We start from the raw sequence: 72,089 nt of genomic DNA on the forward strand, positions 1-72,089 counted from the left end.
AGAGTGTTGTTGACATTTCTTCCATTGAATTCATATTGTTGTTATCTCAAATCAAATGATCAGAGCCAACATTTTTTTTTATTTTAATCGGCTTTCACAAAAATTAATCCTATTATCTTTATTTTCTATAGCATAGAAACAAATTTAAAATGAGTCTCATTTGACGATATACATTTTTCAAAGACGAATCAAAGGCGTGAGCGTGCTATTTTAATCATATGAAGATATATTCAAATATTTTAAGTAAGAAGTAACTTACCAATTGTATTTTTCGTGCTTTATCCCGAAAAATAATTATAGCTTCTTATTTTTCATATATAAATATAATTTTTGCATCGGTTCCACGTGTCTGGATGTATTTCACCAATTTTCAATAAAGCACAAAAGATGTAAAAGTTACGATTTATTTTTGTTTTTCATCCATCATTTTATTTTCTCTTATCTTTTTTGAGAAAACAAACATCATCATTAATCTTCAATTAAAATATATATAATGACATTTTTATTTCAATATCATCCATTTTTTACTCGATCTCCATATTATATTTTAATTATTTTAATTAATTTGTGTTTTATATTTTAAAATTTAATTAGATATCGATATCCTAAAGATCTAAGTCATTTAAAATTTAAATTTAATTTAAAATAAATTTAATAGAAAATGACCCGACATTAAATAATTAAATGATAAATACAAAATAAACTAAACACTACAAAATAATAATGATAGTGTTCATCATTGTTTAATTTTTTTTACCTATTCACAAAAAGACACCATCTTTTTTATCATAAAAATAATAATTTTTTCTTAAAATCATTGATTTTCAAATTTTTATTCCCCCTAAAAGTTTATACTTTAAAACAATTTAAAAAAAAAATTAAAGGATTATAAAATGAAAAACTACTTTCTTTCCTTTTATTTTATAATAATGCTAATTTTTTCCTTAAAGAGTATATACCTTAATATTTTTGAGATTGATTCATATTATCTCTAAAATAAAATATTGAAAGCAAGAAGTATGAATCACATATTTCATTCTAACCACAATTTTCTCTCTCCGACTGATAAGAAACCAACGAGACCAAACCCATGTGGTTTCTTAGGATCCACTCGCTTAACTCTTGTCTTGCCTTTTCCACTTCACCAAAACTTGTGACCCATTTAAGTTTAACCCAAAAAGACCCCTTTTTTTCTGTGTATTCTTCTCTTTTTCTTGTTTTCTTCCATTTTCCCAACCCCAACTTCACACTTCTTCCTCCAATGCTTGTAACTTGTTCTTGGCTCTCTATTTAAAGGCTTAACTTCATTTTCCATCTGGGTTTTCTGAGTTGTGATTGACTACAATTTTATAGACTGAATGATGTCTGTTACTAGCAAAAGTGTTGATTTTGTTGGGAAAAACTTGGTTTCTTGTGGCTGTTCTTCCAATGCTTCGTTTCATAGGTATAATAAGGTGAGGAATTTTCATGCAAAGGTGAATTCTAAAGGGTGTGGAAATGGAGCTCGTAAATTGGTTTGTTCTAAGAAGAAGAACACTCCTCAATATCGTGTTTCTTCTATGGATACTGCAGAGTCTACTTTGAATGGTATAACATGTTTTTTGTTATATAAATACAATTGTTTTGTTGATTTGCTTCATGTTTCTAGTTTGAATGAATTATTTCATATAACATTGACACTTCTGATTGAAACCGAAGTCTGTGTCCGTGTCACGTACTGAATGAATTAATATGTGTTGGTGTTGATTTTAGCAGTGGAAGTTTGGAATTATGAGTTGTTTTTTTTTGCATAGGTGGAACTCAAGCAATTAAAGACCTTGCTAAAGGATTGAATTTGAAGACTTATTCTGAAACTCCTATTTCACCTAGTAGGTTGTTTGAAGTAGTTTCTGATGATCTTCAAACACTCAATAAAAATCTGTTGTCTGTAAGTAGTTCGGGGAGCCTTTTTAGCTTATTGTTGCTGTTAACTGTTTTTGAATTTCTTGTTTCAATTCTGTTTGATAACATATTGATTCTTGAGTCTCATGATACAGGCTTTGAAAGTACAATGCTTTAGGATTAAATATGATTATGCTTTTGTTGCTTATTTATACCTTCCATTTCTTGTTGTCAATTGCATATCGCGAGAAATAACGGTTTGTTCAATTTTTGCTACACTAATAACAACTATTTGACAGCACTTCGTACTAAATAGTGTATCGCAAGAAAACGTGATTTCTTCCGATTCTGCTATACTATGGCACTATAGTTGCTATTTGACAACACTGGTCATTCTTATTGCATGCTGAACATACTTTCCTTTTAGCTTCTTGTACATTGCAAACACGAACGATCAAATGTATGTTGCCTAGATGTTAGTGTATCTGATGACGATGCTCTTGATAGATTGTAGGCGCAGAAAATCCAGTTTTGGTATCTGCAGCTGAGCAGATCTTTAGTGCTGGTGGGAAGAGGATGAGACCAGCTCTCGTGTTCTTGGTGTCAAGGGCGACAGCAGAGCTACTTAACTTGGAGTAAGTAAAAAATTCTCTCGTTCACGCACGCACACTTACACTAAAGTTATTTGCTTGTCCTGAAAGCTTCATGTTAAAATGAATGATTCCAGGGATCTTACTATAAAGCATCGACGTTTAGCCGAGATAATTGAAATGATTCATACCGCAAGTTTGATACATGATGATGTGTTAGATGAGAGTGACCTAAGAAGAGGTACGCTCGTAATCCTTATTTAGAAATAACTGTTTAGTATTCTTGATGTTACTTTATTTTTCTGCTTATGATCTTGTTTGGCAATGTGTATTCCCTGAAGAAACTTTCTCATACCGTATGATTGTTTCGATTTTAATCTCAGACAACCGGGTTATAATCTATTTGATCAAGTATTTCCTTTAAGCATCTATGCTTCGTTCTTGCATCATGTAGCTACTGATTTCCTAGTTTCTTTCTTTTCAAACTACTCTGCTGGTGTCCGTTTCCATCTATTCGAAATCGATGCGGTTCCTAACTTGCTATGAATTAAATAGGGAAGGACACTGTACATCAAATGTTTGGAACAAGAGTGGCAGTGCTGGCCGGTGACTTCATGTTTGCACAGGCGTCGTGGTATCTCGCCAACCTTGAAAACATTGAAGTCATTAAACTTATCAGTCAGGTGAGTTCCATCATTCTATCCTTTAAAATTGAGTAAATCGTCATTTTGGTTCTTAAACGTGTGAGGCGATGTCACTTTGCATTGCTTTTGGTGCTGTGGCAGGTTATTAAAGACTTTGCTAGTGGAGAAATAAAACAGGCTTCTAGCTTGTTTGATTGCGACGTTCAACTTGACGAGTATCTAACCAAGAGTTTTTTAAAGACAGCCTCGTTGATTGCTGCTAGTACAAAAGGAGCTGCAGTTTTCAGTGGTTCAGACACCAGCATCACTGAGAAAATGTATGAATACGGAAAGAATCTCGGTCTGTCATTCCAAGTTGTCGATGACATATTGGATTTCACGCAATCGGCGGAGCAGCTTGGAAAGCCTGCCGGCAGTGACCTTGCCAAAGGTAACCTGACCGCTCCCGTAATTTTTGCAATGGAGAAAGAACCGAAGTTAAGGGATATCATCGAGTCTGAATTTAGCGAGATCGGTTCACTTGATGAGGCGATTGAGTTGGTGAAGAGTTGCGGCGGAATCGAAAGAGCACAAGAGTTGGCGAAAGAGAAAGCGGATCTTGCTATTCAAAGTCTTCAATGTCTACCTCAAAGTGTGTATCGGTTAGCTCTCGAGGATATGGTAACATATAATCTTCAAAGGATTGCATAAGCATATGGGAGAGAACCTTGAGTTTGAAGTTATGTGATTCCAAGAATTTTTCCAGAAAATGAAGCAAACAAGTTCCCCTTGTGCTACTTTTGGGGTGGTAATATAGACATTGAAGGATCAAGTTGATCCAACATAATATATTTCTTGTATTTATGATTTTATACATGTATCAGTATATTCTTTCCCCCATTTTTATTTTCTTGGAACTGGTTGTAAGGGAATAAAATATGAAAAATAAAAATATTAATACTAATATTAATTTTCTTGTTTTATTTTGTTCTGTTTCTTTAGGTACTAACTTTGACTACCATACAATATTATACAACTATGGAAACTGACTCTTAGTGGGTAAATTAAAACTTGTAGCTATTGACCAAATTATCATAGATTGTATTGATGTGTTTTCTTTGAGACCAGACACTAGAGTAGTCTTTATTAATAAATGATTATATTTTGCTCCTCATGAGTTAAAAAATGATTGAAATTAGTTAACTCATTTGAATCATGCCACTTATCCTGCCCCCCAGAGGCCCAGACCCAATTATCAATCTAAGACCATTTCACTATAGAGAAATGTATAGCCAACCAGGCTGCAAGACCTACAGCTGGTCCAAACCATGGACCACCATGGACCCCCTAACCACAGTCGGATATTATTCAACGGTCTTCAACATTTCAACTCTCGTATTACTTCTTATTCTCTCTGACTTAAGTGTTACTAAGTATTAGAGTGTTAATTCTATGGATCGGTCCCCTCTCAAATCCACCACAGAAAGCATTACTTCGATCTAAATTTTCCCTTAGTTTTGGTTCTAACAAACATATTGCATTTAAAAAAAAATAATCAAGTATTTTAATTTAATTTCCAAAATAACCACTATTTTAAATTACTTATTGATATAATCATATTTCATGCGCACCTCTAAAGTATGCGTCAGTCCACATGTTGCTATTGAACATATGCGTCAATATTATTGACGCATGCATGCCGTAAAGTCAATGCAATTGGCGCATGCTTACTATATATCAAGCGTATGTTTCATTGCATGTGACGCATGATATATATATATATATATATATATATATATATATATATATATATATATATATATATATATATATATATATATATATATATATATATATATATATATATATATAATACATAACAATTGACAACAAAATTAATGACCCGTCCGATTGAAACGCTCATCTGTTCCACATCCTGGTGCGTTAGCCTGCCTTAGAGGTCTCCCACGATTTTCCTGAGGTGTTTAGGATCTTTGAGTGCTGACATGATGCAATGGCGCTGCCGTAATTTAGTTCGATGCTCATGTTGCCGTAGTTGGGTCGTTGTGGTTGGGTTGTTTGTGGACGGTTTGGTTGTCCGAATTGGGACATTGGATTGTTTTGGAAACGAATCAATGATCATGTGATACAAGCGACCTATTTTAAGTTAAGGGCATTATTTGAGATCAGACGTTCCAAATGGAATTAGTGTTACAATCTGGGCAATTGTTCAGTGACGCTTCAATGAAATTCATTAAAGAGAAAACTGTCAAAGCTAACACATATGTGGTCACAGTGTTTGACCGTACTAAAGGTTGGTACAGTGTTGCTGAGTCAATGGATCATAATGAAGGCATGTCGAAGAGACACTATCGAGTGGAACTAGATAGAGGTTGATGCGACTGCGGAAAGTTCAAAGTCTTTCGTATGTCCTGCCTCCATGTCATAGCGGCATCATTAAAGGTTCGACAAGATTCTTCCAACTTACTATCCGACGTTTACAAAGTCATAAACATTTGCAATGTTTATAAAATTAGATTTTCAATGGTAGTACAAGAGCATTATTGGTCTGCATATCAAGGGGACATTCTCTGGCAGTGGCGGAACTGAGGGGGACGTGGGAAGGCCACGGCCACCCCTCAACTTTTTTTTTTAATTCATATATATTAAATTACTAAAACATCCTTATTTTACATTAAAATTAATTTTTCTTTTTTCTTTTTCATTCAAAGTTAGGTTAAAATACAAATAAGGTAAAAAGCTTCTACCTTTCCTTTCTTTCTCATATGGGTTTGCTACCGTCACCGGAATCGGAACAGATTAAAGTGATCGGCATCTAACAGGTAAAAAACTTTATTCATTCTTCTTTTATAAAAAGTAACAAATTAAAGTGATTGCTTGATTTGTGTTTTTGAGATTTTTAGGGTTCTTTTTTCTTAATGTGTTAAAATAGTCTATATGAGGTTTATTAAGCCAATTCATAACACTGTAATTTACAAATATAGTTATACATTGTAATAAGGTTTATTTAATCATTGTTGCTGCTAATTTCTAATAGTGAAGTTACCGGTATTTGAAAACGGATTAAAGTTGATTAATTAAGTTTATTAATTTTTTTCTCTTTTAATTTTTATGTTCTCTAAATTGATTTTTGGATTTGATATGATATTATAGGAAGAGTAAAAATGAATAATAGGAAAATTGTTTCTTTTTTCAAAAGGAAAGCATGTGAAATTGGAAGAGAAGAGAGAGATGAAGAAATTATAATCCCGACATCCGAATCTGAAACAGTTCTTGAGAATCCAACAATTGAAGAGCATCATGGTTTTGAAAATTCTTTGGAACGCGATCCTGGAAAGCGTCCTCCAATTTGGCAATATCCACCAAATCAAGTGGATACAATACGAAGAGCTTATCTAAAATGGGGTCCATATCAAATTCATTTAGAAAACTATCCTTTGTCCGGTAACGAGGATCATCCGAGAAGGTTTCAACATACTTGGTTTAGCATATTTCCATCATGGTTAGAATATTCACCATCTGAAGATGCCTCATATTGCTTACCATGTTACCTTTTTAGCAAAAAACTAAGTGGACGTCCCAAATCACTTGTCTTTATTTCTATGGGTTTTAGAAATTGGAAGAAAGTTAGGAATGGAAAATATTGTTCCTTTCTTAAACACATAGGGAAGGATCCTTGCTCACCACACAACAATGCAATGTAAGCTTGTCAAGACTTGTTGAATCAAGATGGTCATATTAGAAATGTTATTCAAGTGCAAAGTTCAAGTCAAAGAATGAATAATCGGTTACGACTCAAGACTTCAATTGACATTGTTCGTTGGTTAACACTACAAGCTTGTGCTTTTAGGGGTCACGACGAAAGTAGCAAATCAAGAAATCAAGGTTGTGTTGGAACTTTTAGCATCTTACAATGATGAAGTTGCAAAAGTTGTGTTGGAAAGTGCTCAACAAAATTGCAAGTATACTTCACATCAAATTCAAAAAGAGCTCTTGCAAATTCTTTCTAGTAGGGTGAAAAAGAGTCTTCGTGAGGAAATTGGTGATTCCAAATTTTGTATCGTTGTTGATGAAGCTCGTGATGAGTCAAAAAAGGAACAAATGGCTCTTGTATTAATATTTGTTGATAAAGTTGGTTTAATACAAGAGAGATTTTTTGATGTGGCACATGTTAAAGACACCACATCTTTAACTCTTAAGGAAGCAATATGTGATATACTTTCTCGACATAACCTTGATGTTTCTAACATTCGTGGCCAAGGGTATGATGGTGCTAGCAATATGAGAGGAGAATGGAATGGTTTACAAGCCCTCTTTATGAAGGATTGTCCTTATGCATATTATATTCATTGTTTTGCTCATCGATTGCAACTTGCATTAGTTATATCATCAAGAGAAGTCAAACCTGTTCATAAATTTTTTGAGAAGCTAATCTTTGTTGTGAATGTTGTTTGTTCTTCTACAAAGCGTCATGATGAGTTACAAGCTGCCCAATTAGAAGAAATTGCTTATTTGTTAGAGATTGATGAGATTGTAACTGATAAAGGTGCAAATCAAGTTGGTACATTGAAACGAGCTGGAGATACTCGTTGGGGATCACATTATGATTCAATTTCTAGCTTGATAAACATGTATGAAGCAACTTGTTTAGTTTTTAAAAAAATTGCAAAAGATAGAGGGAGTTATGCTACACGTGGGGATGCAGATAGTTGTTACAATTACTTGAAGGCATTTGATTTTATATTTATTTTGCACTTGATGAAAGAAATCATGGGAATAACAGATATGTTTTGTCAAGCCTTACAAAAAAAATCAAGATGTAGTTAATGCTATGAACTTGGTTCGTTCAACAAAACATCTTATTCAAGGTTTGAGAGAAAATGGTTGGGATATATTGTTTACTAAAGTGGTATCTTTTTGTGAAAAGCATGGTATTGAGATTCCTGATCTTAATGATGTTCATTCAACAACAAGATTTGGACGCTCCCGTCTTGAAGAGAATCAAGTCACAATTCAACATTACTTTAAAGTTGAAATCTTTTTCACTACCATTGACAAACAGTTACAAGAGTTGAATAGCAGATTCAGTGAGCAGGCAATGGATTTGTTAACTCTTTCTTGTTCTTTATCTCCTATATACAACAATGGTTGTTTAAAGTAACTGTTATGATAGGTTGAGACATACAACATCGACTATTTAAAGTAATCGTTGGGGTAGGTAGAGCGCTACTTGACTTATAATCACGGTCGCACGACCGTGGTGGAAAATATCATACATACAATCACACCTTACCTCACAACGGTTGGTCCAACATGGTGGTATCCCTTTTCCAACTGTTATGATAGGTATTTCCCGAAGTAATGCCTACTTTAAGTGCTCAAGAGGAGTGAGACAAGGAGACCCTTCGTCTCATCTCATATTCTGTTTAGATGAAGAGTTACTTAGTAGAAACATCTATAAGCTAGTCCTAGAGGGAAAGATCAAGCTGACCAAATAATTAAAGAATTCCATGATCCATTTGCATGTGCCACTTCCTGATGATATATTTATTTTATATACAGGCTCCATCAACAACATATATTCTCTCACTTACCTCTTCACTTCTTATTCCCTTTGCTCAGGTCTGATTTTTAGTAGAGCCAAGTCAATTATCTACTCTAGCTTTATTTCCTCAACTAGACTGGATCACCTTGCTCTACTCACAAGCTTTTCTAAAGGTTTCCCCCTTGTACATATCCAGGTGTTCCTTTGTTAAAAGGTAGGCCAAAAGTAATCCATATGAACTCAATTGCAGACTAAATCATATATAAACTCTCAGATTGGAAGGGAACTCTTCTCTCATTGGCAGGTGGTGTCTTGTTGGCTAAAACTATTATACAAAGTATGATTACTCATTCTATTACAATATACTCATGGCTTATTTCTCTCCTAAATAAAAATTAAAAAGTAATGAGGAACTTCATATGGACTGGAAATGTGAATGAGAGGAAGATTTTCATGGTTGCTTACAAAAAAGTTTGCTATCCCATCACAAGTGGATGTCTAGGGCTTATGTCCCTTAAAAATCAAAATCAGGCAACTAATTTGAAATTGGATTGGGAAATGCTTACCTACAAGGAACCTTGGACCATCATTTTAAGAGCTAAAACCTTGAGAGTCCTTTGGTATGATTAAGCATCATATATTCTCATTGATTTGGCATGGTATCAAATATGAAATTTCTCTTATCATCTCCCAAGCTTCACGACTATTGGGCAATGGTAATGACATCAAATTTTGGATGAATTCTTGGTGTGGTCAACCACTCCACCTTGAGAGTACTTTAGATTTTATGGCAGCGTGAGGTATCAGTACAACGTCAAAAGTTTATGACTTCCATTCTAATGGCCAGTGGTCTTTTCCTGAGAATTGGAACACTATTTTCCCTTTTCTTTAGTCTAGAATATCTACTTATATGTTGGCTAATAGGGAAATTGAGGATCAAAGAATATAACCTCACTCTTCTTCTCGCATGATAAGTCTAAAGGAAGCCTACTTACATAAGTTTAAACCTCCAACTGCAATTCCTCAGACAAGAAGCATGTGGAGTAAGGACATCCCTCCATCAAAGTCAATATTGGGTAGGAGATCAATGCACCAACAAATTCTCACTGAGGAGGCACTAATGTTAAGACAATATTGCATTGTCTCTTGTTGCTCATTATGCAAAAACAAGTATGAAACTCTCCAGCATTTGTTCTTCTCCTGTCAGTATGCTAAAGTCTCGTGGAGTTGGTTCTTTAGCTTCAGTGGTACCCAATCCACACCCTAAAATTTTGATGATCTATGGAACATTTGATCTTCAAAATTTGACCAAACCTCCCTTGTTCTCAGGTAAACTATTATAAGCTTGCTGCATGACATTTTGTTCACAAGAAACAAACCTCGCCGCACATCTACCTTCATCTCCACCAACATAAAGATTGCAAACATCAAGGCTCAGTTATTCATTCATGGTAATATAACTAGTGTTACAACTTACTATTCCTTAACGTGTTTCACTTTGCTTAAAAGGTTTAACATCAACATTAACTACTCTAGAGCCCACACCATCAAGGAAGTGATTTGGAAAGCGACTCTTACGGGTTGGCATAAGTGTAACTGCGATGAAGCTTATGATCACGATTTTCACAAATTCGATTGTGGTGGAATTTTTAGAAATAACAATATCAATTTCGTCCTTGCATTCTCATAGAACCTTCACTTTCATTCCTCTATTCATACTGAATTTGTTGGAAATTCACTAAAACCATGGAGAACTCCACTGCAATCTTGATGAACAAGATTAAACACACCGATCAAATTCCTCTTGTTCTTCACTATTCACTTGAGTGAATCAACCAAGCTTGGTTATAAGATTATTTTCAATGCACAATTGTTAATGGAAGAAGAAAGGAAAGATGAAATTGGAGAAGAAGAAAATTAGGGTTTAGGCAAAATAGGAGAAGAAGAAAAAAAATTCTATAGAGCTTCTCTCTGCTTCCAAACTGCAATTTTATTCTTTGCAACTGCAAGTTCTTACACTTTACAATGATATGAGTTACTCCCTATTTATAGATTTGGGTTTGCTTGCTCCTTAAGCAAAGCCCAAAATACCTAATTCTGTTAACACTACAAAGTTAGACCTAAGTTGAAATTCCTGTCGAGGTACACTACTTCGATGTTTCGACAACACAAAGTATTTCGACGATAACATGCTTTGTCGAAATGTTGCTTTTCGACTAAAATTATCTATGAATATGATAAAGTATCTATTACCTCAAATCGAATCCACCTGGATGGGACCATATACATCAAAGTATATTATTTAAAGAATTGCCTTCGACTTGCTTCATGTATCCTTGCTGAAGTTATTCTTATGATGCTTTGCTTGCACACATCCCTCACACACTTCATTTGGAATGTCGATTTCTGGTAACTCTGAAATCATATTTTTTCTTTTCAGATCTCCGATGTCTTTGAAATTGATATGTCCAAGTCTATAGTTCCATATCCATTCATCCATGTTAGTTGCAATTACAAGGCACTTGTGCTCCATCACATTAAGTTCAATCTTGAGGGTTCTATTTTAAGACATAAGTGCCTTCAAGATTAACTTTCCACCTGAGTTGAGAACTCTCATCATCTTTTCTTGGATCAACACTTTGTAGTTATTTTTTCCCAACTTCCTTATGCTAAGCAAATTGTTTTTCATGCTTGGTATGTACAGTACATTGGAAATTACTGACCTTTTGCCATCTTTCCTCATAACCAGAACAACACAAACACCTTCAGCTGCTAGAGTATTGTCATTTGCAAATTTTACCATGTTCTTCATTGAGGATTTTATGTTGGCAAACTAATCTTTCCTACCAGCCATGTGTGATGAGCTACTTAAGTCCAAGTACCATTGATCCTGGAATCTTTCTTCATCTTTTGTTGTGACCATCATTAACATCTCTTCTTCTTCATGCTTTGTAAACTTTGCATCATTTATTGATTCTTTTGTTTTTTAGGACAATCACTAGAGTAATGAATATACTTTTGACAGTTGAAACACTGAATGTGACTTTTGTCAGGTTTTCGACTACCACCTCTTCCATTACTTTCAGCACCACCTATTTGGTTGCTTTAGTATGAGGACTTTCTCTTATTCGACCAACCTCCTTCTTGCTGATTTTGACCAGTCGAATTGTTGTAGCCTCCTTTACCTTTGTTATCGAACCACATCCCTTTAGCTTTCCTTTCTCTTGCTTACTGCGTCTGCAAAGCATCATCACTCTTTGACTTTCTTGCAGTTCTTTCAGCTATCATTTGTTCATGAGATTCAAGCGTCCCATGAAGTTCTTCCTTTGTCAATGTTGAAAAATCTTTCGAATCTTCTATGGCTACTACCACATGGTCGAACTTTAGAGCCAATAACCTCAAGATCTTTGCAACAACCAATCTCGATGTCAACGCCTCTCCACATACCTTGATTTGATTCACCAATTTCGTAACCCTAGTGAAACAATTAGTCATGCTTTCACTTTCTTCCATCTGAAGCAATTCATACGTTCTTTTGTGAGTTTGTATCCTCACCAATTTCACCTTCTCAGTTCCTCCAAATGATTTTTCAAGAATTTTCCATGCTTCTTTCGCTGAATCAACATCACTCAGCTTTTCAAAATTATCGGAATCAACACATTGATGAATTATAAAGAGAGCTTTATAATCTTTCTTCTTCAATTCTTTGTGTACAACCTTTTATAGAAGTGACGTCACTCCCTCCTTCACAAGATCCCAAATATTTTGACAATAGAAAACAACTTTCATCTGTTACACCAATTCTCATAATTTTGACCCTTCAGAATTGGGAGACTCGCCGAAAAATATCAATTCGGGTGATTCAACGCCATTGTGTTTTGCTTCCCAAATCGTTCAGTTAATGCTCTAGATACCAGATGTTAGAAATTCACCAAAATTTATGGAGAATTCCGCTGTAATATTGATGAACGAGAGTCAATCACACTGATCGAATTCCTCTTGTTCTCCATTCTTCACTCGAGTGAATCAAACGACCTTGGTTGCAAAATTATTCTCGTTGCATAATTGTTAATGAAAGAAGAAAGAAAATATGAAATTGGTGAAGAAAAGAATTATGGTTTAGGCAAAATAGGGGAAGAAGAAAATATTTTCTGCAAAACTTCTCTCTACTTCCAAACTGGAGTTTTATTCTTTGCAACTGCAAGTTCTTACACTTTAGAATGATAGGGGTTACTCCCTATTTATATATTTGAGTTTGCTTGCTCCTTAAACAAATCCTAAAATACCTAACTTTATTAACACTACAAAATTAGACCTAAGTCGAAATTCCTGTCGATGTACATTACTTCGACATTTTGACAACAAAAAGCATTTCGACGACAACAGACTCTATCAAAATATTACTTTTGACACAAAAAATTACATTATCACCAAAATTTAGGGCGGTCATTAGAGAAATTACCATTTCCTATGAAGTCATGGCTCAATTTATGGATAGAATTTGATTCCTTAATTGTGGTTCAAACCCTTTGCAAAACCTCTTTGATTCCTTAATAGCTAAGGAACATGTGGAATCACTTTTTTGCTAATATATATAAATAAGGGAATTCATGTACATACTTTTTTGCTAATATATGTTTCACATCAAGTTCCCTTCAATTCTTTGATTTCATTCCTTCAACGATTAGAAACAGATTTGTTATTCTTACACTTGATTCATACACTACATTGTATGAACAATGTAAGAATACTACTTAAAATAACAAATAATAAAACATAACATATGTCCTACAATTTTGGTTATCTATGTGGTATTATATGTGGGTCATGATCACATTCTCTCTCCTAACAATAACCACATACTTCAGCTACATTGTTTCCATTTCTTCTTCTTCTTTCTCTTTCAGCACCATCTACTCATCTCTTCTTAAACTATTCTTTCTTTACCCAATCACACACATGATTTTTGAAGAAAAAGAGAAAGTTATTTAGAATCATTATGTGATGAAGATGAAGATTTAACTCAGTAAGTTTCTAGATATTATTTCTGTAGATTCATCCAATAATATCAATGTTCTTCTTTTGGATCATATGTTTGTTCATAATTGTTCATATGTTTTTGATTTAACACAATATTAACCAACTTTGTCTATTGTTATAGATTTCATATGTTTATTCACGTTTGTTCATTAACCATGTTCTAAACAATATTCATCTACTTTGCTCACACTGTTAACCATGTTTATTTATTGTGAAACGATTTGATTTCATATATTTACTCATGTTGGTTCGTTAACCATTTGGGAACTGTATTAACCAACTTATGTCACACCAATAAACAACTTTGTAATAAACAATGTTATAAACTTGCCCACATGTCTGGGCGTTTATTAACCAAGTTATAGACAACATTAACCATACTTGTGAATGTCATTAACCAACGTTGTTATAAATTTATATTATACATAACATTGACATTTTTTTGTGCAGTTTGTGTCAGAATGGACAGTTCAAGCATTTTTATAGAATGTGGTAGTAGTCAAGGGGAAGATGTAGAAGTTGATCACGGTAATTGTGGTGGTGATGATGATGACACACTTTGGGTTCCTGCAATTGGGATGTGTTTTTCTTGTCTAGAGGAAGTTAAAACATATTATCAAGAGTATGCTTTAAAAAAGGGGTTTGGATGGAGGATTAGATCATCGAAAAAAGGAGATGACGGGGAGGTCAACTACCTAATACTTTCATGTTTAAGAGAAGGGTCTAACATTTCAAAAATTTCATGCACGTTAAAGACACTACCATCTAGAGCAAAAAATTGTCTTTCCAAGATTTGTATTAAATTGAAACAAGATGATTTATGGTACATTACACAATTTGAATCTAACCATTCTCATGAGACTAACCCTACAAAAGCAAGATTGTTCAAGGCTAACAAGAAAATGAACTTACATGTGAGGAGAACAATCCAAATCAATGATGATGCGGGAGTAAGGATCAATAAGACTTTTCAATCGCTTGTTAAAGATGCAGAAGGACATGAAAATATTCCCTTTTGTGAAAAAGATGTGAGGAATTATATTAACAAAGAGCGTCGTGCAATTGGAAAAGAAGGTGATGGTAAGGCTTTGATTAGTTATTTTTGTAAAATGAGGGAAAAAAATACAGATTTCTTCTATGACATAGATTTGGATGATGATTTTTATGTGAGGAATGTATTTTGGGCTGATGCAAGAAGTAGAGCCACTTACGAATATTTTGGAGATGTTGTAACTTTTGACACAACATACTTGACTAACAAGTATGACATGCCTTTTGCTGCATTCGTGTGTGTGAATCACCATGGTCAATCAACATTACTTGGTTGTGGATTACTATCAGGTGAAGACGCAAATTCTTTTGTGTGGCTATTTAAGCCATGGCTTTGTTGTATGTTAGAAAAATCACCTTTGGGTATTGTGACCGATCAATGTAAGGCTATGAAAAATGCTATTGAATTAGTCTTCCCTACAACTCGTCATAGATGGTGTTTATGCATATAATGAAAAAAATTCCAGAAGAGCTTAGTGGATATGGTGAATACAAAAGGATCAAGTATGCAATGAAAGAATCAGTCTATGATACATTTACAACAACTAGTTTTGAACAAAAATGATGTTAGTTCATAGAAAAGTTTGATCTCCACGAAAATGATTGGTTGGGTGGGTTGTATATTGAGCGTCATAGGTGGACACCAACTTTGTTAAGGAAATATTTTTGGGTTGGTATGTCAACTACGCAGCGTAGTGAGAGCGTACATGCTTTCTTTGATGAATATATCAATTCTATAACAAGTCTAAATCAGTTCGTGAAACAATATGATAATGCTGTTAGAAGTCGTGCATAAAAGGAATTTGAAGCTGATTTTAATTCGATGGATACAACAATTCCATGTGGGTCAAACTTGTCCATTGAGAAGCAATTCCAAAGTGAGTTTATGAATGCCAAATTCAAGGAAATTCAAGTGGAATTCAGATCTAAAATGAATTTTTCGGCCTCATTAAATAACATGGAAGGTTGCTTTGCTACGTATCATGTGTTGGAGGAGATATTAGTTGGAGACATACGCAAAGAGCGAGTCTTAAAAGTTGTTCTTAATAAGGAAAACCATGATTTCAAATGTGAATGCTCATTATTTGAGTTTAGAGATATTGTGTGTCGGCATGTGTTATCCGTGTGTAGTCAGGAGAGGATTATAAGTCTTCCAGAGAAGTATGTTTTAACGAGATGGAAGAAAAAAATTAAAAGGAAGCATTCATATATCAAGACTAGTTATGGTGTAACAGAGTTGAAGCCACAAATGAACAAGTTTGACAAATTATGCAACCATTTTTATGAGGTTGATGAAGTAGCTGCTGAGTCAGAAGAGACTACCGAAGACCTCCATGAAACATTACATATGTTTAGCTCTAATATGTCCACAAAGGACAGTGCCCTTATTGAAGAAAACCTCAATGATGATTTTAATCCAATCAATAGTAATAGAATTCACAGTCCAAAACATGTCAAGCGCAAAGGTCGTCCTCCATCTAAAAGAAAAACATCTGTCGCCGAAACGATCACCAAGAGGTCAAGGAAATGAACAAAAAAAAGTGATCACACTGAGCTTACTACAATATGTCTACTTTCGTTAATAAATGATATCTTAAATGTGTGTGTGCGTGTCTCTCTCTCTCTCTCTCTCTCTCTCTCTCTCTCTCTCTCTATATATATATATATATATATATATATATATATATATATATATATGGAATCTAACATTTTGTTTCTTAAATGTGTAGGAGTGCAATATTAAAATGGTGGGAAATCAATTTGGAAGTAATATTTGTGTAGAATAATCTCTTGAGTTTGTTAATGGAGAGCATTACTTAGATTCGAGTATTGTGGTTTGTGTACATTATAAGATTGTATTAAATAATGTTTGAATTCACATGTACCATTTGAAGAATTTTTTGTGTTTTAAATTTGAGAAATTCGTATGTACGAGTTGCGAAAAACATATGTAGATGTTGAGAATAAATTAAGTGTACTCATTAAACTACTAATTTATTATGTATTTGATTTTACGTACGTCATATTTTAGATTTTTGTATGTTATTGTACAGGTTGGAAATTGTATGTCATTCATGGATCTTTTGACAATATGTGAAACACCCTTGACGGGTTCATCTCAAGTTTGTACAAATTTATGATGATTTTGGGAATTTTTGGTTATTGACTAGTGACATGTGTATTTTGGGGAGACTGTCACATATCTATACTATTTTGAAAATTTTGACATGATGGTATGATGTTCAAACATTTCTTTTAATCTTGTCCAAAACATTACATGCACTAACAATAGTTACATTTGGTGGTGCAGGTTATTCACATGGAATATTCGGGGTGGGATGTTGCAAGATTGTAAATTGAATTCTGTATTAATCCAAATTGTAAATGGTGTAGTATTGTAAATTGACTTTTGTCATAATCCAAATTGTACTAAACTTTGTTGGTGTATATAATATATAAAATATTTTGTTAATGCAATTACTTCGTATCCAAACATAAAAAAATATGAAGTTGGTTAATACAGTGTCCGACTTTAATTAGTTAAGAAATTGCAATCCCAGACTTGGTTAATACATTGCATGAAGTTGGTTAATGGAAGTTTAACTTCGGTTAATGCAGTGCCAGACTTTGAAATAAGAGAAATTGCAGTCCCAAACTTGGTTAATACATTGCACGAAGTTGGTTAATGGAAGTTTAACTTTGGTTAATGCATTGTCACACTTTAAAACAATGGAAATTGCAGTCTCATACTTGGTTAATACATTTCACGAAGTTGGTTAATGGAAGTTTAACTTCGGTTGATGCAGTTCCAGACTTTAAAACAATAGAAATTGCAGTTTCAGACTTGGTTAATACATTTCATGAAGTTGGTTAACGAAAGTTTAACTTTGCTTGATGCAGTTCCAAACTTTAAAACAAGGGAAATTAAAGTTTCAGACTTTAAAACAAGGGAAATTGCAGTCCCGGACTTGGTTAATATATTTCATGAAGTTGGTTAATGCAGTTCCAGACGTCAAAACAAGGGAAATTGTTAAATCAGACTTGGTTAATACATTGATGGAACAATATTCACTATGACACATTAACAACATAATGAACTATAACATACTCAGCACATTAACCATAAAATGAACGATAACATAATCAAGACATTACGCACATAAACAAAACACAACTACAAATTGTCAACATTGCACTACAACACATCATAATTGGTACAAATTTTGCAATACATATTACACAAATTCTACACTACAACACTAATGATTTACAAATTCAGTCTGGTTCTTTTTCCATGCTTCCTTGGTTTCTTCCTCATTCTTGTAGCCATGTTGGATTTAGACTTTGATTGATTTTCCGCAACATTGACATCATCATTAAATGGAGTGTTATGTCCAACATATCCAACCAAAGTTCCTACTTCATCTTCAATGATAAAGTTCACAAGTTATTGACCATCTTGAACAACCTCGTCCTCAAACGGAGTGTTAACTCTTGCCTCTTTCATCATCCCTACTTCATACTCAAGAACTGTTATCCTCTCTTTGAAATCTTTATTCTGATCCACCAATCTATGATAATCAATAACATCCACAAATTGTTTTCCTTGTTCAAACAGAGCAGCATTGACTATGTCATATTTTAGTTCTTCCTCTGTTGCAACCACTCTATCAATTATCTAACAAAAAAAAAGTCAAGCAACATACAACAACAGAAAACCTATTTTTCTCAATTCAAACACACAAAATCTTACCATATTTTTTTCAAATGCTTTTTCAATATTTTTCTTTTGCATACTTATAACCGGCCAATTCAATACACGTGGAAAACTAAGCCTAGAAACAGTGGGAGCTTTCCCCAAAGATAAGTGGTTGAATGCCCAAATCTATAACAAATATTAGGAGTTGTAAATTTCAAAATTTCAAAACACAAGATGGAACTATAAAGTAGTATAATATATTTACCTGCAATATGGCAGCACACCCGTTTAAATGTCTTTGTGCCTTGTTTTTTCTCTCCTTCAACACAACTGAAGACTCACATAAACTAGAAACCACAAAGTTATAAACATCAATTCCCCAACTATGGGCATCAAGGGAATCCAAATCATCTAATTGCTTAACAAATCCCGTAAATACCTTATTCCCTGTTTTGGGAAAGTAAAACTCCGCAAATGCAAGTAATATGTAAAGTCTAACAAAATTAACTAATTTTTTCTTATGGCAACAAAGTTGTTTGCGAATATTGTTAATGGTTATCTCAGCCCATTTAAATAGATCTAATGTTTCACATTGTTGATCTTCTTTTACTACTAGAGACTTACCAACAATAGACAATCCAAGAGCAAAAGAAACATCAACCGGAGTAAAGGGAACTATTCTATCCCTAACCCTAAATCCCCTACTACGTACGTCCCATCTACTTACCAACTCCCATAATAAACCACTTGAGATTGAGAAGTTGTTAAAAATATCCATCGTCCATTTGAATGGGGTGCATTCGATGTGAGCACGTTGGGTTTTTGTTAACTTTTCATTGATGCTGCTTAAATTCACCGGGATACAACTATGCCTCATTTGCACCTTAAATTCATGGAAAAACTTGATTAACCAACGACGCAAACCAACTAGAATATGTAAACAAATAAAAGTTTAAACTTATGCCTATTACTTACTTTAGTTTCATCGCCATTTTTTGATGATATCATAGTTTCAACAATAAATCACTCAACCTAATAACAAAACAAAACCAAAGAAACATATAATCAGTACTACAACCATGGAATTCAAAATTTTATTACATTAATCTAAAAGGATTAAACCCTAAATTTCAAAGGAATCTTGTACATGCTTCTGATTCCACTATAAATGGTGCCTAAAAGGATTAAACCCTAAATTTCCAGTGTTCCTGTTAATATGGTGGAAGTGCAACCATCTAACCTTGAGACAAAGAAGATGAAGACGAACAGGATGACACAAAGAAGATGAAGACGAAAGGACGGTGAGACAGAGACGAAGACGCAGAGACAGAGAGTGCCATTCTACCACTTTTTGAGAGAGGAGTGTAATCCTTCAGCGTACACTGCTTTTGGGTGTGTGTCTGAGTTACCCTAAAACCTAAAGCACAAATGACCAAGTTACCTCAATTAATTTAATGAATTACAAAAAAACCTATCTTATTGTACTGTAGATACAATGTAGGTGTATAAGTAAGTGTAATCATATCATTTCTGTTAGAAAAAACTTTGCAAACATAAGACTCGATATGCTTTTTTATAAGTTTACTACTTTTTGAATGAGTTTTGACATAATCCCCCATTTTTGTGGAACTAATTTTTATTATATTATATCATTTTATTCAAGAAAAATAACAAAATCCATTTATTCGAAGAAGAAGAAGAATGATAGTTGATTTTGTTTTAATTTAGCTTGATTAAATTATATTTTTTAAAATTTAAATATAATAATGTGTATTATTTAGTTTAGGTTTTTAAATTTTATATAGTAATTTGTATTATTTGTGTATTAAATAATAATATTAAATGACATTGTCTAAAAAATAATTGTTCTTACCAAATAACATACTAGTACCATACCAAAAAAAAACATTCTATTTTATTTTGTTTTGTTTCATTCTGCATTTTCTTTTCAAATTATCAATTAATTTCATCTTCATATTAGGATTCTGAAAAACACTCAGTCATAGAGAGCTATGACGTTTATGAATAACATTAGAAGCGCTACGAAAGAAGCGTTGGATCGCACAGCGATAATTGCAAAGTTCTTATGCTGTCTTCACTTCACCGCCAACTACCTCTGTTCCCCAACTCACGTATTCATTCCATTCGCATTCTTCTTCTTCTTCTTCTTCTTCGTGTTTTTTGTATTCACCATTGACTCAATTGCTGGAATCCTCTGTTTGCAGGCGTATGGACCCAGTATGCTCCCTACCCTAAATATCGCTGGCGATGTTGTTCTTGTCGAGCACATATCTCCGCGGATTGGGAAAATTGGTCATGGTGACTTGGTTCTTGTTCGGTCACCTCTGAACCCTAATCGGAACTTGACAAAGCGCGTTGTTGCAATGGAAGGGGATACGGTTACTTTCTTTGATGCTTCCCATTCTGATTCCTCTCGAACTGCTGTGGTGTGTTTGCTTAATGGTTTGTTCTTCATTTTTTCTTTTGTCTGTTTTAGTTTTGATTTTTCTAGTTTAGTATTTGCACTACATTGTTGTGAAAGTGTGCATACTTGATTGCTGTCATATTAGGTCAACAATTATGAGCAAGGTTACTTGAGTATTGTTCTTTAGGATATGTTTGGATTGATAGAATGTGGCGGAATGAAACGGAATGGTATGGAACACGGGGTTCCATTGTTTGGATCAATTAAAATTGAATGAGTTGAGCAGAATTGAGCGGTATGGATTCCATTCCATTCCATTCCATCACTTACCATCATATTTTTCCCCTCCGATTTGGACAGAATGGAGAATTGGCCTGGCTGTGTCCTAAAATACCCAAATGATGGAATGGAATCTACATTCCGCTCCGTTCATTTCATGATATCCAAATATAGCCAGATCTTTTGTAAGCCCTATTAGTTTTGTCCTTGTTTTAGGCTATGTTTGGATATCATAAAATGAACGGAACGGAATGGAGTGGAGTGGAGTGGAGTGGGACGGAGCGGAATGGAATGGAATGGAGCGGAGCGGAATGAATGCTCCATTCCATTGTTTGGAAATTTTAGAACGGAATAAGGCAAATTGTTCATTCCGCCCAAATTGGAGGGAAAGAAATATGGTGGTAAGTGATGGAATGGAATGAAATCCATACCATTCCATTCCACTCCATTCCACTCCGCTCCATCGCATTTTAAATGATCCAAACAATGGAATATCATTCCATTCCATCTCATTCCGCTCCGCTCCATCCGATTCCATCAATCCAAACAAAGCCTAAAAGACTACTCATTAAGTTAAAAAAATATCCTTAGTCTCGGTTCCCAATGTGACACTCTTTTGGTGTCTTGAAACAGTAGTCCCCAATCAAGCTAAAGGGACTAAAGGATCTATTAGCCCATCTAACATGATTTAAACCCTTTCCAGCGTCAATGTTTCAAACTTAAGTGTGTACCACTGCATTTCTGCGGTGTTGTCTGGTTTGAGTCTTATGTGAAAGTGAGTTGTTACACTCCAGTCCGTAGTTAAAATCCTCCCCATTAGGTCGAGGAGAGTGAATGTTTATAAACTACTCTTAGCCTTGGTTCTTAAACAATATGAAACTTTTTGGTGTACCGAAAAACAAATTTAAATATCGGTTGTGGTAATGGCTTTGGTCACGAGCAATTCATGATATTGTGGAGATTCACGATCAAATGTGGATGATACAGCCTTAATCGTAGTTGCGGAGAAGTATGCAAATACTACTATATATTCTGGAAAGTATCACATGAATATTTTATCATGCTGGATTGTAGTGAGTGGAAGAAGGTTTAAGAAGTAAGAACTGTTGGCTGTGAGATTGCAAGCCATTGATTAACATGTGTTCAATAAGAGGATTATTACTTGTGCGGTATGTCCCATTTAGATGAATCTTTGTGGTTGTCCATTCAACTGAGTTAGATCATTAGATGTTTAGTTAGGTTAGTGAATGGATTAATTAAGGGAATGATTGGATGTGATTTCCTACTTCTTTCATATATATGGAATAGAAAGTACAGTTTCATTACAAGGTTTCTTCAAATTAGGTAATTCATAAGGTTCCATATAGCATATATGCTGATTATTTTCAATGAGCCTTGAAGGAATGTATTTATCTGATTTGCTCACTTTTTTCGTTGTCATTATTTTACCATCATCCATTATGGTAAAAGACCAGTTATTTGTTTATGGTGTCTGGTTATGTTACTTGAAATATCCCTATGCTCTTGGCTGAGGCAATTGGTCATTTTTTTAGACTGTAATACTTATTTACTCAAGCTTACAGATATCCTTGATTCCACGTATCAGAGCATCTTTCTGATCCAATTCCCCTTGTTGAGTCTTAAAACTCTATAATCAATAACCTATTAAACAACTATCTTATTTCTTTTCCATCTGCTTGGAATACATGTCTTGCAGGTTGAATTTATTTTTCCGGTTATAAATTATAATAATAATCTTATTTAATTTCTGTTTATAAGTTTGATTTATTGCTTAATTTGTCAACATTTTCCCCCGTAGGTGCCAAAGGGGCATGTTTGGATTCAAGGAGATAACATATACGCCTCCCGTGATTCACGTCACTTTGGTCCTGTTCCATATGGCCTTATAAAAGGAAAAGTGTTTCTGCGGGTAACTGTCGCACCTCATACTATATTCTTCAATTTTTTATACTTCCATTTTGGGTCAATAGGTTTCTCTACATTATTTTGATTCTTTAGAGGTTTATAATGAAATTTGTTTATAGCTTACTTTCATGTGGATCAATATTATTTTTCCTGAATGATTTAGAGGGAGCTAGGGTTCTAATGATACTGTTCTATTATCACATGAATGCTTCTATGTTCTTTCCGGACTCATGCGTATACTTGGAAACAACTACTGATTCTATCTTTACAAATTGTAAATTTAATGGCTGGAGAAATTCTAGATGTTCGTTGCTGAACTAGATGTGATATACTGGAAAAACTTCATCGATCATTGTAGTGAGGACATTGTTTGCCAATTGGAACTAGGCCCTTCTGATTAATTACTTTCATATTATTATGCTTTGCAAATATAGTTTTTCTTGATCCCAAATAAACTATATTTGTTGCACACTTCTCTTTCAAGTGCAAAATTGTTCTATTTATCCAAATCTAGTGTAAAGGTATTTCAAATACTGTTTTTTATCAGGTTTGGCCACCCAGTAGCTTTGGACTGCTAGATAATTGAAGATATTTTAAAGAAGGTACGAACTTGTTATTACTGGGCTTGACACGTTTGTTTTTTTCCCTTTGTTTAGAACACTTTTTCCAGTCTCAGAAATGGACATTATACACTACAGTATAGAAAATGGAAATGTTCATATTATTTTCTGCTTAAGTTTTAGAGTTACAGTTATTAGGTATTATGCTCATGAATATGTTGAAAAGTTTGAATACTCTGACCTCAGAAATTGGGGAGGCAAAAACACTATTATTATTATTATTATTATTATTATTATTTTTTAAGATTTTTTGTCATCAGAAATCAGTAAACAAAGAAATTGTTGTCGGTTTATAATAACAAGAGGAATAGAGTTTGTGACCTTCCGCTAGTTTTTGATTCCAGTGGTAATGTGGCCTTACCGTAGGAAGACTTAGAAGGTATGAACGCTTATAGGGTGTTGCTTTATCCCTTAATTAAGTGATAGAGTATTAGATATGTAAAGAAAAGGTGATGAATAATCAATTAGGTTTGGGGATAATTGTTTGCTTTTCAATTTCCACTTTATCTGTATATGAAGCATGAAGTTTGAATATTGAGTCACGGTTGGTTGTAACTTTGGACAAAAGCACATTTACAAACTCAAGCTCATCCATACAATAACAGCACATCTATGGATACCTCAATTTTGCTAGACCTTGTTGTTTAGTGAGATAATCTACTAATTTTTAGCCACATTTTGGATTGTACAGATCTTGCCTGGCATAGAAACCATTTCTCTTACAATTTAGGTTAACAGAGATTCAGCTACATGAAAAAATTTAAGGACTTCTTGGATTTAATTTTTTTTATTTATATTTTCATCTCTAATTGCAAAAACATCAGCTTCTGTTTATTTAATTTCTTGTTTTCAAAGAGAAATTGTGATGACAAAAAGAATTAGTTTTCATTTTCACTGTTTCTTTTATGAATAATGTCTCAAACTAAACAAGTCCTTAGGCTATGGAGCTTATGCTTTCCTGTCTACATGAATAAAAATTTCAACATAGCTTACTATAATTGAAACAATTAATTGTCCAAGTGCCAATTATTATTAGTGAGAGCATGCGTGCATGTATGGAATGATTCCCTGTATAAATAGGATTCTAAGAGTTTCTGTGTTATGGATAAATAGGTAACAGCACTTGACATCTTTTTTATTTGCCAATTTATTGAACAGTGCTCCTTTAACTGCATCTAATTATACTTGGATGAAGCTTCAGCGATTTCCGTGAATGTGGATGTTTGCAAGGGGAACACATGAAGGAGCATGCTCCCTTTGTGGCAACAAAAGATACATGTTTCGGAGTTTGTTTAAGGTTTGAGCACTATGCTGTGTGGTATTACTCTTCAAATTTTGTAAAAGAAAAGGGTTCGCACTTACATTCAGAATTGGTTAGGAACCTTCTGGCATTTTACCCAAGCTATAGTTTTTTGACAATTTATATGCAGGATAGGATTTCTTTGTTCTTTATTGTCATATTGTACCCTGAAAATTGTAGACATAGAGATTCAAAGGAGTACTTTATCTATCTAGTCTCACTTGTCAGGTCGATTGTTGTTTTGATGTCTGAAATCATTATTTTGTTGTCAGCAAAAATTTACACTTATGCTATGAGGGTTGTCAAGGGCCAGGTTATGAAGTAAATACTTTAAGAATGATGGTACTTATATTCTGCTGAAAATATTAGTATTACTATTTTTAGAGGATTGACTATTGAAAATGGGGACTATAGGACTATAATAGATGGCAAAGTTCTTCCTCAAAAGATTTGTGTTTGTTTTAGTCTTGTAAACTTTTTATATTTGGATTTCATCATTGTAAAATTAATAATCGTCATCTTTAGTGTCTGATGTTAATCTATGTCAAAAAATGTTAACGCGGCTAACAGTTTCATTTGTCTTATCTTTTTCACCTAATCTTCGTTTTGCTCCGCATTTGTATTCATCAGAAACCTGAATCAAAAGAGAAATGAGATTGTCATCTTCTAAGCCTAGAAATCCATTTCATCTTCAATTTGTTTTCTAAACCCAATATTCTAAATTATTAATCTCACTCCACCATTACAATCCCTTCCCCAAGCCAACTTTCACCCTCCTCATTGGTAGAGCCATACCCCACCTTCTCTCCCTCTTCCCATGTCCGTGGAAAACCCACAAACCCACTTCTCCCTCATCTATTATGGTATTTGTCCCCTTCCGAATCATAAAAATTAAATGTTGCGAGTTAACCTTCTAAACTCCTCCACACCCCACAATCACCTCAGGTTTATCATAAGGAACGGGAGTAGAAGTAATATGAAGTATTGAATGACCCTAAACATAACATATATAACAAATGTTACTTCTTTGTTAACGCATTCGGTTGCTGATGAAAAGAAAATAGATTCCAAGTTGATTTTCATTCTTTAATATCTTCCTTTAATGCTTGATAAAAATCAAAGAAAACGCTTTTGTTTCGGAATAAAATACACTTATAAGGGTTACTCATAGCACACACTCCATGTGTTACTCAAACCTTTTTGTGGAAATTGGAGATTGAAAAATTATGGAGATTGAAATTCAAACGTGTCAAAAAGATCGCATCCAAATTAAAATCAGGGACACACAATTTTCAAACTAATTTGAATTCCATAGTTTGAAATAATCTAAAGATAGGAAATTGGACCTCTTTAAGTAAATCTTTGTCTTTTCTTCTCCTTTTCACATTTTCATTTCTACGAAAGAGTAAAAACTATGATTATCGCACCCCTACACCACTTCCTTGCACTTATTTGAAGCTATTATCCATTACATTGGTAAATTACTCTTTTTTTATTTATTTCACATGCATGTCTTAAGTAAATAGACTATAGGTACAATAGTTTAGACTTAACTGCATTAAAAATGTTTGTTATGTTTAGTGTGAAATATTAAAACCTTCACAAAACTTTAACCACAAAACGAACTTCCTAACACAAATATCTCACCTCCTAGGTTTTAGAAGTTAAACTAAATGAAAATGGTAGAAGTTGAAGGTTGAATAAGAAGAGAAATACTCTTGACCGTCCTCAAGATGTGAAAATCAATTTAAACACCTCAAGAACTTCATTTTCCTACTTTTTTATTTTATTTTTTATGTTTGGCAAACTTGAAAGTTTTGTAATTGGAATTAAGTCAAAGTTGAATTGAAGCAAAGTGTTATAGATTATTTCCTTCTTTTCTTATGCTCCCTCAAAAACATTTTGCAATACCACAAATAACATACAACACATAAATAAAATCTAGACTCGTATTATAATTTTCCCCTCTGACAAAATCAAAAAGAGATAAATAATAATGATTCTAAAAGCAAAATAATCAACAAGATAAACAATAATCCATAGAAACAAAGCTAAACTTAGCTAAAGGAAGCTATAGGTGAGAGAAGAAAAATACATTACATATACACAATATACAACACATGTCAAATGCAACCAATATACGCAATACGACATGAACCGAACAACAACAATATTTCATGTGATTAAGACATAAAAGAATAGAAGATTAAATAATGTGTGATTAATTCAAATAGAGGTTCAAAGAAGCACTTAAAAAAGTGTTAAATGCTTTTATAAAATATGTAAAATACTTTTATATAAGAGATTAAAGACCGGGAATGCTTTTATAAAATATGTAAAATACTTTTATTTAATTAAGAGATTAAAGATTGGGAATCACTGTAAACTAGTTTTACATAATTATTCAATAAATTTATAACACTCAATCATACCATATCAATATTTTAAAATGACGAGATACACGTTCCTAATTGATTATTCTGTAATAATATTTTATACTATGAATACATATTCTTTTTTCTCTATATTTAATAAAAATACTTTTAAATAAATATGTATAAAATGTTAAAAATACTCTCATTTAATACTAAAAATAAGCAGCAACACATATGCAAAAGAAAAAGAAATACAGAAATGTAATTATAACTAAAAGCATCAAAGGAGGGTAAAATAGTATTATGGCTCAATTCATTGGCTATAAAAGAACAAAGGAGTCTTCAATTAGGGTTATATGTGCCTTGAAAGAACCAGGCGTAGCAGCAAAATATTTGCGTCTGAGTTCCGTTGCGGGCATATAACAAATCTCAATTCCTTTTCTCTATTCTTCTGCAACAATTTCACTCTGCAGAAGCTTTGAAAGGATTTGCACATTTTCAATTCATTTGGTTTTTTGATAATTAATTTTCGACCGATCCAATGAGTTTTCAGTTAATTTTGTTCTGAGATCTCTATTTCACCCGGCCAATAGCTATTCTTTTTTTGGGGCAGTTTCATTATTTTGCTTGTTTTTCTCTTCTTTCTTAAATTTAGGTCATTTATAAACTGCCCTATATTTTATTTAGTTTTTAAAAGATGTTTAATTTTATTTGCTTATGGGTTTTATTTTGTCCTGATAGGTTTGAGTTAATTGATAACTAAGCTGGGAGATCGATTTGATATTCATCACAGTAGCATTTTACTTAGAGTGTATTATTATGAACTGATTTGTGCTGATTCCGAAACTGCTTTCAAATTTGGTTGTAAAACTTCTATTCTTTATATGTTGTATTTTGCAGCAGCAATGAAATGGGTTTCAAACACTTGTATCTCTCTTTAAGTATCTTTCAGAATCGTTTTCTATTGTTCGGAGAGCCAATGGTATGAAGGATTAACGGGTCTCGTCAGCATTAGTTATTAGAGCATCTCCATGAATTTATTTGGGTTCTTTAAATGGATCCATTAAATTTTTTATATTATTCATACAATTTGCACATCTATATTTTTTTTAAATATTCATATAATTGATCTAAACCTCTAAATTGGGTCACATTTAAACACTAAAATATACCCTAAGCGCTTCCAAACCAAAGCACGGCCAATTAAGTTGAATATCCATTGTTTTTTTGACTAATTGATATTCATGTTCATAATTTTTCAATGGATCTAATTTTATATATAAATGATAGGACTCAATAAATAAATGATATTTACTCATATTTGTGTACATTCACATTTTTCATATCTATCATCTAATTAGTTTAAGGAGGAATCTTTTATTCAAATAACTTCATTTTTTTTATAAAAATAAAAAATAATTGATTTTTTCAAATTAATTTTCAAACTACTCTACTTCTATTTTAAAGAATTGATGTTAGATGAAAACACATGAATAAGTGCCTGCTCTCTAACTCAAAGAGATATTGTTAATTGGATTGATTTTTATGTGTTTATATATGAATACTAAAAAGATTAATGTTGTTGATCGGGATGATCTAATTGACTTTTGGTATCACATCCCCTAACTATTTGGATGTGTGCCTTTAATCCACGTTGATGATTTACTTTAGATGTTAGAGGATTTGAGGGTCCAGAAATATCACTATCACATGTAGAAGATTGCCTAAGATATTCAAACAAATATGTGTAGTCTTGTGTATATAATGAAGTGCTATCGCCATAGTTGAGTTCATGACCCATGTTAGAGTAGTTAAACTATGTAATGATGCATCAAAGAAATGTTGAAATGATTGTTTTGGTGTTTGGTAAGCTATATGGTTGTTGCATGTTTTGCTTTTGTGATGTTTGGGCTTCTTGACTATAGTAGGAGGATGAATGGTTGGTGTAAATGATTGTGTGTTTTGGCTAAGACGGCTATGATAAGGTGATGTGTTGGGTGCATAACGATGTTGGGTGTCTTGATGATGATCTTGTTGTTGGCGGTACAGAGTATGCTTTTGGTATTTTAATGGGTAGGGGTTGTGAGTAACTGGTCTGTGTCTTAATGATGATCTTATTGATGGATGATGATCTTCTTGTTGGTGGTGGTACGGAGTATGCTTTTGGTATTGTGGTTGGGTGTTTGACATGTTAAAGTCGTAGGTTTGTCTGTTTGTGAACCGAATATTTTGATGGGTAGGGGTTGTGAGTAATCGGCCTGTGTCTTGATGATGAAGATCTTGTCGGTGGTGGTATGGAGTATGCTTTTGGTATTGTGGTTGGGTGTTTGACATGTTAAGGTCGTAGGTTTGTCTGTTTGTGAACCAAATTTTTTGATGGGTAGGGATTGTGAGTAACCAGCCTAATAATGTTGTCGGGGGTTAGATGTTGGACGTTCTTATGTGTAAGTTACCTGACGTGAGTTGTATAGGTACATAACCTCAACGAGGAACTCAAATCCAACCTATATGTACTAAGCCATATAATTACGAGTTAGTTTTTCTTCGGTTGACATCACATCGTCAATTAGTACATGGTCTTGTCGGTGCTTCTATTTTCGACACTCAGATCTAATGAAACTTTGCCAAGGGTTAAAGTTCTATTGGTTGTGTTGAAGCATACCGAATTGTAATTTAATATGATCACTCAGATGCATCTTCATAGTGGTGAATCTTATGATCGGTGTGCATGCAATCCAAACGACTGCATCTTATTCGTTGATTTCATGGTCATGATCCAAGTTCAGATATGGATGCCAAATGAATTGAAATGTGAAACTATATTAGATTCTAAAATGGGTGATATTAAAAAACAAATTATTACGAATTAATTCGGTTAACGACACTATATCTGTTGGTCGAACGTGATCCAAGAGATTGCGATATTGGGTAATACAGTGTCAAGAACATCTGTTATAACACATACCACGAGCCGACCATCTGTACAAAAAAAGTAAATATATTATTTAGAGATAATAATCGGTAAAGTAAGTAAATATAGTCCATAGTTAAGAACTTACTTTTGTGCGTACGAGAATGTGAACGAGTTATGGTTGACGGGCGCTAGGGACGGTAGTCTGAACCAATCCCATGCTTGGAGCAAAACATCACATCCATAAAATGTAGATGTGTCTTTGTGTGCATTTTTATACAAAGAACTATAAAGATAAGCCAAATAAGCGGACCCCCAACTGTAACTTCTTATTCTATCTATATGTCTTAATAAAGGTAAATACATAACATGCATACTAGAACCACTACCTTCGGGAAATAAAAATAAACCAATTAAAAACATAATATAACACCTAATTTTTATTATTCGAGCGTCTTTGATAGAATTTTCATCTAGCTGTAAGTTGTTGTAATATGCCTTAAGGCATGAAAGAAGTATACCTTAATCTCTCGAGTTATCATCTAACAATCAAAGACAAGAACCTTCGCAAAAAAATGGTGAATATAGGGTATGCTCTAACTCAGCCGTCATTTCAATATTACCGTGACAAAATTAGATTGTCAAATGCAGATGCAGGAATATGGGTGGATAACCATTAGAACATTGGACAAGGGAATTTGACAGAGGATGTCAATGGGGCCACATGACAACAAACCTTGTGGAATGCATGAACGTCGTCTTCAATGGCATTAGAAATCTACCAGTAACCACATTGGTCAGAACAATCTATTTTAGGTTGGCATCGACCTTTGCAACAAGAGGCAAAAGATGGAGTGTAGTGTTAATGTTAGGTCAATTATTCAGTGAATGTTGTATGAAAGTGATGAAAGAGGAAACTATCAAAGCTAGCACACACGCGGTTACAATCTTTGACCGTCAAAGGAAAAACTTCAGTGAACAGGAAACAATGGACCATAATGAGGGGAAGCCAAACTTATCCTATGCTATTAAACTAAATAGAAATTGGTGCGACTGTGGCAAGTTCCCGACCTTCCGTATTCCTTGCTCCCATGTCATTACGGCATGCACACATACTCGCTAGGGCGCTTACAACCATCTATCTGATGTTTACAAGGCAATTACCGTCATGAATGTCTATACTGAAAACTTCTCAGTGCTAGCAATGGAGGAATATTGGTCACCATATCAAGGGGACATAATTTTCCACAACGATGAGATGCAAAGAAAGAAAAAAGGAAGACCAAACAACACGCGTATTAGAACAGAAATGGATATGACTAATAAAATGATAAGATTATGTAGTATATGTTGTAAACCCGGACACAATAAGAAAAAATGTTCCAATCTCGGAAAAACCTCTACATCATAATTTAGTACCTCCTTTCAATTTTTATAACCTTTGATTTTGATATATTAATAACTTTTCGTTACAACAAGGTTAGTAACAAACATCACTCCAACTTAAACCCACTTAAAATCGAACATGTATGAATAAACAACACAAACAATAAATATCAAAACAGATAAAAATACTTAACCATAATATTTAAAAACAAAATTTCTAATTGATTACAACAATCAAACTGATATCATTTGGTCCAAACATCACTTCCTTATCATCCTTATCATTTTTTACTTGGACTCATCCACGTACGACATCAAGTCTCTTAATAGTTCTAATTTTTTCTCCTTCAAGTATGTTTTCATCTAACCAACTAACCAACTCCCTTTGTAGTTGCTCGAAACGACAAATGTTCCAGAAGAGCATCTCCATCAGAGGTTTGTCTCTCGAATAAATCACTTTTCCATAGCGGCAACGAAGACGAACCATGTTTGCAATATAATGAAAAGAGATGTGAAAAAATGAATCACGCAACACCTCTATTTATACAAAACAATTTACACAATACACGGAGGATGCAGACTAATTGACGCCTCCTCTCATTTTCTACACATAGGCGCCAATTGCATTGGCAACACCATGTGCTGTAGTCAATTCAATTGACGTCTCCTCTTTGAAATTAAGGGTAGGCGCCAATTCATCTGGTAGCTACGTGTTAACGTTTTTTTTAAAGTGAGATAGTTTGAGAATTAATCTGAAAAATTGGTTATTTTGGATTTCTTTTTTAAAAACTGGATAATTTGAATAAAAAATTCACGAAAAGGTACTAAATTAAAATGAAAGTGTTATTCAAAGTACACGTACGAAAAATGTTATTAAAAGTCCACGTTAAAAGTATACACAATTTATTTTAAAATAGGCATAATTAGTTAAAACATCTCTTAATTTAATCTAATATGTCATTAAAAGTATACATAATTTATTTTACAATAGGTATAATTAGTTAGAAATTCTTTTAACTTAATTTAATATTTTAGTTTAGTCTTTTATTTTTAAAAAATTTACATATTAGTCCCTTAAAAATAGGTTAAAAACCCTCACAAATTAATAATATGTAAAAAATAAAATAAAATTCCTTATGCTTTTGATAAGTGCATATTTATGCACAATTCTCCTACTTTTTACTTAGGCATTTCTTTATTTTATTTTGTTTATTTTTATATTTTATTATGTTTTCATATTTTATTTTATTTTTAGTTTAATTTAATTTTCGCACTTATTTTTCAGCTTTAGCAGTCTGCGCGGAAACGATCATAACTGGAGTTCTGGGAATCCGTTTGAGGCGTTCTAAAAATCGCCGGAAATCTAAGAGAGAGAGCTACGACTTTCGTGTTGGAGTCAAAGTCAGATTAGGAGCTCAAAATTCCAGAATTTCGTTTCAAGTTACAGCATTAGAATTTGTATTTTTGTTGGGTCATTTGTAGTGGGCTGGGTCGACCCAGTTGAGTTGTAAAACGGGTCTTTGTTTTCCCCTAGGTCTAGCAGCCGTACACCAGGAGGAATTGAACGGGAAAAATCACTATTCATGCACGAATTTGAGAGCTTGCAAGGAATGACTATGGAGAACTAATTTCCCAAGAATCAATTCACTGTAATCGGATGCCACTTTGAGGTTCTTTTATAATTTTCCATTAATCTGTTCCTTTGAATTATATCTATAATCACAATTAATTGCTTAATTTAATTGTTTTTACATGATAGAATTCTTTATGTTGATTGTTGTCTGCTTTTGAATCAATTTCGTGATTAGTGTAGCTTTTGCATTATCGCGTTCGATCATATTGCGTTTGCTTAATTCGTAATAGTTTTAATCCGTTTGCTTTACTCGGAATTCAGGGGCATACTTCGTATAATTGTTATTGCGCTTGTCAGTAGCTTTTGTAATCGAATAGGATCAGACTCGTTTAGGGAATTGAAATTTTATAGGGATCAATGATAAGTCGGAAGATGATATAGTGGGTTTATTTTTAAAAAATTTACATATTAGTCCCTTAAAAATAGGTTAAAAACCCTCACAAATTAATAATATGTAAAAAATAAAATAAAATTCCTTATGCTTTCATTAGAATTGTTAATACCCAATGGAAATATGTGAAAAAAACTAATTAAGCATCCAAATTTCATAGAATTTCTGGAGGGAAATTATTTTGAAGGAATTGTTTGCAACCATAGTATTTGAAATATAAGGAAGCTAGTCTTTGTTTGAAAAAACAACCTGGAGTCCGTTCCTTTATTCTGTTAATAGTTAGTGGCTACTTGATACTATTGATACTATGCAACCAAATCATCTATGTTGTTATATGTTGGAAATCCACTATAATCTATGGAGATTTCAATCAATCTTGATGAACAAGATTGTTATCACCCACACAATAACAATTAAAAGAGAATAATAATGGAGAAAGAAAGAAATAAAGAATAAATAAGAAGAGTAATAAAATTCTATAGAGTTTCTCTCTATCGACAAACTGTGGAAAACTTCTTATTCACTTTGCAACTTCAAAATACTGTGAATACAATGTTATGAATGCAACATTCACTTCATTACAAGAATAAGGGTTACTCCCTCTATTTATAGATTTAGGTTAACTTGGACCACAAGTCAAAACCTAAAACTATAAAAGCTTAAAATAGTTAACACTACTAAAAATAAGCCTAAGTCGAAATCTTGTGTGAAACAACATACTTCAACACTTCGACACACTAATACAACTCAACACACTAGGTGATTCAACACTTCCTTTCTTCCGTCGAGCAACCTACTTCAACACAAGGAATTACAATTCAACACACCACCTAATTCATTGTGTTTAAGCTATCTACATAGTCTTTTGAACACTTGGACCTGCACTCCCTTCGTCATGATGTCTGCAATCTGATTCTCAGTTCTACAGTGTTTCACATTCATCTTCCCATCTGCTACCTGCTCGAGAAGATAATGGAACCTCATTTCGATGTGCTTGCTTCGACCATGTACTATCCAATTCTTCGCTAGATTGATAACTGACATGCTATCGATCTTCATGGTAATTACTCCATGACTCTTCACTGTTATCTCTTCGACCAGATTCACCATCCATGTTTCTTGACATGCACAAAGGGAAGTAACTAGGTATTCTTCTTCACACGATGATAATGCCACTACTGGCCCTTTTCTTGAACTCCAAGCAACGGGTGCACCACCTAGCATAAACACATAGCCAACTGTGGATTTTCGATCTCCAACATCACTACACCAACTTGAGTCGATGTATCCCACTAATTTGCATTCTTTTCCTTCATCAACTGCAGGAAACAAAATTCCATAGTCGAGAGTTCCTTTCAGATACCTTAGTATCCTCATCGCCGCTGCTAGATGTGATACCTTTGGCTTCTGCATGAATCTACTCATCATACCTACAATGTATGCTAAGTCAGGCCTTGTGTAACAAAGGTATCTAAGTTGTAACACCCCGATAAAATAAGATAACTATTTAAATTGAGTTAATAATATATTTATTAATTTAATTTAATAATTGGAATTATTATTATTATTGGAATTACTATTATTGGGTTATTATTTTATTGGAATAAAAGTTGGAATTTAGAAAAGGTCCCGTTCAGTAAAAAAGTTTATTTTTCACGTGAAAAGGAAAAGAGACAGAAAAGTGAAGAAAGTGGAAAAAGAGCCAGAGAACAAGGGTTGAAGAGAGGAAGGGCTTGAAGCTACAAGATTCGCCGGATTAACTCAGGTAAGGGGGGTTTATCATCGTTTAATGGGTATTATGGGATAATATGTGATGGGTAGTGATAAACTATTGATTTACCTCTGAATTGGATGGTTATGATGAAATTGTGAACTTTTTGGATGAACGAAATTGGGTTACAATTGAGAGGAATTCGTAGGAATTAGATGTAAAAATGTTAGATTTTGTGAAATCGAATAGGGTATGGTTTGTGTTAGATGATATGAACGAATAATGTGTAAAATTGGACTGTGGAAGGTTGAATTGGATAGATCTCGTAGCAGAGAAAGCCATTGCAGATCTGGAAATTCTGGTTTCTGGTCATACGCGTATGGCACTAGGCAATACGCGTATGAGATGGCATGGTACGCGTATGGCACTAGGCAATATGCGTATGGATGAGGAAGATGATGTTTTGAACGTAGATTGGTCTCTGTTGGTACGCGTATGGGGAAGTGGTACGCGTAGCATACGCGTATGAGATGGTGTTACGCGTATGGGATTTGGTCAGGAAATGGGCCATACGCGTATGGGGTTAGGCAATACGCGTATGGGCAGGATGGTGATTTTCCTGAGCTGTTGTTGTGCAGTTTTTAACTGTTCAGCTGAGTAACGTAATTCAGATGATGTATGATATATTAGGGATCATTTCCCGTTGTTTTGAGCAGTATAGGTATTAGTAGAGTGTGCTAATACTGTGGTTGTTAATTGGCATGATATGATATGCTTAGGTGATAAAATACTGATGATGTGTGATGGTGTGCATGATGCTGTGAATGTATCAGTTGTGTGTGCATTTGTGAATAGACTGTTTTATGGCTTAGAGTGTGAGCATATATCTATTCTTGAATCGTTGTTGATGATGTAGCATTGCTAGGTGATTAGCATGCATATTGTGGCCTTTATGGTGGTAGCTAATTCCCATGGTGAGGAATTAGTGATGTTAGTCATTTCAGACTGTTTTTGATGTTTGCATGCTAGGTGAATTAGCGTGCATAGCATAGCCCTTGGGGTGGTAGCTAATTCCCATGGTGAGGAATTAGTGATGTGAGTCACTAGGTCTCAAATGAGTGGGACTAGTGAGCTTGGTAGCCGTACCTGGATTTGGTCGGTGAGGTTGAACTATATGTTCACGAGTAGTCGGTACCGCATGCATGGAGTCTCATTGCATAATATATGTATGTATGGCGTATAATATGAATGGATGTATTCCAATATTATACGTGTGTTTTATGGTTGTTTTGAGTTGAGTATGATGATGGTGATGATTATGAGTTGATATTGCCGTTGCTGAATATGTGTAATCTGATTAGGGTGATGATATGTGTTATATTACTTAGCATTACATGATATTTTATAATGCTTATTATATCGATTGAGGAACTCACCCTTACAACTATGTTTTCAGGTAACGAGCAGTGATTGAATAGAAGCTAGTCCTTGGAGTTTAGTGTAGTTCCTTAGTGGGTCATGCTCTGGTAGATGTAACATCGGGATGGGATGTTTTACTATGTTTTCATCTGGTTGTTGAACAACTTTGCATGTAATGTAGTACATGATTTGAATGTTGTTATTTTGTATCCGCTGCGAATTATGCAAAAATGTCTTATTTTGATTAAATAAATGAGCATGACAGGATATTTTGATGAATGGTGTGAAATGATTGTGTGACACCCTTCAGGGTATAATTACTCTGATTGATATTTTTATTATTTTAATTAAATATTTGGGGTATTTTAGAAGGGTGTTACATTAGTGGTATCAGAGCATAGTCGGTCGAGTCGAGTCGTAATTATTCTATTTCCCCTGTACGGGATAGGTGTTGTGTAACCCTATCAGTACTTATTGTTTTAGCTTGTTGGGTTTTCAGAATAGAGATGGCTGAAAGAGGTAGAGACGATGCTGCAATTGCTGAGGCTCTGGGTATGCTAGCTGGAGTACTTGGAGGAAATCCGAATGTTGTGGGAATGGGAGCTGCTCGTCAACTGAGTGAGTTCCAGAAGAACAATCCTCCAATGTTCAAGGGAGCATACGATCCAGATGGCGCTCAGAAATGGTTGAAGGAGATCGAGAGGATCTTCCGAGTAACTGAGTGTGCCGATAACCAGAAGGTCAGGTTCGGTACGCATATGCTGTCAGAAGAAGCAGATGATTGGTGGGTTGCTACCCGCACTGAGTTGGAATCTGCTGGGAATGCTGAGATCACTTGGGCTGTGTTCAGAGAGAGGTTCCTGAGGAAGTACTTTCCAGAGGATGTTAGAGGAAAGAAAGAGATAGAGTTCTTGGAATTGAAACAGGGTAACAGGTCTGTTACTGAGTATGCTGCTAAGTTCACAGAGCTGTCAAAGTATTATACTCCCTATAACGAGGCTACTGGGGAATTTTCAAAGTGTGTGAAGTTTGAGAACGGGTTGCGTCCCGAGATCAAGCAGGCTATTGGATATCAGCGGATTAGAGTGTTTTCTGATTTGGTTGACTGTTGCAGGATTTTTGAACAGGATACCAAGGCCAGAGCGGAAAGCTATCAGCAGAGGGTTGATAGGAAAGGCAAGAATCAGAATGATCGTGGGAAACCGTATGCAGCTGGCAAAGGTTTCCAGAGACAGAGTGGGATGAAGAGGCCTAGTGGGGGAGACTCCAGTGCCCCTGCTAGGTGTTACAGATGTGGTCAGGCTGGACATCGTTTCCATGAGTGTACCAGTGCTGAGAAGAAGTGTTTCAAGTGTGGCAAGGGTGGTCACTTGGCTGCAGAGTGCCGGTTGAAGACTATGACTTGTTTCAACTGTGGAGAGGTGGGTCATATCAGTCCACAGTGTCCTAAGCCAAAGAAGGAGAACCAGTCGGGAGGCAAGGTCTTTGCTTTAGCGGGTTCTGAGACTGCTGCAGATGATCGGTTAATCCGAGGTACGTGTTATATTAATGGCTTTCCTCTTGTAGCTATTATTGACACAGGTGCGACTCATTCCTTTATATCTTTGGATTGTGCTGTGAAACTTAAGTTAGAGATATCTGAGATGCTTGGAAGTATGGTGATTGATACTCCTGCGAAGGGTTCAGTGACTACTACTTCAGTTTGTTTCAATTGTCCTTTGAGTATTTTTGGTAGAGACTTTGGGATAGACCTCGTGTGTCTTCCATTAGTGCAGATTGATGTTATCTTGGGTATGAACTGGTTGGTGTTTAACCGAGTTTCTATCAACTGTTTTGATAAGACTGTGATATTTCCTGAGATTGAGGAAGGAAAGGATTTGTTTCTATCAGCAAGGCAGGTGAATGAGGAAGTAGCAGGTGGGGCAGAGTTGTTTATGCTGTTAGCGACTTTGGAGGCTAAAGATAAACTGGTGATTGGCGGTCTAGCCGTGGTGTGTGATTTTCCTGATGTGTTTCCGGAAGAAGTGAATGAATTACCGCCAGAGCGTGAAGTTGAGTTCTCGATTGATTTGGTACCTGGTACTAGGCCGATATCGATGGCTCCGTACCGTATGTCTGCTGTTGAGTTAACTGAATTGAAGAGTCAGTTAGAAGATCTGTTGGATAAGAAATTTATTCGTCCGAGTGTGTCACCGTGGGGTGCACCAGTGTTATTGGTTAAGAAGAAAGAAGGTACGATGAGGTTGTGTGTGGACTACAGGCAACTGAATAAAGTGACGATCAAGAATCGGTATCCTTTGCCGAGGATTGATGATTTGATGGATCAGTTGGTTGGTGCGAGTGTGTTCAGCAAGATAGATTTGAGGTCGGGGTATCATCAGATACGTGTGAAAACTGAAGATATTCAGAAGACTGCTTTCAGAACAAGGTATGGACATTATGAGTATTCTGTAATGCCTTTTGGTGTGACTAATGCGCCTGGAGTATTTATGGAGTATATGAATAGGATTTTCCATCCGTACCTAGATAAGTTTGTTGTGGTATTTATTGATGATATTTTGGTGTATTCGAAATCTGAAGAAGAGCATGCTGAGCATTTGAGAGTGGTTTTAGGAGTTCTACGAGAAAAGAAGTTATTTGCTAAACTGTCTAAGTGTGAATTTTGGTTAGAAGAGGTTAGTTTTCTTGGTCATGTGATTTCCAGAGGTGGTGTTGCTGTTGATCCTTCTAAGATAGAAGCGGTATCTAAGTGGGAAACTCCGAAGTCAGTTTCGGAGATAAGGAGTTTTCTTGGTTTGGCTGGTTATTATAGGAAGTTCATCGAGGGATTTTCTAAGTTGGCGTTACCGTTAACGATGTTGACTAGAAAGGGGCAAGCGTTTGTTTGGGACTCAAAATGTGAAGAAGGTTTCCAAGAGTTAAAGAGAAGGTTAACTACTGCTCCTATTCTGATATTACCGAGTTCGTCGGAATCATTTGAAGTTTACTGTGATGCTTCATTGTTGGGTTTGGGTGGTGTGTTGATGCAGAATAAGCAGGTTATAGCTTATGCTTCGAGACAGCTGAGGGTTCATGAGAGGAACTATCCGACACACGATTTAGAGTTGGCAGCCGTGGTATTTGTCCTGAAGTTATGGAGGCATTACTTGTATGGGTCAAGATTTGAGGTTTTCAGCGACCATAAGAGTTTAAAGTATTTGTTTGATCAGAAAGAGCTGAATATGAGACAGAGGAGATGGTTAGAGTTTCTGAAGGATTATGACTTTGGGTTGAATTACCATCCGGGTAAAGCAAACGTAGTGGCTGATGCATTGAGTCGGAAATCATTGCATATGTCTATGTTAATGGTTAAGGAATTGGATTTAATTGAGCAGTTTAGAGACTTGAGTTTGGTGTGTGAGAGTACTCACAATAGTGTTAAATTGGGAATGTTGAAGTTAACGAGTGGTATTCTGGATGAGATTAGAGAGGGTCAGAAATCCGATGTGCTTTTGGTTGATAAGTTGACTTTAGTGAATCAAGGTCAGGGTGGTGAATTCAGAGTTGATGAGAATGGTGTTTTGAAATTTGGTAATCGGGTGTGTATTCCGAATGTTACCGAACTTAAGAAGAGTATTCTGGAGGAAGGACATCGTAGTGGCCTGAGTATTCATCCTGGAGCTACGAAGATGTATCATGATTTGAAAAAGTTATTTTGGTGGCCGGGAATGAAAAGAGAAATTGCGAGTTTTGTTTATTCTTGTTTGACTTGTCAGAAGTCAAAGATTGAGCATCAGAAGCCGTCTGGGCTAATGCAACCGTTGGCTATTCCAGAGTGGAAGTGGGATAGTATCAGTATGGATTTTGTTTCTGGTTTACCGAGGACAACTAAGAATTTTGAAGCTATTTGGGTGATTGTCGATAGATTGACGAAATCGGCTCATTTCATTCCGATCAGAATGGATTATCCGTTAGAGAGATTAGCTGAGTTGTATATTGAGAAAATTGTAAGTTTGCATGGTATTCCGTCGAGTATTGTTTCGGATAGAGATCCTAGATTTACATCGAAGTTTTGGGAAGGTTTGCAGAGGGCTTTGGGAACTAAGCTGAGATTGAGTTCTGCATATCATCCGCAGACTGATGGTCAGACTGAGAGGACGATTCAGTCACTAGAGGATCTTTTGAGAGCTTGTGTTTTGGAAAAAGGAGGTGCTTGGGATTGTTATTTACCTTTGATTGAGTTCACCTACAACAATAGTTTTCATTCGAGCATTGGTATGGCACCGTTTGAAGCTTTGTATGGTAGGAGATGTCGGACACCTTTATGTTGGTATGAGTCCGGTGAGAGTGCTGTGGTTGGACCGGAGATTGTTCAACAAACTACGGAAAAGATTAAGATGATTCAGGAGAAGATGAGAATTGCTCAGAGTCGTCAGAAGAGTTATCACGACAAGAGGAGGAAGTCACTTGAGTTTCAAGAGGGAGATCATGTGTTTCTTCGTGTTACTCCGATAACTGGGGTTGGTCGAGCTTTGAAGTCGAAGAAGTTGACACCTCGATTTATTGGTCCTTATCAGATTTTGGAGAGGATAGGAGAATTAGCCTATCGTATCGCTTTACCGCCGTCACTTGCGAATTTGCATGAGGTTTTTCATGTGTCTCAGTTGAGGGGTACATTCCTGATCCGTCGCATGTGGTCCAAGTAGATGATGTACAGGTGAGAGATAACCTGACTGTTGAAACATCACCTATGAGGATTGAGGATCGAGAGTTGAAGCAGTTGCGGGGTAAAGAGATTGCTTTGGTAAAGGTAGCTTGGGGAGGACCAGCAGGTGGCAATGTGACTTGGGAACTTGAGAGTCAGATGAAGGAGTCTTATCCTGAGTTATTCACTTGAGGTATGTTTTCGAGGACGAAAACTCTTTTAGTGGGGGAGAGTTGTAACACCCCGATAAAATAAGATAATTATTTAAATTGAGTTAATAATATATTTATTAATTTAATTTAATAATTGGAATTATTATTATTATTGGAATTACTATTATTGGGTTATTATTTTATTGGAATAAAAGTTGGAATTTAGAAAAGGTCCCGTTCAGTAAAAAAGTTTATTTTTCACGTGAAAAGGAAAAGAGACAGAAAAGTGAAGAAAGTGGAAAAAGAGCCAGAGAACAAGGGTTGAAGAGAGGAAGGGCTTGAAGCTACAAGATTCGCCGGATTAACTCAGGTAAGGGGGGTTTATCATCGTTTAATGGGTATTATGGGATAATATGTGATGGGTAGTGATAAACTATTGATTTACCTCTGAATTGGATGGTTATGATGAAATTGTGAACTTTTTGGATGAACGAAATTGGGTTACAATTGAGAGGAATTCGTAGGAATTAGATGTAAAAATGTTAGATTTTGTGAAATCGAATAGGGTATGGTTTGTGTTAGATGATATGAACGAATAATGTGTAAAATTGGACTGTGGAAGGTTGAATTGGATAGATCTCGTAGCAGAGAAAGCCATTGCAGATCTGGAAATTCTGGTTTCTGGTCATACGCGTATGGCACTAGGCAATACGCGTATGAGATGACATGGTACGCGTATGGCACTAGGCAATACGCGTATGGATGAGGAAGATGATGTTTTGAACGTAGATTGGTCTCTGTTGGTACGCGTATGGGGAAGTGGTACGCGTAGCATACGCGTATGAGATGGTGTTACGCGTATGGGATTTGGTCAGGAAATGAGCCATACGCGTATGGGGTTAGGCAATACGCGTATGGGCAGGATGGTGATTTTCCTGAGCTGTTGTTGTGCAGTTTTTAACTGTTCAGCTGAGTAACGTAATTCAGATGATGTATGATATATTAGGGATCATTTCCCGTTGTTTTGAGCAGTATAGGTATTAGTAGAGTGTGCTAATACTGTGGTTGTTAATTGGCATGATATGATATGCTTAGGTGATAAAATACTGATGATGTGTGATGGTGTGCATGATGCTGTGAATGTATCAGTTGTGCGTGCATTTGTGAATAGACTGTTTTATGGCTTAGAGTGTGAGCATATATCTATTCTTGAATCGTTGTTGATGATGTAGCATTGCTAGGTGATTAACATGCATATTGTGGCCTTTATGGTGGTAGCTAATTCCCATGGTGAGGAATTAGTGATGTTAGTCATTTCGGACTGTTTTTGATGTTTGCATGCTAGGTGAATTAGCGTGCATAGCATAGCCCTTGGGGTGGTAGCTAATTCCCATGGTGAGGAATTAGTGATGTGAGTCACTAGGTCTCAAATGAGTGGGACTAGTGAGCTTGGTAGCCGTACCTGGATTTGGTCGGTGAGGTTGAACTATATGTTCACGAGTAGTCGGTACCGCATGCATGGAGTCTCATTGCATAATATATGTATGTATGGCGTATAACATGAATGGATATATTCCAATATTATACGTGTGTTTTATGGTTGTTTTGAGTTGAGTATGATGATGGTGATGATTATGAGTTGATATTGCCGTTGCTGAATATGTGTAATCTGATTAGGGTGATGATATGTGTTATATTACTTAGCATTACATGATATTTTATAATGCTTATTATATCGATTGAGGAACTCACCCTTACAACTATGTTTTCAGGTAACGAGCAGTGATTGAATAGAAGCTAGTCCTTGGAGTTTAGTGTAGTTCCTTAGTGGGTCATGCTCTGGTAGATGTAACATCGGGATGGGATGTTTTACTATGTTTTCATCTGGTTGTTGAACAACTTTGCATGTAATGTAGTACATGATTTGAATGTTGTTATTTTGTATCCGCTGCGAATTATGCAAAAATGTCTTATTTTGATTAAATAAATGAGCATGACAGGATATTTTGATGAATGGTGTGAAATGATTGTGTGACACCCTTCAGGGTATAATTACTCTGATTGATATTTTTATTATTTTAATTAAATATTTGGGGTATTTTAGAAGGGTGTTACATAAGTGACCCAATAAGTCTTCTATATTGGGTTGGGTCGACATCATCTTCATCTGAATCTTTCGACAGTTGTAATTTGGGCTCAGTTAGAGTCGAAGTTGGGTTGCAATCTTGCATCTCAAATCTCTTGAGTATTTCACCTGCATACCTTATTTGATGCATCATCAAACCTCTACCACTCTTGTAGAATTCGATGCCCATGAAATATGAAATGTGACCCAGATCTGAGATTTCGAATTCCTTGTTGAGATCACTTTTGAAGTCTTCAATCTCCTTCTTGCAGCTACCCGTTATCAATAAGTCATCAACATAGAGACATAGTATAAGCAATTCAATATTACTTATTCTTACATATACTCCATGTTCAAACTTGCACTTCACAAATTACTTCTCCCTTAGAAAGCCATATATCTTCTTGTTCTAAGCTCTTGGAGCTTGTTTAAGCCCGTACAAGGCTTTATGCAGCCTGCACATATTTCTTTCTTCACCTTGTTTCATAAACCTAACTGGTTATGCAACATAAACTTTTTCTTCTAAGGAGCCATTCAGGAATGCACATTTCACATCCATCTGACATATCTGCTAGTTGTTCATGTTTTCTAGACTAACAATCAACCTGATTATTTCGATCCTAGCAACAGGTACAAAAACTTTGTTGAAGTCGATTCCTTCTTTCTAAAGAAATCCTTTCGCCACAAGTCTCGCCTTATGTCGAGTCACTTCTCCTCTAGGATTAAACTTCACCTTGTATAACCACTTCACATCGATTGCCTTCTTATCTTGGGGCGACTCGACAAGTGACCAATTGTTGTTGACTTCGATTGACTTTAGCTCTTCGTTCATAGCTTTCATCCACTTCGAATCTTTCAATACCTCAACTATATTGACTGGTTTGACATATGCATAGAAAGCATAGTGTACCAGCTCAACTTCTTTATTTACCACATCATCTGATGTAATCATACATTCTTGCAACCTTGCAGGCATGTGTCTTGTTCTCTGAGGTCTGCTTGAAGGTTACTTTAATTTTTCTCTTGTTGTATGTTTTCCTCTTTGTGTTCTGATTGATCAACTTTGTCATTTTTAGCAATGTCTTCCATAGGTGCTTCTAAAAAATCACCATCATTATCACAAAACACTATATTCTCCTTAGAGGGGTTAGTTTCATCAAAAGATACATGCATTGATTCTTCAATAGTTAAAGTTCTTTTATTATAAATTCTATAAGCATTACTTGAGAGAGAGTAACCAAGAAAAATACCTTCATCAGATTTTTCATTGAACGTACCGAGATTGTCTTTGTCATTATTGAGGATAAAACACTTACATCCAAAAATATGAAAGTGATCAATGTTTGACTTTGTTCCGTTGAAGAATTCATATGGAGTCTTTTTCAAGATTGGCCTAATGATAAGCCGGTTGCTTACATTATATGTTGTGCTTACGGCATCCGCCCAAAAATACTTTGGTAAACTCGAGTCACTTAGAATGGTTCTCGCAAGTTCGACTAGAGATCAATTTTTCCTTTCAACCACTCCATTTTTTTAGGAGTCCTTGGTGCTGAAATTTTTTGAAAGATATAATTTTATTCACAAATTCTTCAAATGATACAATTTGGAACTCTCTGCCATGGTCACTACTAATTGATGCAATATTGAATGATTTTTCACTTTGTACCTGCTTTGCACACTTCTTAAATGCCTTGAAAGCGTCGTTTTTATGTACTAAAAATAGTGTCCAAGAAAATCTAGAAAAATCATCGATAATAAGTAAGACATATACATTACCTCCAAAGCTTCTAGTTCTTGATGGACCAAATAAATCTATGTGCAAAAATTTAAATAGCCTTATAGTTGTTACCATATTTTTTGGCTTGAAAGTTGATTTGGTTTGCTTTCCCTTTTGACATGCATCACATAATTTATATTTGAATTTTTTTATCTTTGGTAAACCAATGATAAGACCGTGTTTGACTAATTTGTTTAAATTTCCATATGAATGTGTTATTTTTTTGTGTCAAATCCATGAGTCATCATTGCTTACCAGAAGCGCACTAGTTTCTGCAGGTCTGCTTTCTAAAGTCTAGGATAAGTAAAATAACAAAATTATCATTCATTAGCGTCCAGACAGACACTCTTGTTTTTGTCGGTCTGCTTTCTTTAATGTGAATGTTCCGTTTGGGAACCAGAAATTAAGGCTTTAGCTCTACGAGGAAACTAGAATTGAAGATAGTTGAATAATTGGTGATCTTGAATGGTGGCTCCGATCTCCTTTACGACGCGCATGGTGGATCTACACGGTTAACACTCAAACGCCCAAATCAATTTAAGATTCAAGATGAGTATAATGAAAATTAAGATCAAAGATTATACCTTATTCTTATCGTGTGAACTTATCTATACCTTTAGTCGAGTAGAATAAATTTTAGATAGATTAGATCTTAATTAATTGAATCCTTAGCCGGTCCAAAAGAGGACACATGCATGAAAATATATACTATATTATTTTGTTTAATTTTGATTTATTTCAAAATATTTGTGTAATAAAAGTTATATATATATATATATATATATATATAATATATATATATATATATATATATATATATATATATATATATATATATATATATATATATATATATATATATATATATATATATATATATATATATATATATATATATATCCTTTAAGTAAAAATAATCATAAGAAATATAGTAGTTGATAAAATAAATATATATTCATTTATATGAAGAGTTTGGATTCAATACTCTGAATGATTCTTAAATTATGTGATTTAGCATTGCTAAAGACTAGGACAAACAAAAACAACAAAATTATCCGTGATTGATTGGCTATAAAATGATCTGGAGTCAAAATTAGGTTTCCAAATACCTGGAAAGAACCGGACGTAGCAGCAAAACATTTGCGTCCGAGTTCCGTTGCAGGCATACAAAAAAACCTTCAATTCTCTTTCTCTATTCTTCTGCAACAACAATCTATGATTTATTTTCTATTTCTTTCTTTCTTTGATAGTTTATTTTCGGCCGATCCAATGGGTTCTCTGTCAATTCTGTTTTGAGATCTCTATTTCACCCGGCCAATAGTTATTTTCTGGGGGCAGTTTCAATATTTTGCATGTTTTTTTACTTCATGTTTAAATAGATCTTGATAAACTGCCCTATATTTTATTTTATTTTTAAAATGTTCTGTTTTGTTTTTCAATCGGTTTTACTTTGGCATGACAGTTAAATGATATTTAGGCATTAAGATCAATTTGATATCCAGTATAATATTTGATACTGTAGCTTTTTACTTATTATAAGAACAATACAAGTGTGTTATGTATTTTCATTTCAACATTTATACGTTGGCCGTTGAAAAAAAATTAACCTTTTCATTCGATGAAACATGGTTAACATTTTTTAAGTGCTTTTCTTCAACGAGCTCATGGCCTTATGGAAAGATATTAAGCTTTTTCCTTATTTCTCAAGTGAACTAACAACAGATATGAAATATGTCATATGATTTTGAAGAATTTGAATGACACTTCAACATGGTTATAAATTAAATCTTGATGATGGATCCCTACCCAATGTGAGAAAATTGTTTTCATCCGTTCTACATTAAGAAGACAACTTCAAGGTAATTCTTTCAAATTTTCACAAATGGGAGCAACAATAACACTATAGGAAGATTCCAACAAAAATAATGTCTACGAAGAGGCAGGTTTTCTTCTTATGGAAATGATCTTCAAACAACAAAATATGCTCTTTTTGTGATTAAAAGGGTCACGCGATTTGACTCTTGCTATTTCAAGTATGTATTTCTATAGATGTTATTGGTTCCGGCAAACCAATAAACTGGATGTTAATTAGTTCGGGCAATGAATTTCTAAAAATATTAAGATTTAAGATTATTATGAAAAATTAGTTGATGTAAATTAAATATTTTTAAAAATATTTAGTGTGCTTCGAATCATCCAATCCAAACTTTCATGGTGTTTCTTTTATTTGTTTTGGTTTGAATTTTATCATAAAAATATGCAAATTCAATTTAAATCAATTCATATATTTTTAATAGATTTGGATATCAAATTTTCTTAAAACGGAACCAAACCGTCCCGCGAACACTTTCATGTATTTCTTCTTGATTTCTAGTTCAAAGAGAAAATCTCTTCAATTAAGAATGTTGATTTCTATGATAGTGACAGAAGAAAATTCCACAATTGGTGAGGACTTTGCAATGAACAATATGTATGTATATGTATGTTTCCAACTATCTATATCACAAATTGGTTGCCTTGTCTAACAAGAGCTTTATAAAATAGTCGGGTTCTTTTGAACTTATTCAAATTGACAATTGGGGCCCCTATTATTCCATATGTCCATGGCCATTGTTAGTTTCTAACTATCGTAGATGACTACACATAACTAACTAAAACATGAGAATTTATGATAAAAACAAGTTCGAGACACAACCCTTGTTCTTTTATTTCACCACATTCGTAAAAACTAAACTTGACCACAAAATCAAGAAAATCCGGTCTAAGAATGACACATAGTTCATCATAGATAATTATTATATGTCTCAAGAGACCTCATAATAAGATGCAGTGAAATGACGGAAGCACAACACATCCTTAATGTCACTAGAGCCCTCATGTTTCAAACAATCGACTGGTTCTCATTCTCATCCTAGACTTTTTGACTCATATCTTCCCTCATGACGAGACTCAGTAATTCCTTTTGAGTTAGCTTATGACAAATACATTCTATAAAACTCAATAGCTTCTTCCGTGATGTACGTTCAACGATCAAAGCTTCCAGACAATGATGATTCTTTATACCATTTGAAGATCTTCATGTAACGCTCTACGAGATACATCTACTGTAAATAAACTGGACCACAAATTCTAATCTCCCTTACTAGACAGACAACTAAGTGAATCATAATGTCAAAGAATGATGAAGGAAAAAACATCTCTAATTGACACAAGATAATTGCAGCGTCATGTTCCAACTCGTCTAAATTTTTAAGATCAATCACTTTACTACATATAACATTGAAGAATAAGAATATCTGGTTATAGTTACCCTAACATTCCTTGGTAAAATGTAACGGATAGCCACTAGTAAAAGCTGTTGCATCAGTATATGACAATAACAAGATTTTAAGCCAACCAATTTGTGATCGTTCTCCGACACAAGTTTCTTCATATTTGATGAGTACCCTTGGGGAACTTTGATACTCTGCAAAAAATCACAAAAAAATTTTATTTTATTTTTTAGAAAGAGTGTGACAAGCTGAGGGCAAATATGTCATATTTCCTTTTTTTGGGCTAACTCTTGACGTCTACCCATCACCACCATATCTTCACAGAATTTCTTAGTATCATTTTTCTTGCCTTTAATATTGAGAAATGTTCCAATCAAACTATCACATACATTTTTATCCACTTACAACACATAAAGAAAATGTCTTACATCAAGGCTAGACCAATATGGAAGATCAAAGAACACCGACCTCTTTTTCCAACTATTTTTCTCCATGAGCCACTTTTGTTTACCTTTTAGTTTTTTTCAAAGACAACCTTAATGTGTTGTTGTCTTTTATAAACTTCCTACATGGTTAAGGGCTTTGGAGCAAAATCAAACTCCTGCTATTCATTAAAAGCTTTTCATAATCTACGATATGGATGATTAGGTCTTAAATTTTTTTGATGCCCAAGATAAACAGTCTTTTTTCCATGTTGTAATTGGTGGTGGCATGTATAAAATTCACATATAGGACATACTTTATGTACCTTGATGTTGTACCCAGACAAATTACCGTATGCAGGAAAGTCATTGATTGTACAAAATAACATGTCACACAGCTTAAAGTTATCACATGTATACGCATCATTAACATCACCGACTTCCTCCCACTAAAGTCTTAAATCTTCAATCAATGGAGTTAAATAAATGTCTATGTCGTTTCCTGGTTGTTTTGGACCCGAAATCATCATTGATAACATCATATATTTGTGTTTCTTGTACAACCACAAAGATAGGTTATAAATTATAAGAAGAATAAGACATGACGTATGACTAGTAATCAAATTACCAAAAGGATTCATTTCGCCGGTGGAAAGTCCAAGCCTAAGGTTCCTTGGTTCTAGTGCAAAATCTAGAAATAAGAAATCAATTTTTGTCCATTGTAATGAATCAACTACATGGATTTTTTTTCCATCACACTCTCTTTAATCTGCCTGCCATCTAGTATTCTTTGCATCATTTGCATTAGCAAACTATCTCTTGAACCTTTGAATTACCTATAGGTACCACATCACCTTGTAAGGAACACCCTTTCTAGTTACACTATCATTGACCTTCTTCTTGTAGCGTGACTCTGTAGCACCTCAAATTTGCACCTACCATTATACATACATTTTCATATTAGGTCATAGCATATCATGATCCATTGCATAGCATTTGCATTATTCCCAGTTGCCTCAAGTGCAAGACAGTCAAGGAATTAGGTCAAACCTATCTCCTGATCAGTCAACCAAGCAAGCAAAGGAATTTCTCATTGAACCAATGCCCTAGGTTTTGTCCAACAAGTTCACATGGCTTGGAGGTCTATTTGAAGTATTTTGGTCAAGGGTTGAGGGCTCAGAGGTCAGCAGTTCATACACAGACAGTCAAAAACCCTAAAAGGTCAACTGTCAGTCAAAGTAGTGGATGGTGGTCATGCTTGTGGAATTTGGGCACCATGGTCAATAATCCAGAGTTCAATCAACTTGGGACATCATTTGAAGTCAAATTCTCAAGGAATTAGGGTTTGGAAGTCATCAGTCAATGCACAATCAGTCAGAAACCCTAAAAGTCAACTGTTGGTCAACTGTCCATTTAATCAGTGATTGGATGATTGGAATCGGTTTGTGAGAGTTCATTCATGTCCAAATAGTCATCATATATCATGCCAAACACCATCATGGAAGAATTTGAAGCCAGATCAACAATTTCCCAAAGTGGAAACTGGGCCTGTAACTGAAACTTACCAAAAATGGAAAGTTTTGATCCTCAAACTTACATTGTGATAAAAGCCTCAAATGAATTTTTGCCCAACATGAAAGTTGAAGATCTTGTTCTCCCATTTCCAAAAAGTCCTAGAACTCTCAATTCCCATGTATGGTTGGCAAGTTATGATCGAATCGATTTTAGAAAATCTTGAACTTCAAAGGGCCATATCTCCCAAACCGTTTGGCCAAATTTGGTGGGGTTTTTTCCTACAAACCACATTTTTCATCCTCTTTCCAAAAATATAAATTTCATGACCTAAAACCTTACCAATCAAAATGGCATTTTTGGACCTTTTTCATTTAAATTCAAAGTTTGACCAAGAGTTGACTTTTTGACTCAAGCATTTTTTCAACATTTGGCCAATTGGAACAGCTCATAAATATCATTTTAAGTGTGTTTGCAAAGCCAAATTATGCAGAACATGTGAATCTTGTTTGTTTGCTTGAATTACAAGAAAAGTACCCTTTGACCATACTTGCACCATACTTGTTTATGCATCCACCATACCATGGTTTGTACTCTCAAAACAGAAGTTAGCAAGCCATTTTTCTGTCATGTTGAAACCTCATCATGCAGCCATACACCAACAAGTACACATAGCCATGCTTGCTCACTTGAATTTTGGCAAAAAGGACATTGTTTCAAACATCCAATTGTTGAACCATACCTTGTACTTGCAACAGCAGATCTAGTGGCAATGGTGCAGCATTCTTTCTGTCATTGTTTGGATACATTACTAGCAGCAAGACCAACAGAAATGGAGGGAAGCTAAAAAACACTTTGGCCTTTCTTTTTCCAAAGGAGCTGTCAAAAGCACCCAAAAGCATGGGCCTTGCCATGTCTGGTACTGCTCATAGCAGACCAAGGCTTTAATGTGCTGTGACTGGTAGCAGCATGGGCATGACACCAAAAACAACAGCCAATAGCAGGTTTTGAAAAGAGGATTTTCATGTCATGAGAAAAACACATAGCAGCAGCACAGCAGAGAAAAAGATATAGACTTCACTCATTCAACACTCACCCTTGGCCATTTTCTGAAGTAAAAACCTGTAAAACTCAAAAGAAAAAAACACATTGCAGAGCCAGCAACAAAACAGCAGGGTTTTCTTTTTATCTTTTTGCTGTCACTTTTGAAACACAGTTAACACCACAAAGCAACATAGGACAGCAAAGTTGAAGCACCATTTTTCCTGTCATAAAACCAACAACAGCATTTCATTTTCTTTGGATGGTGATTCTCAAACTTACACACACCCTTAGCCATCCCTCAAGAAAAAGAACTTGCTAACAACCTTGCCCTCACCTGACTGCTTGCATCTCAAAGATTCCCTGTCCAAACTCAAGAAGCAAGGGATCTTGCTATGAGCATTGGATTTTTGCTGTCAAAACACATAACTTTCAAAATAACCAACATGACCTAACTTAACCAAAAAACCTCACTTTTCTGTCATTTGCCAAGATAACACAACCTGCTATTTGCCTTTGGAAATTCTGCCAAAAAACCCTACAGTTCCAACACATTGCATAGCAACACTTCATTTTGAGATGATGGCTCACTCTCTCAACTGACCCTGCTACTTGTCTCTTAACCTTTCCTGTCCAAACTTCAAAAACCTCACTTGGCCACTGCATCATTTTCTGTCATACACACACACACATAGAACAAACAGCCCTGCCACAAAATAACTAAATCTCCAAACCAGCAAAAAAGGCACCACACCCCTGTCATGAAAAGATCCTGCATCATTTTTCCTGCCCTTGGTAGACAACAGCAACCTGGTTCATAAAAAATAAACTCACTTGCATTATGCCAAACCTTGCCTTGCATTGTCTAAAAAAAACTGCACCATTTCCCTGCCATAACAAGACCATTAGCAGACAAAAACAAGCTGACTGAGGCCAAAATCTTGATTTCCCTCTCATTTGGCACTGTTGGAAAACTGTTAAAAACTCCATCTTTCATGGCTATGCTTGGTACTGCAGAGACCAATCTTGTTCATTTTTCTGCCACACCACAAAATCCTAGCAGCAGACCAACCAAAGGTTCTTGGACCTGGCCTTGCATTTTCTAAAATTGTCCAAACCACAAGACAGGTCACAAACCTTGCCTTGCCCTGCTATCTTGCACCTCACCTCATCTGTCCAAAACAAAGGCCAACCTAACACAACCTAAAAACAAAACAACAGAACTGATTCTCTCACTTTGGCTGAAAAAAACACATCTTATGCCTTTTTTTTCATTTTTTCTGTCATAAGTTTCCAAATAACTTACCTGGCCATTTGTGTTTTTGCTGTCAAAAAAAACAAAGGGGCATGATTTCCTGCTACAAGCCACAAACACATCAAACCAAACACTTCTCACTCATTTCTCCCACCTCATCTTTGCTTGCTTGAGTTTTTATCATTGGCTGTCAAAACAACAACATACAATCAGCAGCAGCATACCATTTTCCTCACCATTTCCTGTCATAAATAGCAGCAGCATACTACTCCCCCTCTCAAAAACACATTGCAGAAAAAGCACTCATCCTACAAAACCTGTGTTTGACCTTGCCCCTTTGGCATTTCAAACTTTCTGTAAAAAACCCTAAGGACCAAAGCATGCCCAAACCTCATTTTCCTGGCACCTGAACCACCTTTGACAGCCAAGAAACCTAGAGATTTCATTCATTCATTTGCTCAAAAACCTAACCTTTTGCATTGTGTGAAGCCTGTTCCAAAACCAAAGAAACTAAAGCATAGCATTTTGTTCATCTCAATTTCTCATCATTGCCAAACAGCAGCCAACCTAACTATACCAAACCAAGAACTTCATACACTCTCTAAAAAACCACCTTGCTGCTTTTAGCCATTCCCATTTTCCTGTCAACAAAAGACAGTGGCAGCTACAGACCAGCCTTGCCCCCACTTGCATTTTCCAAACAAAACCTAGCCATTTGCCTTTTCACTATCATTCACTCATTACACCCACTTGCAAGACTCACCATGAACCAAACATAACTTGGCCTTGCTTATGACTTCATCACACACTCATTTTCTGTCAAAACATAACACAGCAAGAAAACCATGATGTTCTCATATTCCAAAAGCCTTCACTTGGCCAAACTCCAAAGAACCTTACCAACACAAACCAACTGCTAACAAACCAATAGAACAAACTCACCATTTGCAAAAACTCACTTTCTACTCAAAAATCCAAATTTTCAAAAGTCATATTTTCCTCAAGTCCCTTGCAAACCATCCATTCAAACACCTTCCATATAACATGTAGAAGCTACTATAGGCAGAAAATCCCATCTGTAATCATTAAATCATCATATCCAAATCTCAAGTTTTCACACTTGCAACTTGAATTGGCTAGAACAGTTGAGGAGGTTTTAAGGCAAATTCTCAAAGGCATTACATTCCTGGAGCATCAAAGGAGCTAAAAGGATCATCTAGCATCATTAAAAGCACCTCTAACATCACATTCAACATTGCCCTGTTCAGGTTAGCAACTTGCTTTCGAAATGCTTGATAGAATGGTTTTCATGACTTAATGTGTGAATGAGAAATGCTATATTCAACCCCCTGAACATGATTGAATGCCTATTTTTATCCAATTTTGCTCGTGTGCGGTTTTGAGTTTTGCTGCTAGGGAGTTAGGGTTTCTGTGTTCATCATGATGTATCTTTGTACACACTGCACCATTTTGAATTTCATGACCATGGTTGTTTTAAGCACATGAAATAGGTGAACTTTGGTTTTTATTTCGTTTGATTTCGTGCACTATAGAGGAAGATATGTGTTGCTGAAGTTTGAAAAATATGTTTGATTTTGGGGAGGAAGATGATGCCAGGGCGCGCGCATTTCAGATTTAAAATTATTGTTTTGTTTATTTTGACTAGAATCAACAAAGGATCACCAAGTGACTCACGGCCCAGTGGTGGGCGCGCTGAGTTGAATTGCCAAGGGGAGGGGTTCGAATCCCATCTCCCCCCCATTTGTGTTTTTTCTCTTTCTTTCTTTGTTTAAAAAGTGCATTTTTTTTAATGTTTTCTTTTAACAATTTCCATTTCGATTTTTATTTTTGATTCTTGTCTTACTTAACATAAAATAAATATGTGAACATGAAAAATGACAAAAAATATGAGTATTTGACTTTGTTGACTTTTTTAGACCATTTTGTGAATTTATCCCGATTTTATGAGTTCTATTGACTAAATCTCATCTTGTGTGTTTCCTGTGGTTATTTTGATCTTTCAGACCTGGGATTTTTATGTGAAATCAATTTAGGGTAGGAACATGTCCCCTTAGACACTTAGGATAATTTTTTTCGCACAGTGCTCGATTTAATTCTGACAAAGTCCCGATTAAATGTTTTGACCTCCTAAACTTGTCCAAGTGAGATGGAATTTGACATGCTTACCATGCTATGTGTTAGGTTTGACCATGATTTATTTGGTGATTTTTGGAAATGTTTGAGTTGACTTTTGAGTTAAGTCTTGCTGTTGACTTCTATGAGCTTCTGTTTGCCATGTTTTGATCTAAATGGTTCATGAAATGATGATGAGGATTGATATGAGTGTGAATCCAATTGGTTGTGTTTCCTAGTGGGTTGAGCATGATTTGGGATACTTGCCCCTTGCTGCTTTGACTTTCTCATTCATTTTTGACCCTAGGCTTGCCCTAGTGGTCCTATTACTCACCTTTGAGTTTGTGATTTCAGGTTGACCATCAAATGGCCATTGAGACCAATTCTTTTGATTGAGCTTACCCAAGTATCATTGTCTAACCTCTTTGTTTTGTAGGTGGCTTGGCTCACATGCCCTAAGCCTTATGCCTTGCACATCCTTGTGCCCTCTAATGGACTGTTGTTGTCTGTTTCTGTCTGTTTTGTTTGAAGTTGTATACTAACACCTGCTTGACTGTTTCAGGTGCTTTAGTTGCTTAGTTCCTTGTGAACTTTTTGCTTTGCTTTGCTTGTATAAGCAATTTGCATTGAGGTATGTCTCTTCTACTTCATGTAGTCTGGAAGACCTGGCCTGTTACTTGGCCAGGCAACTGTCTGAAGTCCTCCTTAAGAGGCAATGTTTGTGATTGTTTACTTTTGTCCTTGCATAGAGTCAAAGACCTCCTAAGTGAAGAGGCAATTGGTGGAAGGTAGGGATATGCAACCTATCCCCCACTATTCAGTGTGTCATCTGCCTTGCTCACACCACTGTGTTGATGCATTGCAGATACAAACCCAAGATCTTGTACAATTGTACAGTTGAGTCAGTTTTAATGTGTAGAAGGGTTCCCACTTTCTGAACCCACACATTCTTGTCTTGAGCTCTCCCAGGCCAGGGATAAGAGCTGTGAGGTCTCATCCTCACTTCATCCTTTCATCTGCTTCACCTTAGCCCCTCAATGGCAAGGTTAAGAGCACATTCACCCCATTCCAGAGGTTTGTTTGTTGAGGTTGATATGACCCCTTGACTAAAACCTAACCCTTGTTTGAGCCACTTGTTTGTGTATAGCGTGTGCTATCTGTGCTTGTAGGATTGTTTGACTTGCTTCCTGTGCAAGTTAGGATAGTTTGACTTGCTTCCTGTGCAAGTTAGGATAGTTTGACTTGCTTCCTGTGCAAGATAGGATTGTTTGACTTGCTTCCTGTGCAAGTTAGGATTAGTTTAGACTTGCTTCCTGTGCAAGTTAGGTTTTGCTTGGCTTGCTTCCTGTGCAAGTTAAGTGTGTGTGTGGCTTGCTTCCTGTGCAAGTCATGTCTAGGATAGGTTGGCTCCCTGTGCCAGTTAGCTAGAAACCTTAACTTAGGGATGATTTTGCATGATAACATCTAGGCTCGAGTCGTAGTCTCCCTAGTTGTGTCTCCCTCTGTTATCTGGTTAGGCTAGTCCTTTATCCCTCTGTAGGGGAACTACATCGCCCTGATCTTCATACCAGATGAAGTATGTAGGCAGGAGATTGAGCTGATCTCTCCGGGCGCCCTTTTTCTTTTTTGTGTGTGTTGTCTGACAGTTGCTAGGCTCGAGTGCCTGACTCCTTAGCAATTTGTTGTCTGTCTGTTTGAGTGTGTGCTTAACAGTTATAGGCTGAGTCCCCGACTCCCTATCTATCTGTTGTGTTGTTTTGGTTCGGATGCTGACATAAGTCCAGCGATTGGCAGTCAGGCTCCATGTTTGCCTTCTTGTGTGTTTTGGTTCGGATGCTGACATAAGTCCAGTGATTGGCAGTCGGGCTCCACGTTTGCCTGTGTTTGTGTTTGTTTGAGTGTGTGTCAGCCGAGCTACGAATGCTCTGATTCTTCTCTCGTCCGAGAAGATACGTATGCATAGGATGCGACATCCTAGCGAGCATGTGTCGTTTCCCTAGTCCGAACTACTTGGACTCTGATGTCTATGCCCGATAGACTAAGTAGGCCCAGGATGCGACGTCCTGCCGAGTCCAGTTTCAGTCAGTCTCTTTCGTTTCTTTCAGCCAGTGTGTGTGAATATTTGAGCAGTGTTTAGCAACCAATTTTCCTTTCTAGTGTGCGTGGATCCCGTAGAGTACTACGGATGCGTAGGGGTGCTAATACCTTCCCTTCGCATAACCGACTCCCGAACCCATTCTCTTTGGTCGTGAGACCATGTTCTTTTCCCAGGTTTACTCTGAGCGTTTCCTTTCCCTCTTTTGGGATAAATAACGCACGGTGGCGACTCTGTTGTTCTTGTTTTCCCGCCGGTTTTTCGCGTGATGCGACAGACTCCCCACATCTCGGGCACTCCTTCAATTTTTTATATTCTATCCTATATAATATGCAATCATTACAACATGCATGTATTTTGACATAATCCAAACTCATTGAGCACAATATCTTCTTGGTCTCATAACTATAATTCGACAACGTGTTACCTTCTGGAAGTATTTCTTGCAATAATTCAAGCAACTCAGTGAAACTTTTATCCGTCCATCCATCTCTTGCCTTAAGATTAAATAGTCTTGACACAACTGACAATCTTGTAAAACTCTTGCATCTCGGATATAACGACTCTTCCATGTTTTTTTACAAAGTATATACCATATTAGGATTCTTGAAAGCATCTACCTCAACATCACGAATCATGTCTTCTAGAGTATCATTCATAAATTCATCATCATCTTCAACTGTAGGTGATCAAGGTCTTTTTTTAGTGACTTCACCATGACATTACCAATTTCGTGTAATTTTGAATAATTTAATCACAACCTAAATGATTGAATATTTCATCCCTTGGATGTTTGTGCATATTTCAACAAATTTTACAAGGACACAAAAAAATCCTCTTCTCCTTAGGAAGGTTTTTTCCCCGCAAAATCAAGAAATTGAATCACTCCATTCTCATACTCTTTACTAAATCTATTGACTTTCATCCAACTACGATGCATAATCAAATACAACTTCTAAAAATGAAATAAAAATAGTACACAACCAACAATAACTACCAGAACAACAACAAATATCATAACAACATTATAGTAAACAATATAAGTCTCAAAAACCATAATAATAGCAACAACCACATATGACAACAACATCAACGACAAAACAACAACAACAACAACGACGACGAAGACAGCCTACGACTACAACATCAATGACAGAAACAACAACAATAGTAATGAAGAATTTGTACATATTAGAAATGTGATGAGAGATTCAATGGAGAATAATTCGAGCTTACTTCCTCCTCGGAGAAGAAGGGTGGTGGTTCTGAGTCTTGGGAAACTCCTTCGTTCGCTGGAGAAGAATGCGTTCCTTTCGTTCGCTAGGACTCAAAAAGTGAGTGAGACAAAATATTAAAATCTGAAGGAATAAAAATTGTTTTTGAGTTTTTATCTTGGTTTTCTTCAACAACCGATGAATAATATCCGACGTAACATGTATAAAAAATAAAGACATCTTTTTAGTTGTAAATAAAACATAAAATTGCCGGAGATGAGAATCGAAACTCAAATACTAAATAACATTTTACGTCGGTTTTCCTAGAAAGCCGAAGTGAAAGATAAAGTTTTAAAAGAAAAAATAATATTTAGCGCACTTCAAATCATTTAACCTCAATTTTTTAATAATTAATATGAAAGTTTTGTCATAAAATATAATATTTATAGCATTGAACACTTAAATAAATGAGAAACTACTTCATAAGACTTGAACAAATTAAAACAATAAGAATATCATTCATAACATATAGCAGCAACAAGCTAACAAACTGAAAAATATTAAGGAATATTTTTCCTCGAAAAAACCAATTAATTGAAATTACTTTTTTAAATAATTATAAAACTTTGAGAGTTTTAAATTTAAAAAATGACGAAGAAGCTTAATTGTAACTATCTAAATCCAAGAACGAAATCACTAAAAACTAAAAAGATAAAAATTCGATTGTAGCATATATTAGAGAAACTAAAATGATAATTAAATCTTAACTCTATCATCAAAATAAATTTTTATGCTAGTCATTTTACTTAATAATTTATTAATGTAAAAATTAATAATCTACTATTTTTATTAATGTAAATCATTTTCTTATATATCAGAGGAAGAAGTATACACATAGAATGAAGCTAAGAAAATAAAAAAATTAAAAGAAACCATAAATAAATAGTTTGAGAAGTACTCAATTGAATAAGGGTAAGATAGTAAGTATAAGCTATTCATTGGCTATAAAATGATATGGAGTCCAAATTAGGTTTCGAAATGCCTTGAAAGAACCGGGCGTAGCAGCTAACATTTGCGTCCGAGTTCCGTTGCGGGCATACAACAAATCTTCAATTCCTTTTCTCTATTCTTCTGCAACAATTTATAATATGCAGAAGCTTTGAAAGGATTTGTATAATTTTCTATTTTTTTTTTATTTCTTTGATAGTTTATTTTCGGCCGATCCAATGGGTTCTCTGTAAATTCTGTTCTGAGATCTCTATTTCACCCGGCCAATAACTATTCTTTGTTGGGGCAGTCTCAATATTTTGCATGTTTTTTTTTACTTCATGCTTAAATTTAGATCTCGATAAACTGCCCTATATATATATATATATATATATATATATATATATATAGCTTTGTTTTTCAATCGGTTTTACTTTGGATATTTTATGAATGAATAAAACAATTTTGTCATTCCATTCAATTTGAATGAGAAAAAATGATTGAAAATAAATGGAGTGGCAGGAATGCCTTTCATTCGACTTGATTTTGTTTCATGTTTGTATTTAATTCAAACAATGGTTTTCTTCAACGAGCTCATGGCCTTGTTGAAAGATATTAAGCTTTTTCCTTAATTCTCAATTGAACTAACGAAGCAGACACGAGACTCAAGCAACAATGAGATATATGTAGTATGTCATATGTTTTTGAAGAATTTAAATGACATTTCAGCATGGTTATGAATTAAATCTCGATGATGGATCCCTACCTAATGTGAGAAAATTGTTTTCATCAGTTCTGCATTAACAAGACAACTTCAAGGTAATTCTTCCAAATTTTCACAAATGCAACCAACAATGACACTATAGGTAGATTCCAACAAAAATGATGTCTATGAAAAGGCAAGTTTTCTTCTTATGAAAAGGGTCACGCCATTGACTCTTTCTATTTCAAGTATGTATTTCTTGAGGTGTTATTGGTTAGGGCAAACCAATAAATAAAACTGGGTGTTAATTAGTTTGGAAATCGGATTTCTAAAAATATTAAGATTTAAGATTATTATGAAAAATTAGTTTATGTAAATTAAATATTTTTTAAAAATATTTAGTGTGCTTCGATCCATCCAATCCAAACTTTCATGTTGTTTTTTGATTTGTTTTGCTTTGAATTTTATCATAAAAATATGCAAATTCAAATTTAAATCAATTCATATATTTTTGATGGATTTAGATATCAAATATTCTTAAAACGGAACCAAACCGTCCCACACATTTTTATGTATTTCTTATTGATGAGGACTTTGCAATGAACAATATGTATGTCCGTCCCACGCACACTTTCATATATTTCTTATTGATGAAGACTTTACAATGAACAATATGTATGTTTCGTACGACCTATATCACAAATTGATTGCCTTGTCCAACAAGAGCTTTATAAAATAGTTATTCACATTGACAATTGGGGCCCCTATTATTCCATAAGTCTATGGCCATTGTGAGTTTCTAATTATTATTATTATTATAGATGACTACACATAACAAACTAAAACTTGGAATTTCTGAGACACCACATTTGTAAAAAGTAAATTTGACCACAAAATCAAGAAAATCCAGTCTAGTGGCACATAACTCATCACAAATAATTACTATATATCTCAAGGGATGTTGCATAAAAAAATCTTTAATGTTTCCATCACAAGTATTCTCTTGCAAGTTTCCATATGAGCTATTTCATGGTACTCGTCCTTCCTATGATGACGTCAAGGTGTTTCCTTGTTTGACATTTGCTACCACACTCCACCATGGTAGCCACAAACTTGATCCTCGTGCAAGAAAGTTCACATTTCTTCTCATGGATCTTCCCTCTATAGAGGAATGTCGACTCTTTTCCTTTTCTTCACAAACAATCAACTAGACTTCTTGATTCATATACCCAATCGTCTTACTAAAAAGCCTATTTATTTATTTATTATTACATCTATAGGCTTCTGTTTACATTTCCAATTTACGCAGAATGATTTGAGCACCATGTTTTGGCCGAAGGGTAATCACCGTAGTTGGAGCATGAGCATAGGTCGGAGAAAGTTCAAATGAAAAATGTCGCAAAATCATTGCTATTGCCATCTTTGCTTCCAACATGGTAAAGTTTTGTCCAATGCAAAGTCTAGGCCCCCCTCCAAATGGAAAAAACGAACTTCTTCCATTTGTTGCTTTCAAAACACCTTCAGAAAATCTTTCAGGATTGAACACCGTAGCATCATCTCCCCATAATATTGTGTCATGATGAACCAAAAGTACCGGTAACAAAAACTGCACTCCACCAGGTAATGCTAGGTTTCCAACTTTTACATCTTTTTCAACTTCTCGAGAAAGCGCAATTATTGGCGGATATAACCTTAGAACCTCATATAAAATCATACTCATCTGTCACAAAAAAATTATGCAAAATTGTAAGTAATCAATTTTGTGTGTGTTCATTATCAAAACAAGGCTTCTAAATTTTTTTAGAGACTTACAATCTTAAGACGACTTAATCCATCAAAATCTGGTTTATTGTTGCCAAAAACTTGTAGAACTTCCTCTCTTGCACGAGCTTGCCAATTAGGGTGCCGACTCAATAATATAATTGTCCAAACAAGCAAAACTGAAGTGGTTTCTTCTCCGGCAAGATAGAACAACTTGCATTCCTGGATCACATCATCAAGGTTCATTCCAACATTCTTATTATTGTTTTCCTTAATTTCTTTGTGATTTGACTCGAGAAGAATGCCTAACAAGTCATTCTTAGTGGCTTCACCGGCCTTTATTTCTCTTTCTCTCTTGTTAATCATATCAGTTAAAGAAGCTATTACATCTCTATCAATTTCCTTCAACCTTTTGTTTGTGGCAGTAGGTAGGAATCTACAAAACAAACACTCTATTAGGGTTTCATTTTATAAACCTTAAAAGTTTGTTTGGATGATGCAAATTTTACCTCCAACCAGGAATGTAACCTGTCATCAAAACTTTCATTGTAAGTTCAGCTTGCTCCTTTTGAAGTTCAAATATTCTCATTCCTTCTTCATAACTACTTCCAAAAGCTGTTCGAGCAATCGCGTCACTTGCCAATTTTTGAACAAAAGGCCATGCATCAACTTCACATGATCCTTCTGACGATAACATTCCCTCCCACTTGTTAATCAAATCATCGCAACTTTGAAAGAACGCCGGTAACATCATCTGTGGTGCACAAATAATCGATCATTTTTCTTCACCAAAATAATTTTTTATAATCTATAACAAACTAACCTTCAACTTTTCTAAATGGAATGCAGGATTGATTATCTTTCTATGCTTGCTCCATTTTTCTCCCTCATGGACTATAAGACCAGTAGCTAGTATTCTAACAAGTTGATTCGAATTTGGCTTTTGGAAATCATAGATTTTATTGAAAACTTCTTTAACAAGCTCAGGATCTGTGAGGATCACCCTTGGTATTGGTCCCAACCAGATAAAAGAATTCTTTCCTGCATTATTAAAATAATAAATGTGTTCTTATCACTAATATACAGACAAAAGTAATCCATTCAATCTTAAATATAAATAAAATATCAAATGTATTTAATTTAAAATCAGATTAAATATATTAGGGTTTTTTCTTATATTAGAGACTAAAGTAAGAATAAAAACCAGAATACCATGTTTTGCAACACTTTGTTGGGCAAAGGGAAACACATGAGGCACTATATCATCAGAGAGATTCATGGGTTTAGATGATGCTTCTTTTTGTATCTTAAGAAGATCTCTTATGTCTCCAACTAATAACCTATAAGGATTCCCTTTAAGGCCTTGTTCCTTTAGCAACTTTTCTAGCTTCTTTGGTTTCAGCCATATCCAATTCAAAATGCTCCACGCCCAAACAAGTGTTATCAAAAGAACTATGAATGCAGAAATGGCATATGTTGCTTCCATCTCTTTCAGTTTCTGTGTTGTTAGACACACACAAACTGAGATTATGTTAAAATCAAAGAGTTCTCTTATATAACTTTGCAATGAATGCATTTCTTAACTATTAAGTGTATGTGCATATTTTATGCACTATAAATAGAAAGATATAAAAAAGTATTTATTGAATTTTGAAAAAAATTCAAACTTGGTATGTTTAATTAATTTATGAATATTTTTTTCATAAATTAATGAATAGTCAAAATAATTAATTTATGAATATTTATTATTATTATTATTATTATTATTATTATTAATATTATTATTATTATTATTATTAATAATAATAATAATAATAATAATAATAATAATAATAATAATAATTATAATAATTGATCGGTAACAGTTTAACAAAATTAATATTTTTCTAGGAGAGTATAACTAATTTTAAAGTACTGTGTTTACCGAAAAAAGTAATTAATACTCTTAAAGATGGGAGCAAAATATACACTAATACATTTTTTATTTATATTAATATTAGGATTTAATTGAAATACACTGACAGTGTAAAAGGATTTTACACCGTCAGTTAATCATTGTCGTTGGATATTGAAACAAAATTGACTTTTATTTTAAAAATCTATAAAGTAATGCAAACGGGTTATGGTGATGAATCGATTGTGTAAAAAATTTTACACTGACAGTGCATAGTAATTAATCTCTTAATATTAATATTTTATCATTTTTGTAAAAAATAATCATGTTGATTTATATTTGGTTATTAATGGATTTTCTTCCTTTCATATGTATAATTTAATTCCAGACGCTATAAAACTCTAAATATAGACAATTCTAATATTAGATATACCTAATACAGTAATAGTTTAGAGTATGTGATACATTTTGAGAAGATGCGAAGGCTTGAGAGTCTATATTGTGCTCATCTCTAAATTTTAAGTTCAAGTCTTTCATATACTAGTTAAAACAAAACTTTACTTTCACATCAATTAAAACTCTTGCCATTGGAGGATTTTAATTAGTCATTATTTATTCTTTATATTGAGTATCAAATTTTCAAATAAAAGAAGTCTTCAGACTAGTCCGAGCATTCAACCGCCGCGACAGAGAGAATGTAACAATTCATCAAATTTATTCACGTGTTTTTTTATACAAATAGATAAAATGGAAAGAGATGCATAACTCAACAATAACAGATATAATAAAAAACAAAACACGAACTCCCCAAAGCTAACCCAAACTTGAAGTCGGGGTGACACACCAATCCAATCAAGTTCATTCCCAGGACAAAAGTTTGAACATCCCCAATCCATAAAACTTAACCAAGGAACCACCATAAAAAAGAATAGAGTTTCTACAAGTCCAAAGCACAAAATATCCAGATCTAGAATCCATCTAACGACTTTTTGTTAGAATAAAATTTTGATTATGCAATATATCTTTAAGTTTTGATGATAAAAAAGAATGAAACAATTTGATACTCTAACAATTTTTCTTAAGTGTGCAGGATTCTAAGTTAAAATGACTCTGATAAGTCATCTTCTGATCTTCAAGATACGAATATCTGACATCTGATTAGTCCAGAAAAGTTGACCCATCACAGAGAAATCAAATCTGACTCTAAATAGAATGCATCTGAGGAGCAATCAACTGAAGAATCTGACTCTGAAGTTCAAGCTCTGAACCTGAAGACTGAAGAGATATATGAAGACTCTATAAGAGACACCTGAAGACTCTGCAAGAGATATCTGAAGACTGCAAGAGACATTTGAAATCTGAAGACTCTATAAGAGACACCTGAAGACTCTGCAAGAGATATCTGAAGACTGCAAGAGACATTTGAAATCTGAAGACTCTATAAAAGACACCTGAAGACTCTGCAAGAGATATCTGAAGATTGCAAGAGACATTTGAAGACTATACATTCTTAACACACCATCAGATATCACCTAATCAGAAACTTACGCTGGAAGTATTCAAAATTGCAGTACAATTTCTTTTAAGGAAAGTACAATTTCTTTTAAGGAAATAATGAATTACTCTCCAAGACTGCTATGGAAAGCATAAACAATTTATTACCTTTAACTCCCACAGCTGGCACAAAATATCTACTGATTTCCCCAACGGTATCATCTCAAGTGTTATATAAAGGTTTCCCCCTCAACTGAGAATCTGACTCTGAAGTTCAAGCTCTGAACCTGAAGACTGCATGAGATATCAGAAGACTCTATAAGAGACATCTGAAGACCCTACAAGAGATATCTGAAGACTGCAAGAGACATTTGAAGACTATACATTCTCAACACACCATCACATATCACCTAATCAGAAACTTACGCCGGAAGTATTCAAAATTGTAGTACAATTTCTTTTAAGGAAGTAATGAATTACGCTCCAAGACTGCTATGAAAAGGACAAAAAATTTATTACCTTTAACTCGCACAGCTGGCACAAAATATCTATTGATTTCCCCAAAAGTATCATCCCAAGTGTTATATAAAGGTTTCCTTACAACTTGCTGAACAAAACCTTGATACAACTTTGACACAACAACATTCTCATACTCTAAATATTTTCCACTATCATTGTTGTAAGAAATAGTTTCCATACAAGCGTTGTTGCTCAATATTGTGTGGTTGTGTTTCTTAAAGTGTGTTTATACTGCTTATCTAGAAGCATCTAGTCAAACACTTGTATTCCTATTTTTTTTTGTAATTCCTCAAGTGACTTGTTTAAGTATGTAGACTTGAGAGGGCTAAGAGGTTGTTAAACTCTTAGACGAATTTTGTAATATGTTAAGATTAATGGATTAAGTCCTTATTGAAGGCAAAATCACATTGGCTAAGTGGACTGGAGTAACATTGAATTTCAAGCTAACCAAGATAAATTCTTTGTGTTGTTAGTATTTATTTTGCGTGTGTGGTGTTGTAAAAGTTTTTAATTCCTGTGAAAACAATTCAAACACCTCTTTCTTGTTTTTCTCTACCTTCACTCTTCGCATTCTATCAAAAACTCAATTCCATGTTCAAATATTCACCTCTCGATTCAGAAAAATATTCACCTCTCAATTCAGAAAAATATTCACCTCTCGATTCAGAATAAAATTCAAACTTGGTATGTTTAATTAATTTATGAATATTTTTTTCATAAATTAATGAATATTTCTGTCAAAATGATTAATTTATGAGTATTTATTATTATTATTATTAATTGATCGGTAACAGTTTAACAAAATTAATATTTTTCTAGGAGAGTATAACTAATTTTAAAGTACACTGTTTACCAAAAAAAAGTAATTAATACTCTTAAAGGTGGTAGCAAAATATTCATTAATACATTTTTTATTTATATTAATATTAATATTTTATCATTTTTGTAAAAAATAATCATGTTGATTTTTATTTGGTTATTCATGGATTTTTTTCATTTGATATGTATAATTTTATTCCTGACGCTATAAAACTCTAAATATAGACAATTCTAATATTAGACATATCTAATAATAGTTTCAGAAATGCTAAAATAACACTACTTTTGACATCTGCACCTTGTTGTAATTTAGTGTAAGCATATCATTTCTCTTTCTTTTTGAGAAGACAAAGAAGGCTTGAGAGTCTATATTATGCTCATCTCTAAATTTTAAGTTCAAGTCTTTCATATACTAACAATTTATGTGTTAAATGGTTAAAACAAAACTTTACTTTCACATCAATTAAAATTCTTACAATTGGACGATTTTAATTAGTCATTATTTACTCTTTATATTGAGTGTCAAATTTTCAAATGAAAAAAGTCTTCAGGCTGGTAGGAGCATTCAACCGCCGCGACAGAGAGAATGCAACAATTCATCAAATTTATTTGCAGTGTTGGAGTGTTCTTTTATGCAAATAGATTAAACGACACAAAAGATGCACAACCCAACAACAACAGATACAACAAAAAAACAAAACGCGAAGCTAACCCAAACCTGAAGCCTGGGTGACACACCAATCCGGCCAAGTTCATTCCCAGGACAAAAGTTTGAACATCTCAAACCCATAAAACTTTACAAACGAACCATCATAAAAAAGAATAGAGTTTCTACAAGCCCAGAGTACAAAATATCCCGATCTAGAATCCATCCAACGACTCTTTGTTAGAACAAGATTTTGATTCTGCAATATATCTCTAAGTTTTGATGATAAAAAAAATGAAACAATTTGGTACCCTAACAATTTTTCTTAAGTGTGCAGGATTCTAAGTTAAAATGACTCTGATAAGTAATCTTTTGATCTTCAAGATACGAATATCTGACATCTGAATCTGAAGACTGCAAGAGATATCTGAAGACTCTGCAAGAGACATCTGAAGACTCTGCAAGAGACATCTGAAGACTGCAAGAAATATCTGATGACTCTAACTTTGAAGACTCTGATCATGCTCACTCTAATACATGCTCAACACGCCATCATATATCACCTAACCAGAAACTTATGCTGGAAGTATTCAAAATTGTAGTACAATTCATTTTAAGAAAACAATGGATTACGCTCCAAGATTGTTATGGAAAGGACAAGAAATTTACTACCTTTAACTCCCAAATATGGTACAAAATCTCTATTGATTTACCCCCAACGGTATCATCTCAAGTGCTATATCAAGGTCTCCTTACAACTTGCTGAACAAAACCTTGATACAACTTTGACACAACAATGTTCTCATATTCTAAATATTTTCCACTATCATTGTTGTAAGAAATAGTTTCCATACAAGAGTTGTTGCTCAATATTGTATGGTTGTATTTCATCGTTTTTAAAGTGTGTTTATACTGCTTATCTAGAAGCATCTAGTCAAACACTTGTATTCCTGAAATTGTTTGTAAGTCCTCAAGTGATTTGTTTAAGTCTGTAGACTTGAGAGGGCTAAGAGGTTGTTAAACTCTTAGACATATTTTCTAATCTGTTGAGATTAGTGGATTAAGTCCTCATTGAAGGCAAAATCACCTTGGTCAGGTGGACTGAAGTAGCTTTGAATTTCCAGCGAATCAGGATAAATTCTTTGTGTTGTTAGTATTTATTTTGTGTGTGCGGTGTTGCAAAAGTTTTTAATTCCCGTGAAAACAATTCAAACCCCCCTTTCTTGTTTTTCTATACCTTCAATTGGTATCAGAGTTTTGGATTTGTTATTGATTTTTAAATCAAACACTTAACCGTGTAGAGAGACCTGGCTGAGAAAAACTTCATGTCTAACCCTCCAGTTTTTTATGGAGAAAAATTTGACTACTGGAAGGACAAAATTGAAAGCTTATTTCTAGGCTATGATGCTGATCTCTGGGATATGGTTATAGATGGTTATTAGCTACCCCTCTCTGCACTTGGTATTCCTATTCCAAGAAGAAGAATGAGTGACGATCAGAAGCGTGCTTTCAAGAATCACCAGAAAGCAAGAACCATTCTGTTAAACGTTATTTCCTACAACGAGTACGAAAAGATAACCAATAGGGAAACAACAAAAGAAATTTTTGACTCCTTGAAAATGACGCACGAAGGCAACAATCAAGTTAAAGAGACTAAGGCTCTGGCCTTAATCCTAAAGTATGAAGCCTTCAAAATGGAAGATGATGAAGTTGTTGAAGTGATGTTCTCAAGGTTCGAAACCTTGGTTGCAAGACTCAAGGTTCTGGAAAAGAAGGATATACTACAGCAGATCACATTAAGAAGATAATCAGAAGTATTCCCAAGAAGTGGAGACCTATGGTTACAACTCTAAAGTTATCCAAGAATCTGAATAACATAAGTCTTGAAGAACTTATCAGCTCCTTCAGAAGTCATGAAATAGAACTAGAAGAAAATGAACCTCAGAAGAAAAGAAAATTTGTTGATCTAAAGTCTAGATCAGAAAGAAGAAATCCAGAAAGGAACAAAACCTTTCAAGCTGAAGAGGAAGAAGATGGTGACTCTGAGAATGAAGATTCTGATGATAAAGAAGAATTATCTATTCTTTCCAGAAGAATTAAACAACTCTGGAGAAAAGATAAAACAACTTCAGAAGGCTCAGACATAATGGAGACCGTTCAGATTCAACATCCAGAGGTAGACCCAACAAGGAAGTAACATGTTATGAATGCAAAGAGCCTAGACACTACAAAAATGAATATCCAAAACTAAATAAGGATAGATCCAGAAAGGAAAGCTTAAATAAGAACTCATTCAAAGAAAAGAAGAAAGGACTCATGGCAACATGGGACGACTCTGAATCTGAAGCTTCCAAATCTGATTTTGAAGAGGAGGAAGAAAATGTAACATTCATGGCCACTACCTCTAGAAGTTCATCTGAAATAGAGTCTGACTCTGAAGAGGTATTCTTTGACTTTTCTCGTTCTGATATGGAAGCCTGTTTGTCAGAATCCCTAAGCTTGCATCAGAAGCTTCGACAGAATTAAAGAACTTGAAAAAGGTTCATGAAGAGACTGTTGAAAAGTGTCATAAGCTTGAGAAAGAAGTTTTTGAACTTAAAGAAAATAATTTTATTCTTGAAAGAGAAACAAAATTTTCAACTAAGAAATGTTTGAAACTTGAGGAAACTCTTTCTAAAGCTCCACCTACTTCTAACATTATCATATACAAATATGATAAAGCATTTCAGAAATTTCTGAACAACGACCTAGAAAGAAGCAAAATGGATTCTATGATATATGGTGTAAGTCATGATAGAAAAAGAGGAATTGGTTATGACTCTGATGACGATGATCAGAAACATGCTATAAAAAACAAACCAAAATCTCCTTTCTCTTACCATTGTACACCTGCATAGACACAAAAGTTCAGTAACGCTAGAAAACCCAAATTTTTCAAAAACTTTGGGAAAGCTAATCCTAAAGAACCCAAAAGATTCTGGGTACCAAAAGATAAAATAGTGTATGTTGCAGATATCCTATGCAACAGAGATAAAACACCAGTCATGATACCTGGACTCTAGATGCTCGCGACACATGATGGGAAGAAAACATATGTTCCAAAACCTAGAACTTAAAGATGATGGTTTTGTAGGATTTGGAGGAAATCAGAAAGGAAGAATAAGAGGATCTGGAATAGTTGGTAATCAATCTCTTCCCTCTATTTCTAATATCCTTTATGCTGAGGGATTAATGCATAATTTGTTATCCATAAGTTAATTAAGTGATAATGATAATGATATTATTTTTAATCAAAAACCGTGCAAGACTGTCAATCAGAAAAATGGCAAAGTCCTTTTCACTAGAAAGAGGAAAAACAACATTTATAAAATAAAACTTTTAGATTTGAAAAACCAAAACGTGAAATTCTTGATGTCTGTTAATGAAGAGCAATGAGTGTGGCATAGACGCTTGGGTCACATTAGCTTGAGGAGGATTTCCTAGCTAAATAAGCTTGAGTTAGTCAGAGACCTTCCTAAGATGAAGTTTTCTTCAGATGCTCTTTGTGAAGCATGTCAGAAAGGAAAATCTTCTAAAATCACTTTCAAAACCAAAAATGTTGTTTCCACCTCGAAACCTCTGGAACTTCTACACATTGATCTTTTTGGACCTGTTAAGACAACGTCAGTCAATGGTAAAAAGTATGGACTTGTCATTGTTGATGATTATAGTTGTTGGACATGGGTGAAATTCTTAAGGCACAAGAATGAGTCACATTCTGTATTCACCAGTTTTTGTTCAAAAGTGAAAAATGAATATGACTCTAAGATAGTCAGAGTCATAAGTGATCATGGTGGCGAATTTAAAAACAAACTTTTTGAAGAACCTTTTGACTCTAATGGAATATCCCATGATTTCTCCTGTCCTAGAACTCTACAAAAAAATGGAGTTGTAGAAAGGAAGAATAGGAATCTCCAAAAAATATTCAGAACCATAATCAATGCGACTAATGTGGCTAAGCACTTTTGGGAAGAAGTTGTAACACCACGTTACATTCAGAATAGAATCTCTATCAGACCTATTACGGAGAAGACTCCTTATGAACTGTGCAAGGGAAGAAAACCCAACATTGCTTACTTTCATCATTTTGGATGCTCTTGTTTTATTCTGAACACTAAAGACAATCTGAACAAGTTTGACTCTAAGGCACAAAAGTGTATTATGTTGGGATACTCAGAACGTTCTAAAGGATATTGAGTATACAATACAGAAACACAAATTGTGGAAGAATCAATTCATGTCAAATTTGATGATAATCTTGACTCTATAAGTCAAAGCCAGTTGAGAAATTTGCAGATCTGGAGATCACACTTGCAGGTTTTAACAAAAAGACAATTGGTTTTGAAGAAATAGAAAGAGGAACTTCAGAAGCACCTGAAATCACAATCAATCAGAAAAGAAAAAGAAATAGGCAGAATGTCTCTAAAGAACTAATTCTAGGAAACAAGGATGAACCTGTCAGAACAAGATCAACATTCAAAGTTTCTGAAGAAACACTTATGGGACTCGTATCTCTGATAGAGACAACATCATGTGAAGAAGATATTCAAGATAAAGAATGAATTCTGGCAATGAAAGAAGATCTTGATCAGTTTTCCAAAATTGAAGTTTGGGATCTTGTACCAAGACCCAAGGGAACCCATGTGATTGGAACTAAATGGGTTTACAGAAACAAGCTAAATGAAAAGGGTGAAGTTATCATAAAAAAAGCACGGCTAG

The 72,089-nt window shown here is 34.7% G+C and overlaps 6 protein-coding genes across 6 annotated transcripts; 4 read left to right on the forward strand and 2 right to left on the reverse strand.

Annotated features, from left to right (window-relative positions):
* Positions 1-1,027: 1,027 nt before the first annotated feature.
* LOC127115976 (solanesyl diphosphate synthase 1, chloroplastic) lies at positions 1,028-4,077 on the forward strand. Its single transcript, XM_051047354.1, has 6 exons — positions 1,028-1,587; positions 1,794-1,927; positions 2,389-2,516; positions 2,609-2,712; positions 3,027-3,154; positions 3,257-4,077. The coding sequence occupies exons 1-6, from the start codon at positions 1,359-1,361 to the stop codon at positions 3,803-3,805; spliced, it is 1,272 nt and encodes a 423-aa protein (XP_050903311.1). The 5' UTR covers positions 1,028-1,358; the 3' UTR covers positions 3,806-4,077.
* A 10,084-nt stretch (positions 4,078-14,161) lies between these two features.
* LOC127086578 (protein FAR-RED IMPAIRED RESPONSE 1-like) lies at positions 14,162-15,202 on the forward strand. Its single transcript, XM_051027362.1, has one exon. The coding sequence runs from the start codon at positions 14,162-14,164 to the stop codon at positions 15,200-15,202; it is 1,041 nt and encodes a 346-aa protein (XP_050883319.1).
* A 506-nt stretch (positions 15,203-15,708) lies between these two features.
* Positions 15,709-16,281, forward strand: LOC127086588 (protein FAR-RED IMPAIRED RESPONSE 1-like). The gene has a single exon (XM_051027373.1). It carries the CDS (start codon positions 15,709-15,711, stop codon positions 16,279-16,281), a length of 573 nt encoding a protein of 190 aa, XP_050883330.1.
* A 1,917-nt stretch (positions 16,282-18,198) lies between these two features.
* On the reverse strand, positions 18,199-19,228 carry LOC127086598 (protein MAIN-LIKE 2). Its single transcript, XM_051027383.1, has 3 exons — positions 18,716-19,228; positions 18,505-18,636; positions 18,199-18,429 (listed from the first exon to the last, which is right to left on the reverse strand). The coding sequence occupies exons 1-3, from the start codon at positions 19,226-19,228 to the stop codon at positions 18,199-18,201; spliced, it is 876 nt and encodes a 291-aa protein (XP_050883340.1).
* Positions 19,229-20,372: 1,144 nt separating this feature from the next.
* On the forward strand, positions 20,373-25,231 carry LOC127116136 (uncharacterized). Its single transcript, XM_051047365.1, has 5 exons — positions 20,373-20,582; positions 20,676-20,897; positions 22,974-23,084; positions 23,628-23,682; positions 24,859-25,231. The coding sequence occupies exons 1-4, from the start codon at positions 20,463-20,465 to the stop codon at positions 23,664-23,666; spliced, it is 492 nt and encodes a 163-aa protein (XP_050903322.1). The 5' UTR covers positions 20,373-20,462; the 3' UTR covers positions 23,667-23,682; positions 24,859-25,231.
* Positions 25,232-61,242: 36,011 nt separating this feature from the next.
* On the reverse strand, positions 61,243-63,461 carry LOC127116295 (cytochrome P450 72A68). Its single transcript, XM_051047375.1, has 5 exons — positions 63,172-63,461; positions 62,783-63,000; positions 62,469-62,713; positions 62,011-62,395; positions 61,243-61,918 (listed from the first exon to the last, which is right to left on the reverse strand). The coding sequence occupies exons 1-5, from the start codon at positions 63,443-63,445 to the stop codon at positions 61,487-61,489; spliced, it is 1,554 nt and encodes a 517-aa protein (XP_050903332.1). The 5' UTR covers positions 63,446-63,461; the 3' UTR covers positions 61,243-61,486.
* Positions 63,462-72,089: the final 8,628 nt, after the last annotated feature.

The sequence above is a fragment of the Lathyrus oleraceus genome, chromosome 1, assembly GCF_024323335.1.
Source record: "Lathyrus oleraceus cultivar Zhongwan6 chromosome 1, CAAS_Psat_ZW6_1.0, whole genome shotgun sequence".
Classification (NCBI taxonomy): Eukaryota; Viridiplantae; Streptophyta; class Magnoliopsida; order Fabales; family Fabaceae; genus Lathyrus; species Lathyrus oleraceus.

What these genes read in the sequence shown, in the direction of transcription:
- LOC127086598 (XM_051027383.1), bottom strand. Translation starts at nt 19,228, where the DNA reads ATGGATATTTTTAACAACTTCTCAATCTCAAGTGGTTTATTATGGGAG. An exon ending in GGTGTGCTGCCATATTGCAG is followed by an intron (nt 18,637 to 18,715) that starts GTAAATATATTA and finishes TATTTGTTATAG; the next exon opens with ATTTGGGCATTCAACCACTT. An exon ending in AAGCATTTGAAAAAAATATG is followed by an intron (nt 18,430 to 18,504) that starts GTAAGATTTTGT and finishes TTTTTTTGTTAG; the next exon opens with ATAATTGATAGAGTGGTTGC.
- LOC127116136 (XM_051047365.1), top strand. Translation starts at nt 20,463, where the DNA reads ATGACGTTTATGAATAACATTAGAAGCGCTACGAAAGAAGCGTTGGAT. An exon ending in ACCTCTGTTCCCCAACTCAC is followed by an intron (nt 20,583 to 20,675) that starts GTATTCATTCCA and finishes CTCTGTTTGCAG; the next exon opens with GCGTATGGACCCAGTATGCT. An exon ending in AAGGAAAAGTGTTTCTGCGG is followed by an intron (nt 23,085 to 23,627) that starts GTAACTGTCGCA and finishes GTTTTTTATCAG; the next exon opens with GTTTGGCCACCCAGTAGCTT.
- LOC127115976 (XM_051047354.1), top strand. Translation starts at nt 1,359, where the DNA reads ATGATGTCTGTTACTAGCAAAAGTGTTGATTTTGTTGGGAAAAACTTG. An exon ending in GCAGAGCTACTTAACTTGGA is followed by an intron (nt 2,517 to 2,608) that starts GTAAGTAAAAAA and finishes GAATGATTCCAG; the next exon opens with GGATCTTACTATAAAGCATC. An exon ending in TCATTAAACTTATCAGTCAG is followed by an intron (nt 3,155 to 3,256) that starts GTGAGTTCCATC and finishes GTGCTGTGGCAG; the next exon opens with GTTATTAAAGACTTTGCTAG.
- LOC127086578 (XM_051027362.1), top strand. Translation starts at nt 14,162, where the DNA reads ATGGACAGTTCAAGCATTTTTATAGAATGTGGTAGTAGTCAAGGGGAA.
- LOC127086588 (XM_051027373.1), top strand. Translation starts at nt 15,709, where the DNA reads ATGGAAGGTTGCTTTGCTACGTATCATGTGTTGGAGGAGATATTAGTT.
- LOC127116295 (XM_051047375.1), bottom strand. Translation starts at nt 63,445, where the DNA reads ATGGAAGCAACATATGCCATTTCTGCATTCATAGTTCTTTTGATAACA. An exon ending in GGTTACATTCCTGGTTGGAG is followed by an intron (nt 62,396 to 62,468) that starts GTAAAATTTGCA and finishes TTTGTTTTGTAG; the next exon opens with ATTCCTACCTACTGCCACAA. An exon ending in GATTAAGTCGTCTTAAGATT is followed by an intron (nt 61,919 to 62,010) that starts GTAAGTCTCTAA and finishes TTTTTGTGACAG; the next exon opens with ATGAGTATGATTTTATATGA.